Source organism: Manihot esculenta, chromosome 16 (assembly GCF_001659605.2).
Source record: "Manihot esculenta cultivar AM560-2 chromosome 16, M.esculenta_v8, whole genome shotgun sequence".
Taxonomy (NCBI): Eukaryota; Viridiplantae; Streptophyta; class Magnoliopsida; order Malpighiales; family Euphorbiaceae; genus Manihot; species Manihot esculenta.
Window position 1 is genome coordinate 3,294,260 of NC_035176.2, and position 72,089 is coordinate 3,366,348.

The 72,089-nt window shown below is 35.9% G+C and overlaps 4 protein-coding genes across 11 annotated transcripts; 3 read left to right on the top strand and 1 right to left on the bottom strand.

Moving 5' to 3' along the window:
• The first annotated feature begins 12,594 nt into the window (after positions 1–12,594).
• On the top strand, positions 12,595–13,749 carry LOC110602889 (VQ motif-containing protein 4). Its single transcript, XM_021740471.2, has one exon. The coding sequence runs from the start codon at positions 12,718–12,720 to the stop codon at positions 13,555–13,557; it is 840 nt and encodes a 279-aa protein (XP_021596163.1). The 5' UTR covers positions 12,595–12,717; the 3' UTR covers positions 13,558–13,749.
• Positions 13,750–24,717: 10,968 nt separating this feature from the next.
• LOC110603423 (protein SMG7L) lies at positions 24,718–31,011 on the top strand. Of its 5 annotated transcripts, XM_021741151.2 has the most exons (8): positions 24,718–24,920; positions 25,153–25,176; positions 25,294–25,326; positions 25,915–26,003; positions 26,108–26,713; positions 26,873–26,995; positions 27,082–27,287; positions 28,107–31,011. In XM_021741151.2, exons 4-8 carry the CDS (start codon positions 25,941–25,943, stop codon positions 30,166–30,168), a joined length of 3,060 nt encoding a protein of 1,019 aa, XP_021596843.1. In that variant the 5' UTR covers positions 24,718–24,920; positions 25,153–25,176; positions 25,294–25,326; positions 25,915–25,940; the 3' UTR covers positions 30,169–31,011. The 5 variants fall into 5 exon arrangements, with proteins under 5 accessions (XP_021596843.1, XP_021596839.1, XP_043807760.1 ...); XM_021741147.2 differs by having other exon boundaries at positions 25,153–25,326; XM_043951825.1 differs by having other exon boundaries at positions 25,153–25,326; positions 25,920–26,003.
• A 4,255-nt stretch (positions 31,012–35,266) lies between these two features.
• LOC110603571 (transcriptional corepressor LEUNIG) lies at positions 35,267–44,679 on the top strand. Of its 4 annotated transcripts, none has more exons than XM_021741328.2 (17): positions 35,267–35,418; positions 35,588–35,654; positions 35,748–35,845; positions 36,282–36,391; positions 36,482–36,768; positions 37,053–37,101; positions 37,180–37,285; positions 37,857–38,095; positions 39,516–39,590; positions 39,722–39,775; positions 39,953–40,100; positions 40,960–41,069; positions 41,161–41,310; positions 42,221–42,376; positions 43,145–43,264; positions 43,375–43,575; positions 44,253–44,679. In XM_021741328.2, the coding sequence occupies exons 2-17, from the start codon at positions 35,620–35,622 to the stop codon at positions 44,397–44,399; spliced, it is 2,085 nt and encodes a 694-aa protein (XP_021597020.1). In that variant the 5' UTR covers positions 35,267–35,418; positions 35,588–35,619; the 3' UTR covers positions 44,400–44,679. The 4 variants fall into 4 exon arrangements, with proteins under 4 accessions (XP_021597020.1, XP_021597022.1, XP_021597021.1 ...); XM_021741330.2 differs by having other exon boundaries at positions 37,053–37,095; XM_021741329.2 differs by having other exon boundaries at positions 36,285–36,391.
• Positions 44,680–45,282: 603 nt separating this feature from the next.
• LOC110604059 (30S ribosomal protein S5, chloroplastic) lies at positions 45,283–47,479 on the bottom strand. The gene is made up of 2 exons (XM_021742121.2): positions 46,735–47,479; positions 45,283–45,752 (listed from the first exon to the last, which is right to left on the bottom strand). Exons 1-2 carry the CDS (start codon positions 47,403–47,405, stop codon positions 45,503–45,505), a joined length of 921 nt encoding a protein of 306 aa, XP_021597813.1. The 5' UTR covers positions 47,406–47,479; the 3' UTR covers positions 45,283–45,502.
• Between the last annotated feature and the right edge of the window lie 24,610 nt (positions 47,480–72,089).

Below are 72,089 nucleotides of genomic sequence, written 5' to 3' on the forward strand. Positions count from 1 at the left end.
ACGAAAACGTCAGACTGCCTCACGCCAGGTGGCCATTTAATTCCTCCCGGCGGGCGCGTGGACAAGGCTGCGAAGGGACGGGGCGTTTCTCCCTAGATCCTATCATCGGTCTGGCTTCCTTCTTACCGGGCTCGGGCTTGCAAACGACCCGACCTATTATTCAAGCTAGACTTCGGGCCGAAGCCGCTGGGTAGGCCCACCTAGGAGTGTTCCAATCTCAAGACCTGATATGCTTTTATGGGTCCCGACTCAGTCCAAATGGGTGTGAGGCCTAGTGGTTATCAGTCTGTAATCGCGGGATTACCAACCTTTTAACCGGCGATATCACTTATTAAAAAACCGGCCACATTATCGTCGGATTATAAGAAAATACTATATTTATCTTCATTTTCTTATAATATAAAAAGAGAAGGATCACTGAGATAAAGGTACGCTATTCTCTTACATTAAAATTTTAAATAAATCATTTCATTCACACTCTGTTTTTTATAATATACTGATTTGAGCATCGAAATTATCTTACGTTCTTTTTCTTACTGATCTAACTAATTACACTACAATTCAATTTTCTAACCGCATCATATTTATACATTAATTATATAAATAGCAATAATTCAATCTCTAACCTAATGGGCATAGCCATAATCAACTATTAAATTGTTAGAATTTTTTTTAATTTGTGGTTAAGGGTATTTTCATGTGAACTTATATGTTGACCATATGCGTTGATAATTTGAGATTACCTTTCTGAAAAAATATATATATATAATGTGAAATTATTAAAATTTTATAACTAAAATAATAATTAATTATATTTTTAAAATAAATTTGTATGTTGTAATTAACATATTTCAAAATGCATCTTTAATTTGTTGATAATACTTCAAATCGCTAGTGCTTGAAAGATAAATAGAATTTATATTTTATAATTAACTTTTCAAGGTCTCTCTAGAAAACTCCAACCATAAAAAGTGAAAATTACACATTATAAATATACAGAAAAAATGAAGGATAAATTTGTAATTTAATTCTGACTGTGGACCACGCTTTATTATAAATATATATACAAAGTAAATAGAAAAATAATTTAAATAGCTGAGGGAAAGTAACTGCCAGTCGAAAAAATATTTTTAATTTTTTGAAAAATTAAATAAAAATATTAACTAAATAAATATAATTTAAATATTTGTTAAAAATTGAAAGTTTTATAGTTGAATTATTCTGGCCAAACAAGATTTAAGTGGTAAAAGAAAAAGTAATTGATGAAGGAAAGGGTAAAATCCAATCTCTGGAAATTAGGATAATAACGAAACTGATTTGGGATTAGCCAATCGCTTAGCAGCTGTTTGTTTTGTTAAATTAGAGATTTATTTTTGTGGCGAATCGGTCACAGTGGAAAAAAAAAAAATAAGGAAAGAAAGAAATCTAATCCAAATGGAAAAACACTAATTAGTAATTATAACGTTGAAAATAATATTCATCTGTTTATTTTTATTTGTTATTTAAATGTTTTAATAATAATGAAAAGAAAATAATAATTACATTACTTAAATTATAATAAAAATATCCCTTAATTAACTAAATTATTTTTTTATTTTATTCCAAAACTAAAATCCTACTGAAAAGATTAATAATGTTAATGGATTTTTTATATTACTTTTAATTTTTTTAAAAATAGATAATTTAAAAAATAATAATAAGGTGATGTTTGGACAAAAGCGAAGGGATGGAGTAATAATAACCGTGGATAAATGCCGGTGGACCCAAGTATAAAAGAAATGGTTTTGGATTTGCCGTTGCTAATACTCAATCTCGATCGTCAATCGATCATGGGTTTTAGATAAAAAGGGCCCACATAATTGAGAATATTCGCCAACATATTCTCTGGAAGCCCATCCTGCTAGAATTTTCTCTTTAATTCTCATCAACTTTTCCAACTATTCAAACAAAATTATATTCAACTCTTTAATATATGTTCTTTTTAAATTCAGTGCAATTTTTCTTAAAATACATTTTATTTTCTACATACACAAGCCCTCAATTGCAAAAAAACATATCACAAAAATTAAATAAATTATAAAAAATAAATATAATCTCGCTTATTTTTATTTTAAAATTTCTAATTTAATTTATATGTAAAATATTTTATGATATCATATTATTAGCACACATCCATAAAATTATACTGATATAAATTTAACTATTATGTAATTTTTACTATTTTAATTAGTAATATTTGATTTAAATCGAAAAAATTGATCAAATTAAATTAATTTAAAATTTTAGTTCGATTTTTAATATCAAAATTTTTAATTTTTTAATTTGATTTTAATAAAAAAATTAAAAAATTTAAATCCAACTAATTAATAATAATAATATATTACTTTTTTATAATGGAGAGATTAGAATATAATAAAAATTAAAATATTTTAATTAAATTTTAAAATATTAAAAATAAAGTGTAAAAAAAAAATTATTAAAAAATTTAATCAATCAAATTAAAATTTTAATTCGATTTAATTTCTACTCAAAATCAATTTAATTTAATTTTTATAAATATTAAAATTTTAATTTTTAATTTATTTCATTCCACTAAATTGACTAAATATTCCCCTTAATTTTAACCTATTTAACCCAAAAGAAAATTTAGACCATACAAAATTTTCTTATTTTTTACCTTAGATGTTTTTTACTTGTGGGATAGTGGACCAAATTCAAACAAGGAGGCAATGATGATAGGAGACCACCTTTTTTTTAATCCACAGTAATGAATTTAACCGTAGTACATATCGAAGAGCCACAACAAAAGGTGAAAACATTACATTAATCTTCGTAATTTTGCCTTGTCTTGGTAAATAGACCTCTCGAGATGATGTCTGCTTTTGTGGTTGCGTGGAGATTGGACCGTTGCAGAATATTTGGACAAAAAAGTCACTCTGAAAGCTACTTGAGCTGAGAAAAGAAGCTTTTTAAATTAGCATTGGAATCCATGTTTTCTTTTCCTATTCAAATCATTGGAGTGTATTGAATTAAATATTTATTAAAAATATTTTATTTATGATTTAGTAAATACTGTTCATATTAAAATATAAAAAATATATTTCTAAAAATTAATTTGGAAAACTTTTAGACAAGTGTGAAATTCAAAAATTCCATTCAAGCCCAACAAGGAACAATTATTTTAGGCCTGATTCTAGGCCAGCTTTGGTTGCAAGTCTGACTGAATTACTAAGGATGGAGGACCAGGCTTGCAACTTGCTTGGCCAAAAAGCCCAAACCCATGAAATTTGGTTGGCTTAGCCCAAACCCAAATGAATTGACAAGCTTTTATTTTTTGTGAGAGAGAGGGACATGGCAAATTAAATATTTAATATATTTTATAATTTTTGGTATAGGATGAGAGAGAGGGTGACATGGCAAATTAAATAACCAAATACCATTAGCTATTAAATATAGCTGATTAGGATTTTTAATTACATTTAAATAATAGTAATTAAGATATTAAACATATCTATGATTTATTTATGAATAAAAATTTGTCGTATATGGAATTGAAATTCCACAGCCAAATGATTCTGTTTAATGATAATGTATTGAAATTGGACTGTCGGATAGAGGCAGTCCAGATGCAGTCCAAAGGGAATGACAAGTTTGAGGAAGAGGAGCCCTCAGATGATGCTCCAAATGACGTTGACTAGAAGCTGGTTCGAGCTACTCAAAGGTGCTAGAAAGGATAGGAAGAGGATAAAAGGACGAGCCAAAAATAAGACCAAAAGCCGGAGAGATAAGAACATGAGGGAGGACACAAAAGTCACCCAGTCTCTTGAGGAAGGAATGACCGAGGTAAGTATAAGAATTATACTCCATTGAATGACTCACGGGCACATATTTTGGTGTGGAACAGAAAAAATAACAAGGAAGTCAGATGGCCTGCTAAACTCAACCTTAAGAAAGTTGGAAGACGAGATAACACCAAGTACTGTCGTTTTCATTAAGCCACACACATACAACGAAGGAATGCCAATAGCTGAAAAATTAGATGAAAGGTTGATAAAAAACATCACACTTCAAAAGTTCATCAAAAAGAGTAGAAACAATAGGAGGCCCAAGCCCAAGATAACAACTCTTGAAACTACCCCTGATAATGAACCTGTGGGAGTTATTCATGTAATCGCAAGAGGACCGAGTGTTAATAGGGATGGCAATAAGGAGGTCACAGATGTTCAGCTCTTGAGTCAAATTTCGAGTTTTGAAATTAGTCAAGTCGGATGACCGAGTCTTTTATTTTATCCTTAGAAAAATATTTGTGATTTATATTATAAAACTAGGATGCATTCATCAAGCTTTTTTTTTATACGAAAATTAAAAACGTTGGATGGATGAAAGTATGGAGAGAAGAACGAAGGCCACAAGGCGAGTTTTGCCAGGCCATCTGGATGTTAGTCCCACTAAAAGACCACAAGGTCATCCGGACATTGGTTCCGCATAACAAGGCTTCTCATGCCAGGCCATAATTCTGGCGTTGGATTGTGGAAACAAACAAACAAAGGCTATAAGGCAATTACTAGGCCATAATCTGGGCGTTGGACCATGAAAACAAATAAATAAAGGCCATAAGGCAATTGTGAAGCCATAATCTAAGCGTTGGAGCGTGGAAACAAACAAATAAAGGTTATAAGGCAATTGCCAGGCTATAATTCGGGCGTTGGACTATGAAAACAAACAAACAAGGCCACAAGGCAATTTGCCATACTAGAAGACCAGGCATTGGACACACTAAACAAGGCCACAAGGCGAGTATTTGTCAAGTCACATATCCGAGTGTTGCTCCCTTATTACAAAAGGAGCAAGTTATTTTATGGCCAGCTATTAAACCAATGACAGGGTGCTATGATCGGATGTTGACCCCTTAATAATTTTTATAAATTAATTAAGCCTGGGCAGGCAATGAAGACAATAAAGATATGAGAAAATTAATAATAATCTCATTAAAAGCTCAGAATTACAAAGGAGGAGGGGTGGCTTTTGGAGTCTCTATTACATCAGCATTCCTTTACATCTATTACATTTTCTGGGAAAGCTTGATCAACATCATCAATCCTCTCCTCCTCATGTGTCGCCCCTGCCCTCGCCCTCTTCCTCATCTGGAAGGATGTCATTTATCCAAGCAAAGTCTTCAAAGGAAAATCGTTTCACCAGCTCCTTTTTAACCAAGTCTTGGTCCTCGATGAACATCTTTTCTCCTGGGCCACCATCTCTTGAAGCTCAACCTCTAATTCAACAATCATGTCTGAAGTGGCCTGGTTTACCTCCACCTAAGATTACAGCTCCTGGACGTGGCGCTAAGAATGGCCACTTGATACTCAGCATTTTTAGCCTGATTCTCAAGGGCAAGACAAGAAGCGTTGGCCTCACCTAGGTCTACCTGGAGTTTGTCCACTGACTCCAGAGTCTCCTTCATAGTGCCTTCCACTTCATCAACCCGAGTCTTCAGCCTCGAGCATTCCTCCAACAGGAGCCTCCCATTTGTTTCCTGAGCACCAAACTCTCGCCTCAGGACTTTGTTACGCTCTTTGGCCACATAAGCACAAAGGCCACACTTTAGGGCACAGTGCATGGTATTGTAAAAGAGATCATCCATCTCACGCTCATTCAGGCGGCGACGGTCCTTAGGCCTTAGGGCATTCTTGGTTAACAGGACGGCCAAGGTAGGATCATGAAAGAGAGAAGGCATACGAGTTAGTGCTAAGGCCAGGCGCTGAATACTAGAAGTCCATGAGGAGTCAACCCCCACGCACACAGGAATGGGCTAAGTAGGAGTAGGGACAATAGTACAAGGCTAAAAAATTGGGACATATGAAGAAGCGCCCATGGCAGAAGACTTAGGCTGCAAGGGAGCCGACTCTTCTACTACAAGTTGGGGAGAAGGAGGAGGAAGCAGGACCACTTTGTTTTTGTGGCGAACGCACTTAGTAAGGGGACTGGTTGCCCTTGGCAACAGCTTTACCTTTGCGGGCAGCACACGCCGCCTTAGCAAATCTACTTCCTGACCCGACCATATCTATGTAAATTAAAAAGTAAGTAAGGTAGTTTGAAATCTAAAGAAGACAGAAAGAAGAGTACCTTGATCTCCAGCCAAGGAAGCACTCTCCCCAAGGCAAGGAAGGTGAGGACCGCAGGATTGACTCGCCTGCAAATGAATATGCTAAGACAAAATGATATTCCTCACTGCCTTGGTCATATCTATCTTCTGAAGGGTTTTAGCCTTCGTCAAGAGGAAGGCTAAAGCCTCATCCTCATCCCTTTTCAGCCGGACCCCATCCTTCCTCAGTTCCATCAACAAGCTCCAGCTCATATGGAAGCATCCAAAGCCTCTAAACGTCCAGTGTCGGAGGATAAAAATACTTATTTTTCTACCGTTTTAATGAGGAAGGTATCTGGTCAAACATCATTTGATGTCTATGACCGCTAAAAGACCAGAACTCCTTATTTTTGCGGGTATCCAATTGGTACAGTTGAGAGAATAGTGCTACACTCAGTTTTATGTGGTTATTAAGATAAACGAATTGGAAAGCCACTAAGATTCTCCAGCTATTAGGATGGAGCTGGACAACTGAAAGTTTATGAAACCGGAGGACATCAACAAAAAATGGGCCTATGGGGAACTGAAGACCCGCCTTCAGCTGCTCCTCGAAAACCATAATAGTATCCTCTGCAAGAATCAAGTCATTCACACGAACGCGTGAGGAAGGGGCAAAGACACGAAAAGTCTCTCGAGGAATTTGGTAGGTATCATAAAGGCGGTCTATATTTTACTCCGATAGAACAGACGAGATATCACTAATCGAGCTACCTTCGCTTTCTGGAGCCTCCCTCAATGGAACGATAAGGGTCAGGGCATGGATGGGGCCGTCGGAGGAGGAGCTAGAGGCGGAACCTCCACTGGGGGTAAGAGAAGAAAAAGTATTTCTATTCATTTTAAGAAAAAAGAGAAATATAAATTATCATGGAAAGCAAGGAGAGAATGATTGGAAAAGAAGTAGTGACCAAGTCTTTTTGAAAGCAAAAAAATTACAGTTGAGAGCAATAGTAATATTTGAGAAAGAAGAAGGGTTCTTATAAGATGGTTTTGACGACAGCTTTTGAATGAGGATCAAGAAACGGGGCAGCCATTATTGAAGAGTTAGGTAGGCAAAACAATATGATCAAGAAGGAACTAATTTTAGTGGGTCACATGCCCCAGATCATGAGAATAACTATCACCTTCGAATATGAAGAATCAAAGATCAACGAGCAGACCTCTGATGCTACACAATAGTTGCCTAAAGTAAGTCATGAGCTGTCACCACAGAACATGTCCATGTGGCAAGGATCTATTAAAGTGGGTAATGCGGTCCCACCAAGGAAAGAAAGACCTGGACATCTTAAATACCCAGTTCATCACCAAGCCTCACCCTCCTCTGGATAGATCGAGTCTCAGCATAAAACTACCGTTATCAGGCACAGTTTAACGTATTCCTATTACGCCTGTAATCGCGAGATCACCGGCCTATTAACTGGTGATATCTCTTATTAAACAGTCGGTCATATCATCGTCGAATTATCGGAAAATGTTATATTTATCTCTATTTTTTTATAGTATAAAAGAAAAAGAATTACAGAAATAAAAGTATGTTATTCTCTTATAATTCATTTTATTCACTCTCTTATCCAGTATATTGAATTGAGCGTCGGAATTACCTCACGTTCTCTTTTGTACTAATCACAGTACAATCCATTTTCTGGCCACATCAGATTTATGCATTAACTATATATGAATAGTAATCAATTCAATCTCTAATCTAATGGGCATGGCCATAATCAACTATTAAATTGTTAAAAATTTTTTAAATTTGTGGTTAAGGGTATTTTCATGTGAACTTATATGTTGACCATATACGTTGATAATTGAGGTTACCTTTCTAAAAAAAATATAATGAGAAATTACTTAATCAATTTAAAATTTTATAACTAAAATAATAATTAATTATATTTTAAAATAAATTTGTATGTTGTAATTAACATATTTCAAAATGCATCTTTAATTTGTTGATAATACTTCAAATCGCTAGTGCTTGAAAGATAAATAGAATTTATATTTTATAATTAACTTTTCAAGGTCTCTCTAGAAAACTCCAACCATAAAAAGTGAAAATTACACATTATAAATATACAGAAAAAATGAAGGATAAATTTGTAATTTAATTCTGACTGTGGACCACGCTTTATTATAAATATATATACAAAGTAAATAGAAAAATAATTTAAATAGCTGAGCGAAAGTAACTGCCAGTTAAAAAAATATTTTTAATTTTTTGAAAAATTAAATAAAAATATCAATTAAATAAATATAATTTAAATATTTTTTAAAAATTGAAAGTTTTATAGTTGAATTATTCTGGCCAAACAAGATTTAAGTTTTTAACAGAGAAAGTAATTGCTGAAGGAAAGGGTAAAATCCAATCTCTGGAAATTAGGATAATAACGAAACTGATTTGGGATTAGCCAATCGCTTAGCAGCTGTTTGTTTTGTTAAATTAGAGATTTATTTTTGTGGCGAATCGGTCACAGTGGAAAAGAAAAACGAAAGAAAGAAATCTAATAAAACACTAATTAGTAATTATAACGTTGAAAATAATATTCATATGTTTACTTTTATTTGTTATTTAAATATTTTAATAATAATGAAAAGAAAATAATAATTACATTACTTAAATTATAATAAAAATATCCCTTAATCAACTAAATTATTTTTTTATTTTATTCCAAAACTAAAATCCTACTGAAAATATTAATAATGTTAATGGATTTTTTATATTACTTTTAATTTTTTAAAAAATAATAATAAGGTGATGTTTGGACAAAAGCGAAGGGATGGAGTAATAATAACCGTGCATAAATGCCGGTGGACCCAAGTATAAAAGAAATGGTTTTGGATTTGCCGTTGCTAATACTCAATCTCGATCGTCAATCGATCATGGGTTTTAGATAAAAAGGGCCCACATAATTGAGAATATTCGCCAACATATTGTCTGGAAGCCCATCCTGCTAGAATTTTCTCTTTAATTCTCATCAACTTTGCCAACTATTCAAATAATATTATTTTTGATAATATTGAGAAATTAGAACATAATAAAAATTAAAATATTTTAATTATATTTTAAAATATTAAAAATAATATATAAAAAATAAAAAATTATTAAAAAATTTAATCAATCTAACTAAATCGAATTGAACTAAATTAAATCGATTTAATTCAATTTAATTTATATTCAAAATTAATTTAATTTAATTTTTATAAATACTAAAATTTTAATTTTTAATTTACTTCATTCCATTAGATTGAGTAAATACTCACCCTTAGTCCATTTAACCCAAGAGAAAAATTAAACCATACAAAATTTCCTTATTTTTTTATCTTTGATTTTTTAACTTGTGGACCAAATTCAAACAAGGAGGCAATGATGATAGGAGACCACCTTTTTTTTAATCCACAGTAATGAATTTAACCTTAGTACATATCGAAGAGCCACAACAAAAGGTGAAAACATTACATTAATCTTCGTAATTTTGCCTTGTCTTGGTAAATAGACCTCTCGAGATGATGTCTGCTTTTGTGGTTGCGTGGAGATTGGACCGTTGCAGAATATTTGGCCAAAAACAGTCACTCTGAAAGCTACTTGAGCTGAGAAAAGAAGCTTTTTAAATTAGCATTGGAATCCATGTTTTCTTTTCCTATTCAAATCATTGGAGTGTATTGAATTAAATATTTATTAAAAATATTTTATTTATGATTTAGTAAATACTGTTCATATTAAAATATAAAAAAATATATTTCTAAAAAGTAATTTGGAAAGCTTAAATACATTAACTTTTAGACAAGTGTGAAATTCAAAAATTCCATTCAAGCCCAACAAGGAACAATTATTTTAGGCCTGATTCTGGGCCAGCTTTGGTTGCAAGTCTGACTGAATTACTAAGGATGGAGGACCAGGCTTGCAACTTGCTTGGCCAAAAAGCCCAAACCCATGAAATTTGGTTGGCTTAGCCCAAACCCAAATGATTTGACAAGCTTTTTTTTTTGTGAGAGAGAGGGACATGGGAGGGCTAAGGGTGAGCATTCGGTCGGTTCGGTTTAAAATCGAACCGAACCGAATAAACCGAAAATCAAAATTTTAGTGTTTATGAAAATCAAACCGAACTGATTTTGGTCAGAAATCGAATCGAACCGAACCAGTCTCATTCGATTCGATTCGGTTTGATCGATTTCGATTTTTAATAATTTTTTTATTTTTTACACTTTATTTTTAATATTTTAAAATTTAATTAAAATATTTTAATCTTAATATGATTTAATTTCTCTATATTATTAAAAAAATATATTATTATCACTAATCGGTTCGGTTTGGTTTTTTCATTTTTTTTTTATCAAAATCGAACTGAATTGAAATAATCGAAATTTTTGAAATTAAAAACTGAACCGAACCGAAATGTATAAAAAACTGAACCAAAATTTTAAATTAATTTGGTTCGGTCGATTTTTTCGATTTAAACCAAATACTACGACTTTAGTTAAATATTTAATATATTTTATAATTTTTGGTATAGGATGAGAGAGAGGGTGACATGGCAAATTAAATAACCAAATACCATTAGCTATTAAATATAGCTGATTAGGATTTTTAATTACATTTAAATAATAGTAATTAAGATATTAAACATATCTATGATTTATTTATGAATAAAAATTTGTCGTATATGGAATTGAAATTCCACAGCCAAATGATTCTGTTTAATGATAATGTATTGAAACATTTTTTAGTGGGATGCGTGGCATCTCCACAACAATGAGTCAACCATCTCATCACTTAACTATGGTATCAAAATCCTACGTGTCATTGCCAGCTTTTCCACCAACTACAAACGAGTGCCCTCACTCGCCTCTACTTTATCATTCTTCACAGCGCAAAATATACACCTATTATTCATTTTTTTAATTCAATTTATAAATATTTAATTATAATTTTTTTAAAAAATTAATTAACTCAAAATATTTTTTTAAAATTAAGTGATTTTATATATTTATAAATTTTAATACAAATATATATAATTTAATAATTAAAAATATTTATTTTAATGTAAGATTAAATTTATATTATATTCAATTACGAGAGAGACAGGAATAGACCTAAAAAGCTTGTCAATGAAATTTATTTAAATACGCCAAAAACATAATTTGTCTTTTACTCCATTAATTTTACTTTTATTTTATTTAGTTAAAATAAAATTTAAATTATGAATAAGTTAATTCTTTTAATAATAAATAAAAAAATAATTTTTCACACTTAAATTAGTTTCCAAAATATTAGAATCCTAAATAGTATTAAATCTCACAAATTTAGAAATAATCTACCATGATAAGGAATACATAGTTAATGAATTTTATATTATTTTTAGAAAAATAATTTTTATATTATTTATTAATGGTTAGCAAATTTTTTAACCACCCATTAAAATATGCAAATTCTATTTTTATAGTTACACCTAAATATTTTGTTGTCAATTTCATTAATATTATCTTTGCAAAAGCCTAATATTATTATTGTATATAAAATCTAAATTATTTTTCTAGCTAATATTCAATTCAAATAAAAAAATCAATCAAATCGAATTAATTTAAAAATTCAATTTGATTTTTTATTGATTTTGATTCGGTTTTTAATTTTAAAAAATTTAATTATTTTGATTTGATTCGATTTTAATTAAAAAAATAAAAAAAATCGAATCAAATCGATTAGTTAGTGATAATAGTATATTATTTTTAATAATATAAAAAAATTAGATTATATTAATATTAAAATATTTTAATTAAATTTTAAAATACTAAAAATAAAATATAAAAAATAAAAAATTTATTAAAAATTTAAACCTATCAAATTAAATTGAATCAAACTGAATCACACTAGTTTAATTTGAATTAATTTTTACTCAAAATTAAATTAATTTTATTTTTATGAATACAAAAATTTTAATTTTAATTTATTAAATCGATAAAATATCCACTTAAAATAGTCTGCCGCGATTCAACAATATAAATAATAGATGAAATTAAATTATTTTTTTAATGGCAAATTAAATTAATTTAAAATTTTAATTTAATTTTATATTTTTTAATTTTATTTGCTTTTAATTTTTTTCAAAATTTTTGCTATTATAATTTGATATTTTAAAAATAATTTTTATAAAATTAAATTAATTAATAATTAATTATACTATATCATTTTAATAAAATATAAAAATTAAATTTTAATTAAATTTAAAAAATTAAAAGTAAGAGATAAAAAATAAAAATTCTATTAAAATATCTAACTACACCAAATCAATCTGAGTAGGATTGGTTAAATTCAGATTGATTTATCTAATAATTGGATTTATTTCGATTTTTTATGACTGAACGGTGAGAGATTGGTTAGTAAAGCGTGGTTCGCAAACGCTAATGGAGCGTGGAGATTGAGGTCAGAGAGGAAAATTCAAAGCCCCCAGTCCGCACCAAAAAATTTCTTACCAAACGCAAGAAAAGCAACATAGTCCCTCTCATCCTCCTCTCTCTCTCTCTCTCTCTCTTTGTACAGAACTCGAGCATTACAGTAGCAGAGCATCAGAGAATCAGACCCATCAATGGAAATCTTACCAAATCACCAAGAAAATCACAACCCTCAGTCTCTCCTTCCCTCCCCTGACAGCCACAGCAGCGGCAGCAGCACCAGTGGCAGCAGCAACGGCAACGGCAACGGCAACGGCAACGGGAGCTCCACCACCACTACCAATAATGGATTCCACACCAATCAGCTTCCACATCCCTCACCCAAACCCATCACCAGATCCGAGTCCGCTAACCCTTACCCAACCACTTTCGTCCAAGCAGATACCTCCTCCTTCAAACAAGTCGTCCAAATGTTGACCGGATCCCCTAAACCTACCAACACTGCCGCCGTCGCCGCAGTCTCCCAACCAGACCTATTACCTAAATCCCACTCCCATAATATCCCTCCCATCAAATCCATACCAAAGAAGAATCAATCCCCTGGGTTCAAACTCTATGAACGGAGAAATTCCCTCAAACACCTTAAGATCAATCCTCTTAACCCAATTTTCGCTCCTCCCAGTTCCGTGTTCTCGCCTCGAAAACCTGAGATCCTTTCTCCTAGCATCCTCGATTTTCCGGCCCTCGTTCTCAGCCCAGTGACGCCCTTAATCCCTGACCCATTTGACCGATCTGGAGCAGCAAATTACAGTAACTGTTATAATCCCATGAATAACCCTAACAGAAACCATAACAATGACAGTGTGAATGGTAATTTATTAGATGCTGATGCAGAGGAGAAAGCAATCAAAGAGAAGGGTTTTTACTTCCATCCGTCTCCGGCAACTACACCACGAGAAGCGGAGCCACGGTTGTTGCATCTTTTCCCGGTCACTTCTCCTAGCGTGTCAGGTTCTTCAAATCCTTCATCTTGAATAAATGCCTTTTTTAAAATTTTATTTTGGTAAGAATTTTATATAACATATTGATGGCATTGATGATGGAAATGGCGATGGAAGTGAGAAAGGGGAAAGATATAATTGTAATGTTGGATATTTGTAGAGAATGAGAGGATCTTTGCTTCAATTGTATAATTTAGCTGCTCTTAATTAATTTCCTTTTTGTCAGTTCGTATAATTTCCATAGAAGTGTTTGGTTGCTTGGAAAATTAAGCAGAGGGGTTAGAAAATTAGAAGGGGGAGGGGGGACCAAGAAGAAAGAAACAGACAATTTTGACTCTATCATTGCTGCAGTTATGTATGTAAGAAATTGACCAAATAAATTTAAAACCAGAACAGAGAAATCAATCCAGTAGGAATTAGTCAAACTTGGAAATCTTAATTTAATTTGCTATAAATCTCAAGAAAATGGCTTTTTTCAATAAATGCAAAATGCTAATTGCTATTTAAATTTTAGATATTATTGTTAGTTACATTTTTTTTTTTTTTACCAAAGGTAGATTTTCATTAATAGAAAATCCCTATCATTTGCATTTGAAATTTCTGCAATTTATGTTTTGAATTGTTCTGTGTATTTTATGAGATTGGACAATTAAAATTTTATTTGGTAGTTTGATATCAATTGAATTTAATTTTATGCCATTGTTATTATGAAAAGTATTCAAATTATTATTTAAGTATTAAAAAATTTATTAGTTAGTCACCTAATTTTATAAAAATATTTATTAATTAATTTTTCTGTATTGAGCCTATTTAAAATTTTTCTAAAATATTTAACGTTTAAAATTAATAAAAAATTTAATTAATAAAGTTTTTAAAATTTTTTAAAATATTTAACGGTTAAAATTAATAAAAAAATTAATTAATAAAGTTTTTAAAATTTTAAAAATATTTTAATGTATTTTTTAAAATTAAGAGATTTAATTGATAAATTTTTATATATAATAAAGTCATTAATTGGAAGGGAGAAGTTTATATGAAGGGATGGGCAGAAATGAGAGGGGAGTGGCTAATGGGGGAAAGCTTGTACAAAATGGCAAAAGCAACTTTGGGCTTAGCTGTCATGGAAAGAGTAGATAAATGGGCAAGGAATCTTAGACCCTGCAACCACAGGGAAAATATGCCATTTCTATGTGCTTATATTGGAAGCATCCTGTTCTCTCTCTCTTTTTTTAATTTTTTTTTTTTAAAAGTCTCACGTTCCCACTTTGTACAAGTGTGGTATTAAAGAAAAATTTCTAGTCTACCCACATGGATGTTAGACTTTATATCTACTGATATTAGATCATTGTGGAAAAAGAACTCCCCTATTCACCATTGGATTCTTTATGGGTCCCTCTGAAAATTGCCATCTTGAAAATTTCTTATGATAAGCTTGGCTTAGCAAATATAGTTGGTGCTTGCTCATTTATTTGCATTAGAGTGACGGGGGTGTTAAGGAAGTCCATAAACATATGGGTTTAATGAAAAGATTGGATCAATTTCAGCCACAGGAGATTTTTTTTTTTTTTTTTTTTTAATTTTTTTATTGGGACCCAGTTGGGGAAGAACAGTTGGGAAAGATAGAGAAAGGAATGAGCAACATTAAGTTTCCTGGGTTGGGAGGATACTTTGAATTGGTAGTGTATCAACCACTTGATTTTAAGTCTGCTTTTTGACTTGGAGAGGAGACCACAACTGTGCTGCAAATGGTGGGGAAAGTGAGAGTTGTGATGATGAAAGGCAAGAATTCAAAGAATGAAAAAGTGGAGAAGCCAGAAAACATGGTGTAGGACTGTGGGTGTTCATGTTTTGTTTTTGTCTTAGCTTGTTTGTTTCTGTGCGATTGACTGCATTTATGTTCGTGGGCCACTTTAATCGAGCCGGAAAAAAAAATTATTTAGTTTTATAGTATAAAAAAATTTATTAATCTAATCCTTCGTTAATTTTAGATATTAAGTATTTTATTATATATAGTGACTAGTATAAAAAATTTCATTTTAATTTTATAAAAATATAAATTAATTAGTCTTTCTGATTGAGGGTATTTTAGATTTTTTATGATATTTAATGGTCAAATTTAATGTATAAGAGAACCAAATCAAACAAAGCTGACTAAATTAATATGAAGATAAAGGATATAGGCGGAGAATGGTTGTCAATAAATAAATGCAATGTGTAAAGAAAATTCACAAGAAGAAAATTCCTTGGCTAAGAGACACCCACCCTATACACATACCATAGAGTTTCACTTGGAAATATTTCAAGCATGCATTTATTCCCACTACTTAAAAGCTAGAACAAGAAAAAAAAATATACCCTCTTCTGTTTTTTTAATTGGAAATTGAAATTTTATTTATATTATCGACAAGGTTATGATATGAGATGAATTTTTTAAAAAAAAAGATCGATAATTTTTCATTGAAAGAGTAGTATAAGCCTAAAGGAAATAAACTAAAATCAAAACATCTTCTTCCTCCCAACAAACCCTAGATGCCAACTGAGACAAAAGCAAAAATATAAAAGAGAAACAAGCACAATCTTCACCGGCAACTCTGATCTAGGGCGATCAAAAGACTTCCACAGAGAAGAACACTTGTCTAAGACAAAACCTCCTGCAACCTATCAAAAAAACTAGAGCAACCTCAGGCTTTAGCCCATAAAAACCAGTCCCCAGAAGCGAGGAGGAGCACCGGCAGCGCTCAATCGGCTTCCATATGCCTTGAAATCATAATCTACCACTTATCAATTAAAGTTTTCAACACCATTTATTATTTAAAATAATTTATTTATTTTTTTTATTATCTCTTATAATTCATTTGATTTTGTAAAATCATAGTAAAATTTTTATTTATTTTAAAATAAAATTGTTTAGGTAGATGATCGTCGGACTTCTGGGAAAAAATAGACTCAAAATCCAATAAAATTTAGCCACTTGGCACAAAAAAATTAATAATTATTGATATTTTATTAATTCAATTAATATATGGTAAGGTAGTCCCACTGAAATTTTCTAGCATATGCCCAGCCCATGGCGTTGATCCATTATATTGGTCAAGACTGGGCTCACTTGAAAATTTTCCCCCACGTACAAATTATTCTCTAACGGTATGTTAAAAACCACAAAAGTCCTTATTTCTTTAAAATTGTTATAATTTAGCCCCTGAACATTTGATCAATGAACTAATACTTGTAGTTAACTTTTTCTTTTCTTCTTAACTTGAAATAATTTACTTTCTAAAATATTATCATATTAATTAAATAATACATCTAAATTTTATATTATGCTTTCAAAAAAAAATTATATTAATTAAGTATTTATTTTTATATTTAAATAATTATATATCTTATGAAAATATTAAATATTTTTCAGATTATAATTAACTATATCCATAATTTATATGTAATTTTATCTACCTATAATATATAAAATTTTAATAATGCTTATTATATAATAAAGTTATTATATATATATATATCTATATATATATATATATATATATATATATATATATATATATATATATATATATATTAAAAAAATTATTATAAAATAATTATAAAATGAAATATAGATAAAATAAATAATCTATTAATTATTTACTTTATTTTAGTAAACTTAATAATTTTTTATTTTTATTTTACATCAAATATTTAATTTTAAATTTAATTATTTATAATTTGAAAGATATAACAATTTTTTATTACCATTTATTTTATTTATAATTTTTTATTATAATAAAATAATATTATTTATAAAGTTTTATTCACAATTAAAAATTTAGTACTTATTTATTTTAATATTTATTTTTAATAGTATTAAACTTTTAATTATTATAAATAAAATTAAGACGTTAAAATTTTTAAAATAATAAAAAAATAATATTAAAAAATAAATGTTTTATAAATTTAACTTGTCAGATAAAATAATATATTGTAAGGATGAATTAATTTTATTTAGTAGTAAAAATTTTATCATTAAATATTTTAAAATATAATGTACGCTATTTTTCTTAATAAAAAGTATTTTTAATATTTTCATTAGGAAAAATCAAGCAACGTTTACATCATGAGCGAGTAAAGATTCTAAAGCAACAAGAATCTCTTCCATCCAAACATTATATTAGTCTATTTCTGTGCAACTTCCAGCTCATATTGATCATGAGTTGTGCTAAAGCATGTGCAACCACAAACATGCTAGAAAGTGAGAAGACAATTGTAAACAATCTTGTATGCTCAACCCAAGCCCATTACCAAAACAATCAGTAGTTAACAATAAATCAATACAAATCTTATGATTAGATTCTGCAATCAACCGATTAAAGCTCAGAACAGAGGTTAATTTCAATTCAAAAGTCATGACCTTATTTTCAGAAATAGTCGTATTCCAAGTACCCGCAACACATGTTGAAGCACAAGCCATAACTTGTTCATGTGCAACTCCAAAAATAACTCCAAAACCCACTGATCCTTCTCCTACCAGACCAGCTTCAACATTCATTTTGAGAACTCCAAGAGGAGGAGGAAGCCATCGGTAAAGAGATTGGAGAACTAGATCAGTAACATCCATAGTTTCATGAATGAACCATTCGAAATGCGGTAAGCATCCCTTTAGATTTTGTCCAAATATCCTGCCCATTCCACACCTTCCCTTCAAAGAATATTTTATAACGGCTCCATATTTGATAACAACACAAGTTATGGTTTTCAAATCTTCTAATGATCATTTGTCACAAAGTCCCATCCACCATTGTTTAAAAGCAATTCTTGTGACATAACACCCGAGTTCAAAGATGAGTTAGACCATATCTCCTATTTAAAAGGAAAATCACTGTATAGATATACCGCTAACTCTAGTGAAGGATACAACAAACGGTGTAAAGGAATAGATGAAAGTCGCTGATGCAAAGTAGCTCGTATTGGGAGGATATTAAGCACCATCCACCAAAGAAATTGAAGGACTTTTGATGGAACAACCAATTTCCATAACTTTTGCTGTGTACCTGCACAGGCAGAGCTAGAATAAGTTGTGTTAGTGTGAGTAGCATCTAGCTTACGAGAGAATGTCAAGCGATATCCACTCTTAACAGCATAGTTTTCATGTCGCTCATAATGTCACATCCAACAATCTGGACTCTTAAAAAGGCCTAAAGGGATAAGTTGAAATCTTTATACATCAACAGATAGTAAATACATGCGCCACCAAATCCCAATTCTACATCTGTTAGGACCATCAATTAAGGTAGATACTGTAGCATCCAACGAGACTGTAACTTTTGCCACGTACATGAACAGGCAGAGCTAGAATAAGTTGTGTTAGTGTGAGTAGCATCTAGCTTACGAGAGAATGCCAAGCGATATCCACTCTTAACAGCATAGTTTTCATGTCGCTCATAATGCCACACCCAACAGTCTGGACTCTAAAAAAGGAACCGATAGTAAATACATGCACCACCAAATCTCAATTCTACATTTGTTAGGACCATCAATTAAGGTAGATATTGTAGCATCCAACGGGACTGTATTGGGACGAGTGATGACTCAAATAGTGATTGGTTGAAGTATCCAAGGATCAGTCCATAATTTTATAGTAGTGCCATCCTCGTTTTGCCAACATGAGTCCTGCAATAATATATATCGACCAAACAAAATGCTCCGCCAAGTATAGCTCGGAAGGGAATCAGAATAAGCATTAAAAAAGAATTTTGGAAGTAATATCTAGATTTCAACATACTAGTCCGTAAAGATTCTGAATATTATAAAATGGGCCGGTCTTGCTTTGCTAACAAGGTCTGATTAAAGAATTTAAAATCTCGAAACCTAAGACTCCTTCCTCTTTTAGTCGACATAAAATGTACATCGATACTTCAACAATTAAATTCTCTCTAATGGCCCTAAGCATCTTCCCATCCATGCGTGTTGCAGCACTATGGGTGGAGAAATCATCGAGTTGGTGGATTCAAATTGATAGTTATTTTTAGGGTTTTTTTTTGTTTAGCGAGCCTTTTGTGTTCGGTTGATTTAAGTAATGATCTTGGGCTACATCTCTTTTTTGAGTTGTATTTATGATTTTATTTATGTATTAGGCTTCGGTTCCATTTCTAAAGACCATTTCTCATGAATGAACTTTATCCTCTAGGAAAAGAAAAAGAGAGAAAGAAAAAAAAAATCAAGCTAGCATCTTGGGCTTTTTGCCTTTTCAAGACAAAATAAAAAATTATTTCTTAAATCCTGATCCGGAAAATACTAATTCACTCTCTACCGCACTTTTGAAGTGCGATAAAGCTTAATGCACTTCAAAAGCGTGGTAGCTTTTTGTTTTTTTTAATATGTATAAAACGCAGTAAACTAATTATTTTGTTTAAAAAAATTAATTTTTATGGCACTTCTAAAGTGGGGTAATATGCAAAAGTAACAAAAATTCTATAGTGCTTTAAAAGTGTAGTGGAATTTCTGTAGGCCTGTCCCATCAATAGGAGGCGTGCCTGTCTCCTATTAATGAGACATAACAACTTCCGTGCTTTTAAAGTTCAGTAGTGTTAAGAACTTAGCATAGAGTGAAAAACTAAGAGAATTGATATAGAAAACTGATTATATTATTGAATGAGAAATAGCCTTTAAATAGGCAAACAAAACAACTAAATCAGAGAAATAAAAGGAGCACTACTAAGTACTACTGCATAATCAGATGTGCAGAAAATAAATGAATAAATCCCTACAAACTAGGACATATTCTAACTGAATTTTGACTCATTATTCAACAAACCCTCCCTTAAACTAATGTTTGCAAACATCCAGTTTAAGTGAAAGTTTGATCAACTGAACACACTCCTAGAAGTCCTCTCAACTTCACAAATGCTGCTTGCTTAAGTGGCTTTGTCATAATGTCAACTACTTGATCTTCACTCTTGCAAAATAATAAATCAACTGTACCATCATTGCAGAGATCACGCAAAAAATGGTAACGAACATCTATATGTTTGCTCCTGCCGTGCAGAACATGGTTTTTTGAAATCTTGATAGCTGAAACATTATCACAGAACACTTTTGTTGGACCTTGCTGCTGGCATTGAAGCATCTCTAGCAACCTTCTCAACCAAATGACTTGACAAGAACATGTTGCTGCTGAAATGAATTCAGCTTCTGTGGTGGACAAAGTAACAATTTGTTGTTTCTTTGAAGACCACAAAATAGCTCCTGAACTCATTATAAAAACAAAACCCGATGTACTTTTTCGATCATCAACATCTCCTGCATAATTGCTATCACAAAAGCCAAACAAATTTTCTTTTACTCCCCTTTTATAAAAAATTCCAAAATCAACCGTTCCTCTCAAATAACGGAGAATTCTTTTTGCCGCTAACAAATGTGATTCAGTCGGGTTCTCCATATAGCGACTTATCAGACTAACACCATGCATGATGTCAGGTCTTGTTGAGGTTAAATACATTAGACTCCCTACCATTTGCTTGTAAAGAGTTGCATTTATTTTTTTTTCCCTTCATCATTTCTCCTCAACTTCAAGCCACATTCAACGGGGTAAAAACTGCGTTGCAATCCTTCATTTTGAACCTGTCCAAAATCTCAAGAACATATTTTTTTTGTGAAATAAAAATACCAACAGATGACTGCTTAACTTCAATATCAAGGAAAAAATGCATTAACCCCAAATCAGACATTTCAAATTCATTCATCATTTTCCGTTTAAAATCTTCAACCATTCCTTCATCATTCCCGGTATAAATAAGGTCATCAACATAAAGACACAAAATGAGCATTTTTCCATTTTCTAGCTTTAAAAACAGAGTGTGTTCATGAGGACATTTATGAAAACCTTCTTTCGCCAAATAAGAGTCTATACGGCTATACCAGGCTCTAGGTGCCTGCTTTAGACCGTATAAAGCCTTTTTGAGTTTATATACCTTGTCCTCCTCGCCTTTCCGCACATACCTAAGAGGTTGATCGACATATACCTCTTCTTTCAATTCGCCGTGTAAGAAAGCGGACTTCACATCTAATTGATAAATGAACCAAAAGTTTTGAGCAGCCATGGCTAAGACTAGCCGAATTGTGTCAAGCCTTGCAACAGGAGCAAACACCTCCTTGTAATCAACTCCAAATTCTTGATTGTATCCCTTCACGACAAGGCGAGCTTTATATTTGTCAACTCCACCATCTTTGTTCAACTTTGTTTTATAAATCCATTTCACCCCAATGGACTTTTGCCCTTTCGGAAGCTCTACCAAATCCCAAGTGTTGTTTTTCTCTATTGATTTTATCTCCTCATCCATAGCATGTTGCCATTTTGAATCTTTAATAGCATCATGAAATGTGAGGGGATCACAATCTGCAAAAAAAACAAATTTTAAAATATTAAAAATAAAATGTAAAAGATAAAAAGATTATTAAAAATCGAAACTGATCAAATTGAATTGAATCAGACCGATTCGGTTTCTGATCAAAATCGATTTGGTTCGATTTTTATAAATACTAAAATTTTGATTTTTAATTTATTCAATTCGGTTTGATTTTGAATCGAACCGACCGAATGCTCACTTTAAGTGAAAATAAAATATAAGAAAAATTATTTTAATCCCTAATTCCATAAAATTGAGAATTTTCTTTCTTTTTTTCGTTATTTTTTTTATTATTGCATATGTATTGCTTTGTTAATTAATTCTTAATTTTCAAAGAAAAAACATTATTTTGAGTACTCAAATGATTATTTTACAGTTAACATATAAAAAATTATAGTGATAAAGAAAACTTTCAAAGCAATTTGAATTTAAATTTATTTTTAAATTATTATTAAAATATCAAATTTTTAAGATATAAAAATATTAAATTTTATTTTTTCATATAAATTTATTTCCCAACTGCCATTAAAATATTAAAGAAAGTCTTAGAATGTGAAGCACATTTTATTCGATCTATTTAGTATTTTTAGATTTATTTAATATTTTAATAATAATTTAAAAATAAATTTTAAAAAATTATTATATATTTTTTAATAAATTTAACTTTTTCTTTTGACTAAAAATTAAATCTGAAGAAAAAAGATTCATCCATCCGTCCTTGTCTACGAACAGTTAAATTAGGCACATGCAACGACTTCTGTTAGCATTTGATGGTAACATCACTGCTCAACGACCCACCACCGTTTTGATTTGAATATTTAAATATTTATAAAAATTAAATTAAATTAATAATAAAATTGATTTTAATTAAATTAATTTAATTCAATTTGATTTGATTAATTGAGTTTTAATGGATATTTTATTTTTTTATACTTTAATTTTAAATATTTTATAATTTAATTAAAATATTTTAATTTTATTTAGTACTTAATTTTTTTTATATTATTAAAATAATATAATATTAGTAATTAATTAATTCAGTTCGCTTTTTATTATTATTTTTAAATCGAATTGAATTCAATTAATTAAAAATTTTAAAAATTAAAATTAAATTGAATTAAAAAAATATAAAATTAAATTAAAATTTTAAATTAATTTTAATTCCATCAATTTAAATAACTAATTCAAAAATAAAAATCAATAATTTACATTTCAATGACTTTCACTTTTTAAAAGAATTTTAAAAATATAAAAAAATATTAATATAACTTTTAGAATTTTAATTAAAACATATTGATTTTATTTGAAACGGTTCATTTTATATAAAAAAATTTGAAATAAATTATTAAAAAAATGATTTATAATTCTAATCTCTTTTAAAATGAATTTTTAAAGTTAAAAAATTTCAGTAAAAAAATTAACAAAAAAAATTAATTAAATTAGAATTTTATAAAATTACTGATTCTAAATGGGAAATATAATATATAACTTTATCTTGCATATTTTATGAATAAAAAATAATTACGACAAAAATGGAATAAAAAATATTTAATTAAACTTTTTAACTATTTTTTTGAGCGATGCAAATATGAATTTGCATTTTCTAATGGCAAAGTACAAAGGATAAAAATTTAGCTGACGACCCAAAAATTAGACAACCAATCTAAATTAAATAAAATAAACTAAATAAATTATAAATTAATAAAAAAACCTTAATTAATCTTATCTGATTCAGGTATCCAAACCGGCAGTCGAAAACTCTTGCAGATGAGTCGGATAAAAACCTATCATAGCCATTATACATATTGGTCCATTAGCACACATCTCCTTCCATGGTTGAAGTAGGTTGGGCTGATCTGGAGCCCTTGATAACAGTTAAATCTCAAATACTTTGATTTTTTTTAAGTCCATAAGAGAGGGGTAGAAAAGAATCTCATGACAACCCATCACACCGGAGCACGGTCATGGTTCGAGGTGTCGTGGTTCGAGGCGTCAAAATTTGAAATAAGGCTTACTCGATTGGATGGGTCAGTAGGGTTATTGGATCCTATGCACCTAGAATTGGACCCATACCAGAAAGGCGGGATAGCTCAATTGGTTAATTAGAGAACTCTAGTGTCACCGGTTCAAATCTGATTTTTTATATTGTGTACGAATATTTATTTTATTGTGTATGAGTATCTGTTCTACAACTTAATTCAATTCATAGATATAGATCGTCATACATATTTATTAATAATATAGATTATGATATATACTTAACTTATTGATTTAGATGTCTGTAAATAGAATCTTTTTAAATGGATAAAGAGTTTATGTTGTAAATAAAGAGTTTCTATTATAAAATATATTTAAAAAATTAAATTAAATTTTATTTTTTGCCATCTTACAAGAAATAAGAAAAAATCTAAGTACTTACAATCTCAAATGATGGGATACGGCATTGAAAATAAAAAAAAAAGAGAGATGTTGGAGAAAAAACAGAAAGTAGAGGCTAAATTTAGTTATACACAGTTAAATTCTATCTAAATTTTATCTCTATCTGAATTTCAAATTATCTCTATCTATAATAACAAAATTAATTTCATATTCAATAAAGTGAGAGCCCCGCATTGTTCACCGATCAGTTTCACATTCAAAAAAACCTTGCCATACTACATAAATAGAATTGAATCAAAATTCACCTTTTTTGAGAGAGTTTTTGTCTTTCTTTCTTTTTTTTTTTCGGCGAATTTCAGTAATTAGTAGAAAAAAGAATTATAATTATTTTAATAAAAAATCTCATAATCATCCACCGTTTCCTTTGTCTGTTTCCCGACAGAGCAGTACAGGTGGCTAAACGCTTCTTGCTTCTCCCAATCCCCGCGTTCCTCTCGCTTTCTATCGTTCCCGTGCTTTTGCTTGATGGTTTTGGTCTCAATTTCAGCTTCAAACTTTGTCTGCAACTTACTAACTTTGATGGAGCTTTACTCTTGATACTTCTTGACTCTGTATGATCTTCAGGTACCTCCCTTTTCTCTCTTTCTTTCTTCTTTTTTTCTTTTTCTTTTTATATTTTCCTGGATTTTCTTTATTTCTTTTGATTATCGTTATGATCCTCAAATGTTAACTAATCTTTGCTTGGAGCTTTCCATGTTGCTTAATTTGATGTGGGTTTCTTTCACTGTTGCTCTCGTGGTTTTCACTGTTAGTTTGTCTTATTTTGTTGGGATTTTTCTATATAATTCTCTAGCAGTTTGCTTCTCAGAAACGTTTTCAGGTGATAAAGATATTTTTTTTATTTGATTTAATTGATTGATTACCTGAAGCCTTTGGCTTGTGGGCATATTGAGTTGAACAATTCTCACTTTTGGATTTCGTATAAGACTTCTTTCAGCTTTCTAAAGTGTAGATGATGATCATCTTATGGGTGAGTTGATTCTGTTGTGTGCTAAAAAAATTACAAATTTGATTTTTTATGCCAATCTTCCTGTTAATAAATTTGAAATTTATTATTTCCTTGATATTCTAATGCTTGTGGATAATATGCCCTGCCAGTTCTTTAAAAAAAAAAAATTGAGTGTCGGTTATGGGATGCTTGATGTTCTTCATGTTTTAAAGGAATTCAAATGCTTTTAAGGAAAAAACTATTCTCTTTTAGTAAAGATATATGCTTAGGATTCTGTATGAGTCCCTGTTGGTGGTTGGTGGTTGGTGGTTGCTGGTGAGAATTCTTGTTACTTTTCTGGCAGTGAATCTCTCTCTCTGTGTCTCTTTCTCTATTCTTCTTCTTTTTTCCTACTGTAGCAAATCTCTGTAAGGGATGCATTGATGATATATGATGCTATTGAATGCTATCAAAATCACTCCTATTTCGTTCCCGTGATTAATTAACTTTGATGTGTACTAGAACTACTCACTCTTTGATGTCTTGTTGTATACACGGGTTAGATTGCCTCTCGTTTTTATTAAACATGTTGAATCGCCATTTAGTGGTTGATTTACATTTTTCTGGCAGGTCAGATAGGTTTTCCAACTTGAATCATGGATACTAATTCACCTATTCCACCTAAGGATCAAAAAGAAAAACCAAGTCTTCTTGTTGAGGTGAAATTTCTGCCTTTTCTTTTTCATGGGATACTTCATCCTTCACAAAGCAATTCTTGTTCTTTCAAGTTAAATTATTGATTCTTAAATTGTGGTGGTTTTAGGTTTCTAAGGAAGAGAAACAGTTGTTGGCATTGATCCATGCAAAGGGTATATTGCACCCTGATGTTCAAGTTGTGTACAAAAAGATTTGCTCTAGTTATGAGAAAACCATCCTTAATGACCTTGAAGTGGCTGAACTTCAAGATGTCGAATATTCTTTGTGGAAGCTTCACTATAGGCATATTGATGAATTTCGTAAAAGAATCAAGAAAAGCTCTGGTAATGAAGAGGCTATCAAATCTGTGGCAATGCAATGTGTAGCTGCTGCAAAGAGAAGTGATGACAATCATGTAGAGGGGTTTAAGTTATTTCTATCAGAAGCAACTAGATTTTATCAGAACTTGATCATAAAAATCAAAAGATACTATGGGCTCCCGGAAGACTTTTTGTTCCATAGAAGTGGTGGAAAACTTTCTTCTGTTGAACCGAAGAAAATGCAGAAACTGCAATTCTTGTGCCATAGATTTCTAGTTTGTCTTGGGGATCTTGCTAGATATAGAGAGCAATGTGAAAAGTCGGACATACAGAATCAGAACTGGTCAGTTGCAGTCACACATTACTTGGAAGCTACAAAGATTTGGCCACATAGTGGAAATCCCCAAAATCAGGTACTTTTAGGCTACTTGCTTATCACGATTTCTCTTGTATATTTACTTCAGATCTGTGCATGATCTTGAGAAATTCATAGCGGTTCGAATTTTTTGTATGCCTGCCAAAGTTATGCTCGTGGTTTCATTTGTATCTTTACTCAAGTATTTTCATTATAGTTGGCAGTGTTGGCAACATATGTTGGTGACGAGTTCCTAGCGCTGTACCACTGCATAAGAAGTTTGGCTGTTAGGGAGCCTTTCCCGGATGCATGGAATAACCTTATTTTGTTGTTTGAAAGAGTAAGATGCAATTTCTTCTTCCTCTTATAAATTATATCATCTATGAGTTGATGTTTAATACTCGATTGCTCTTTATGATCTTGCAGAACAGGTCATCTCATTTAACTTTCCTTTCTTCTGATGCCCACTTTGACTTCTTAAATCCCTTTGAAAGTACTATCCAGACCAAATATCAATCAACTAATGGTCCATCAAATTGCAAGATGGTACAAGCACAGGATGAAGACTCGAGGGGGACGCATTTATGGCTTCTTTTCATTAGAACAATAAGTTTCTTCTTCATAAAATCCAGGTACCACTTGAAGCACATTTTTCTTTGGAAAAACCAGTTTTTTTTTTCTAGATTCAAATATGTAATTGTAAGTTGTGATTTCTTAAGTTCTTTTATTTGTAGAATTGGCAACAATGCCTTTTTGTTTCTGCAATATTTTTTTTCCCACCCTGTTAGCACAAAGCCCGATATAGTAGTAGTCTTTCCTGCATTAGCATGTAGTTACCTTTGATAGTGTTATACCTTAGGTGAAACTAAATGTTCAAACTGGCATGGAGCTTCAGAGATCTAATCTGTAATGGTGGATTCATTAGAAATTTGTAAAGTTTCTTATGGTGTTTTGCATTTATCTGAAAACAAAGCATTAATTTTTAGTTAGCAAAAAAAAAAAAAAAAAAAAAAAAAAAAACTTGTCAGGCTGTTAGCCAGCAAACTGTAGGTAATATTACCTTTCTGGATGGTTCATGAGCTGTAGCAAGATTTGACAAACTTTCTTCTGAAGAAGTTGCCATATTTCTGGTTAAGATTTTCTTTTTAGTACAGATGGCAACTTTATCCAACCTTGAGTGTGAGTCCATGGAGAATCTCTGCCTCATGAATGGTAGCTGCCTGGCATGGATTTTGTTTAAAAATAAAGTATGAAAATTAACCATTGACTTAAGCAGATTCCTTTCAACTTTGTGTAGTTAGATTGTCAGCTCTTTTTTTCCTTGCCAAAGATCAAAGCCTGTAATGTTGTCAATACTTGTGCTTTTCTATGCAATAATTTTACATCTTAAAATTTTCAACTAATTTTATACTCAAACTTTGGTCTTTCTGCTGCTTTTTAATGTGAGGCAGTTTGGAGGACTTCCCTTTTACTTTTGCATCTACTATAAAGGAGCTGGATGTGTTGATGGCACTAGATGATGTACAATTAAAAGCTGCAATGGAATCCTATCAGCGTATGGATTCAGCTAGGAGTGGTCCCTTTCGAAATCTTCAAGTTGTCTCTGTGTTTATTTTTGTCATTGAAAATCTAAGGAGGAGCCAAGAAACAAGAGATTCAAAGAACAAGAATGATATACAACAGTTTGAGTTGGCTCGAGAGGCATTCACTGCTACATTCATTTTCATGGGACGCCTTGCTGAAAGATGCTTGAAGGCAAATGACTTGGACTCTTGTCCCCTTTTACCAGCTTTACTTGTGTTTTCAGAGTGGCTGGCGAGCATTGTTGATGAAGCAGAAACATATGGATCTGATGAAAAAAGTACATGTGCTATATCTTATTTTTTTTGCGTTTACCTTGAACTTCTGAAGCAATTTGATATTAACAAGGGTGAAGTCGAGCCTCCAGGCAGCATCGCTCTTTGGGAAGACTATGAGCTGAGGGGCTTTGCACCATTGGCTTGTTCGCATGCGCTGTTAGATTTTTCAAGTCACTGGGGACATGCAGACAGTTATGTGTTTGGAACTGAATGTCGTGCTCAGCGCATTATTAATGCTGCAATTAAGATTGCAGGAAGATCAAGTAGCAATCAGAAGTGGATCTGCTATGATAAATCTGGAAGAAAATTTTATTTACCTGAGTCGAATAAATTTGCAAACAAGAAAGAAACAGAAAAGGTGGAGTCCTGTGGTACTGTGGAAGTGAAAGTGTCTGATCAGCATATTCACAAAATGACACAGGAAACTGAGAAGATTGAGGAGAAACCAACTAACTCTCATGCAATTAGCAAGTCTGTTGCCATAGAGGAGGAAGAAGTCATTCTCTTCAAGCCTCTCACAAGATACAATTCTGCACCACTTTATAGTGCTATTGCAGGTAATGGTCAAACGAGTCTGGAAGATACAGTGGACCAGATGGTGCCTGGTGATGATTGCTTGCGACGTGCAACATCATTGCTAATAGCACAGAACCAGGTCCAGGGTGAATCGTTGGCATTCCATTCAGATCTTACTAATTTCAGGCACAACCCCCCATCGCAACATCCGGACCCTCATGTAAGGGATGCAGCACCATTCCCATTTTCAGAATCCTCTATATCTTCTTCTGGGCCTCTTTCTTTCAGCAACTCCATCTCTGCCGGGCCACCCTCACTCAATGCTTGGGTCTTCAATAGAAGTAGTTTGAGCAATGATGGAGTGAAAGGGAAGAGAGAGATGAAAAAAATGATGCCTATTGAGGAAGTAGCATCTGCATCCCTTGATGATCTCTCCATTGATGATGCTGAGAATTCTGTCATTAGTTTAGGGCATGAAGCTGTGACAATGCATAGCTCTTCTCCTGCTTATTCAGCTCCATTGCCTTCTGCTCCATTCTTGCCTGATGACTCTATTTGGTTTAATGGCATTCAGTCTACCTTCTCTGACTACAACGGCTTAGGAAACATCAACAGAACAAACAATTTCTTTGATGCATCACAAGTGAGCGACTATTCAAATTGGACAGGTTCTCATCAGCCAATTGATTATGGTCTTGGTATCCCTGGTTTAGTGGACGGATATCCACCAACGCATCGAATGACTTCATCCGAATGGCTTCGCCAGTACAGAGAAAATCAAATTCTTCAGCGGACCACAAGTCAAACATGGCCAGTGCATTCTTATGCTGCTATGAACACTGAAAACTTCTATGGTCATGATAGGTCCAGTTCTGGTCTTTTTGCTCAATTTGGAGCTCCTTTGGCTGCTAATCCATTGAGTTATGAAGAGATCCCACCATCACATTCAGGTTTTTCTCCTGTTTATGGCAATGTTGACCACAGAAGGGACAAGCTCTATCCTGGTTATCAAAGACCAAGCCCTTATGGGTGTGGTGCTGTGAATGAACCTGAGCCACTTTTGCACTATCTCAAGGAGAAAGAATGGCTTCTCCAGAAAGATCCAACCTTGAGAGGTCCTACATATATGGGAAGTTGAAAATTTTCATATAACCATAGAATACGAGCATTTCGCGTATGGCTGCATATCTTTCATTGGACCCTCATGCATAAAAGCTTGGTAGGCTTTATTTTTTTAGCATACAATAGGCCTTCAATGTTCATTTATGTAGGTTTATAACTTTACATGTCTGTTGATGGGTATGTGTACATATATTGTGTAATAGAGTATTTAGTTGGAAAGAAGAGCTTAAGGAAGTCCATAGCAAAAAATTCCTGCTGTGTATGGATTGTGTAATTAAACATTGTGGAAATTTTTATTGTGCCTTGCTGATCTGATTGGATAGAGATGAAAGTTGATGTCAAGAACTATCGAGTCATTAGATGTAGGGAGCTTTGAAGAGATTTTTCAAGAGATGATGAACGTTGCAATGTAAGAAGGAAGAAAATTAAGAGGATTACTTGTGATCCTAGGTATCAGGTTCCTGCATTTCTTGTGCGAATGAGGTTTGAAAACTATCCTCGGTTTAAAAGGGTCCATTGCTTACATGGATTCTATAAGATATACGTGAAAAAGAAGGAACGCATCTGAATACAAAAGGCTTCAAGTGGTATGGCTAGAGCCTAGAAGAAGCAGTGGACGGACGATGCTGCTCGCGGATGTGCATGCAAGTAACAGGCAGCACAGGCATCAGCTGCCAAAGAAATAGAACCCACCCAGAAATGGCTAGACGTGTGAAGGAACAAGCAGCCTACAAATGGGAGAAATTTTATAATACAGCTATTTTACATATAATGGTTGTATTATAATTATTGATTATGTCGAATTTCATATAAATTTACTATAAATTTATGCAAAGGGAGAGATATATTTAGCCTTTCATTTCCGGATTTACTGAATATAATCATATGTTGCTGATAGAAACATTTTCATGTGTAGACATCCTAAAGCTGAATGGTTGAAATATCACCCACAGGTTTCTTTCTCAAATTGGTTTGGTTTCAGTTGAAAATTCAAATGCAAGAGATGAATTGTGTCCTAGATGATCATGGAAAGCAAGCAAAAGTGAAATTGACAGCAGAATTGAAGGCATCATCAAACAAAGGAAAAAGCTGTAAGACTTTACTTTATAGCAATTAACATGAAGAGTTGGTTACAATATATACATGAAACATTAAAAGAGCAGCAAGCAAACCACTGTAGTTCCTCAATCATGGCTTCAGGCAGAATTGCTTCTGTTAGTCACTTTTGCCTTCCTTGTCTTTGTTTTTGTCCTTTTTGGACTTGATGAAACAGAAACAAGAGCAGCATGGAAACTGTAATAAGAATTTCATCTTCTTTCCCTTGATTTCAAATCTTTGTAAAACAAGTCATCTATATAGAGCTCTATATCTTTGGATGCCATTCCTATCTTTGCAAATGAAAAGATACCAAACTTCTCCATTTTTATATTCATGGCTATCAGGATCTTGATTTGGGTCATGTTGCTACTTGCATCAGAGGGCTGAAGAAGAAAAAAAAAGGAAGAAAGAGAGGGTTGATCTTGTAATGCTTTTCTTCAAGGAAATGCTTTCTAGGGTGGTGAACAGGCAAAGTACGAGGATTATGTTCCTTTAAAGGCAAGATTTAGTGTGATTGGATGAACTGTTGTGTTAAACAATTCAGAATCACCTCAAAGACGTAGAATAGATGCAAACCAAGTCCTTTCCTGCTACTTGTTCCTAAAGGGCTCCCTTTTGAAGTAGGGATAATTTTGATTCAGTTTTACCTTTTTTTTTTCTTTAATTTTAAAAAAATTTAATTATTTCAATTTGGTTTAAAAAAAGCAATTGAATAGTTATTTTTGAATGGTTTATCTGAATGGTAAATGTACTTTGAATTTTTCTTTTATTTTTATTGTTTTAATTTAAATTTTATTATTTTTTCCTATTTATATTATTTAATAGTTATTATTATATATAAAAAAAAAATTAAATTTGAGCCGATTTAATTTAATTTTAAAACATTAAAAGTAACACTTAAAATTAAAATTGATTAAAAAATTCAACGATTAAACCTAATTGAATTAGAACAGATTAATAATTTGATTTGATTTTTTTCCAACACAATTTAATTTAATTTTTATAAAATCTTAAAATTAATATTTAATTTATTTAATTCGGTTCAATTTTAACCAAACACATTTTAACTCATTTTATAAAAATAATTGGATAATAATTAGGGTGAGCATTCAATCGGTTCGGTGCAAAATTGAATCAAATCGAATAAATCAAAAATCAAAATTTTAATATTTATAAAAATCAAATCGAATTGATTTTAATCAGAAATCGAATTGAACTGAACTAATCTGATTTAATTCGGTTTGATTTAAATTTTTAATAAATTTTTTATTTTTTACACTTTATTTTTAATATTTTAAAATTTAATTAAAATATTTTAATTTTAATATGATCTAATCTCTTTATATATTATTGAAAATAATATAGTATTATCACTAATCAGTTTTGTTTAATTTTTTTTAATTTTTTTATTAAAATCAAACCGAATCAAAATAATTAAAATTTTTAAAATTAAAAACTGAACCGAATGATTAAAAAACTGAATCAAAATTTTAAATTAATTTAATTTAATTAATTTTTTCGATTTGCATATCCTAAAAATAGTATCCAAACCTAGATGAAGAAACTAAGTGTTATCTCTTCCTCCACCGGTAAAGGAACTTGCCTGCAGATACCTACATCAAGAAATATTCCTTTGCTCCAACGGTCTCTTTTATTCTAAATTTGATGCCTAGCCTCTTTGAAGCACCATCAGCTAAATTATTAATTGCCAAATTAATTCCTAAATCTGTGTAACTTTCATATATATACATGGATTAATAAAATTTAGGCAGTTATTTTCTAAAAAATAATTTAATTAAATTAAAGTAAATAAATTACTTTCTCTTGACTAAGAAAAAAAATTCTAAATTTCTCGAGAAATTAAAAAGAGAGAGATTTATAATTTAGTTCCTGGGTATTACCATTATTAACAAGTCAGTCTCTACAATTTCAAAAACCTATTAAAACTTCATTATCTCCCATTTTTACCGTTAAAAATATAGTGAAAGACTAAATTATCCCATTTTTTTCCTCTTCCTCCTTTTTCATTGATTCTTTCTTCTTCTTCTGCTTCTTCTTCTTCTCCTTCTTTTGCTTCTTCTTCTTCATCATCTTCTTCTTTTTTCTTTTTTTTTTTTGAGGAGGAGGGGCTATTTCGTTAATGAAAAGAAACGATAAGAACGTTTTAATAGATGTGAGAAAAGATAGAGACTATTTCGTTGACGAAAAGAAACGATAAACACGTTTTAATAGATATGAGAAAAGATAAGAATGTTTTAATATATTTTTGAAAATATATGGAGAGACTATTTTGTTAACGGAAAGAAACGATGAGAATGAACTATTTCGTTGACGAAAATAAATGATAATGACATTTTAATAGATATGAGAAAATATAGGAACTATTTCATTAACGGAAAAAAACGATATGGACATTTTAATATATATGAAAAAATATAAGAATGTTTTAATAGATTTTTGAAAATGCAAAGACTGACTTGTTAATAATAGTAATATTCAAGAACTAAATAAGAGATTTTATTTAAGGGCAAAATTAAATTTTAAAAATTTATTCTCTCATCTTTTATCTATTTTTAACGGAAAAGAGAATAGAAAAACTATTTTATTGATTAAAAAAAAGATAAGAATGTTTTAATAAATTTCTGAAAATATAGAGATTGACTTATTAATAAAAGTAATATCTAAGAACTAAATTATAAATCTCTCAATTAAATAAAACCAGTTTTCATATGAGAATTTTAAATTTACTAATTGATTTATTCCAACCAAACAAGGTGTTAGTTAAAATTTTTTAAAAATTATTCTTACATACTCTTTACACCTTAAAATGTGCTGGAAGACCAATCAGTGGGTACTATTATAATTAAGTTAAAAGTTAATTAGTTCATTTAATTTTTATTTAAATAATTTTATTTTATTTTTTAATTCTAAATGAATTTTTTTACCAGTTGTATTTTCATGTCTCTTTTAACTCTATTTATTTATTAAAGGTAATTTATATATGAAAAATATAAAAAATATTTTAAAAAAAAAATCATTTTCAATATTTACTTGCAACATCAAAAGTAAAATAAAAATTATGTAAAAATTTCAGTGGTGTAAATAAATATTCAAATAGTAAAAATTGACTTCTTATTTTTCAAAACATGAAATCATTTTTTAAAAATAACTTAAATTTATTTTTAATTAAAAAAGTACATTAATTAATTTCCTTAAATATTTTAAACATATAAAATTATAAAAAAATAATTTTTTAGAAAAAAAATATTTTTCTTAATTCAAATAGAATATTAAATCATTATTAATATATACAAGAAAAAAAAAGTTTCCTTAAAATAATATTGAAACGGGCCTGTTTTACCTACTCATTGCCAAAAATGGGAAGACACCATTTTCAATAACTGTGCCAGAATAGATTCTTTAGTTGCCATATTCGTGGCTTTTACCATATAAAGACAATTTTATTTAATTATTTTTTTCAAAAAAGTCTTATTTAAATTATTTATTTAACTTAAAATTCATATATTTGTTGTATTAAATATAACTTTATTTTTTTAATAAATTTTAATTATTATATAAAAAATAAAATATAAATAAAAAAATAAAAATTTATACACTCACATACTTAATCTGATAACAAGTATATTTTATTAAATTTAAGAGATTTCACATTTTAATTTTTAATCTCTATTTTAAAAAAAATAAATAAAAAATTTATACAGTTAAATTTGGATGAAAATATATGATGTTGGAATAAAGCATTAAAGATGTATTTATTTTAATTTGAAAATAAAATTAATGTTATTTTAGTTATTTAATATTAAAAATAAAATGAAAACATTATTTTATTAATTGAAATAATTATTATGTTTAATAAAATAAAATTAAAATTGGAAAAAGAAAACATAATTTCTCGTAGTCCACAGCGTCCGTACGCCTCCAAAATCTGTAGCAACCATCTGTAGAGGAATGGTGCACGACCTGCACGTGCGGTTGAAACCATTATCAAAGGCAGAAATGTATATAAGCCCATTAAGGTCCATCCCTCTCTCTCTGACTCTGTGTATTTCTCCTCCACAAAAAGCCAAATTTGTTTGTTTGTCCTTTTTTCTTTCGCCCACCCTTTGCATGGCACTGTCACTTGCTGCATTGCCGAGTCTCTAGTCAGGTATCATCCGCTTTCTCTGTCTCCATGTGTTTCTTTTGAAATCCCATGTGGGTTTTTCACTTCAATTCATTTTGCACCATAATCCTCACCTCGCTTCTTTTGTGTTTTATCTCATTTATACGTGACATTCATTTAACATCACTGTATTTCTCTTTTCTTTGATTTTTAGCTTATTGGGTGTGATTGTAGTAGAAGGTCATCATGGACTCGGGTAATTCTTGGGATGCTAAAAAGATGTTAGTTTATTTGCTTAGTTTTCTTTTATCCCTCTTTTTTCTTCTAGTGTGTTTAAGTTTTAACTTGTGTTTTATTTGATTTTGGGGTTGTAGGCTTGATTTGTATTTGCACGATTATTTGGTGAAAAGGAAGTTGCACGACACAGCTGCAATTTTCAGAAAAGAAGCAAATGTTGGTGAACATCCTGTTGGTATGCGATCTTGCAACTGAATCTGTTTTTATGGATGAATTTATTGGCTTTAGATTTTTTCCTTTGTTAGTTGGGGTGGCAGAGGGGATATACAAGTTTTTTAGTAGCAATATATTTGAACTCTTAATATTGATTATATCATAATTTTTTCCCCAATTTGCTTACCATTCATTCTCAGTTTTGTTAAGTTTTTGTGATATATCATCTTCTTTTATTTTATCATTTTTCTTATTCTGAGGGGGAGAGGTCCTTATTTCATCTTTTCTTTAAGAATATGTGTTCTTATTTATGGAATGCGAATCATTGTAAGTAAATTGAATTTAGACTTCTTTTTATTTCTAGTTTTTTCATCTGGCACTATTACATGAGCCTCATAATTTTCTTTTGCCAATAACAAGAAGTTTAATAGTAGAATGAACATGCTTGTGTTTTTCAGCAGTTGATTCAGTTGATGGGTTTCTACATGAATGGTGGACATTATTTTATGATATGCATGCCTCTAGACAACTTAAACATGAAGAGGCCAAGGGGAAGTTCCCTGCTAAGGTGATAATTTGTTGAATTGAAACTTTTTTTATGGTTGTTTTTGTTTAAAGATGGCATATACAAGGTGTATTATTTTTGTTTGGTTTTCAGGATGGACAAATAATTCAGGATGGACAAATACTACAGCATGCACTACAAAATATGCGTCCAATTCTGCCAAAATTAGATGTATACCACCAGAAACATGGAGAGTTTCCATTTGGCTCTCACTACAAGATGTCGGGGGCCTCGGGGCAGCCTCCTGCTTGCCTTTTGCCTGCAAGAATGTTAGAGGAACAACAAAGTCTTTGTTACCCTGTTAGCAACTCTAATCCAAATTTATTGCAACTTCATGGTAATAAGCTGAATTTATCAAAGTCAGCCGCAACCAGTCCAAGGTATTTCAAGTACATGTTTGTATTTAGTTTTTATATCATAGTTGGTTTTCTGCTTTTATTTTTCATTTCTTTGCACCTCCTGTGTCATTGCAGAGCCCATTTTTAGGTGAAAAAGAATGGTTTATCATTAAATTCCTGTACATTTTCAAGAAAAAGTATACAACAATTGTTTGCAACAGCCTATTAAATAGAATGTTGCGAAAAGTGCCTGCACATTAAGAGGGTTGCATGCATAGATCGGTATTCTCTTGTACTTTTCTTTGATATCTATTTGGTTGTTTCAGCTTCTTGCAGCAGCAACTTCAGAATCAGGCTCAACAACTGACTGTGAGAGTACAGCCTCATCTAAAAACTCCTGGTTAGATTTCTAAATTGCTAGAGTTCATATGACGTTTATGTGCCTTTTTACAGTCAACTAGAAATATTAACAGCATCGCTGAAGCTAATCCTATGGACATTGGTCTCCTTGAAGGAGTACCAAAGGGGATACTTGCAAGACCTAAATCCTGTGGTGCAGGTTTGTAGGATCCTAATTTAGCTATTGCTCTCTTTCTCTTGAAACTCTGCAACTTTACATGACGATTAATTTGGAAGAATTACAGGGCAATGTGTTATTGTAGTTTAACTTTTTTCTTGTATGATTTGTAAATATGATTTGTAAGATTGTGAAGGTTTGACTTGTACTGGCATTATATGCCATTAAAGGTAGGGCTATAAAGGGCTAAGTCAAGCTGAATTTTGGTTAAGGATTAAAGCAGAGCTTTGAGATGCATGTTTTGGCTCATTTGCAGTCCTAAATTAAAGGATATGTGGTGGGTATGCCCTCAAGTAATTTTCAGTCTAGTCAAATTTTCACGTTCTAATTATTATCTAGTAATATCAAATGATATCAAGGTCTTTTTTTTCCTCCAGTTATTAGATGATACAGGACAAAATTGAATGCACAGATCACTGAAAGTTGCATCTTTGCATTTTGTAATACAGGAATACAAAGATTGAATAGATAAAAATTAAGTTGTTTTTGCTATGATAAGTTACTATTTATCATTTCTAATCCCTAACTTCTTTCTCTACATGTGTGAATGAAGAAGTAAAGCCAGGCTATTCAGAATCCTTAAATGGACGGCTTTCAAACTCACTGATGCAGACACCAAGCCAACCACAACAGTTTCCTATGTTGGCAGAGAAACAACAACACAATCTATTGGGTCATTCCCCATCACTTACATTTGGAAACTTGGCATCTGCTTTTCCTGGAAGCTTTGCTAATTTTGATGGTCAATACGTGATTCTTCCTGAGAGTAAAATGAATGGAAAAGATGCAAAGGTCAGTGAAAATAATCTACTGTTATCTGTGTTAAATTTGGGCCAGGTCTAACTCACTCCAAAAGTGTTAAATTTGGGCTAGGTCTAACTCACTCCAAAAGCTAGTTCAAGGGGAGGAGTGCCTAAGACCCATATAAGGGCACATTAGCCCTTTCCACAACCGATGTGGGATTCAACACACCTCCTCACCCCCATAATTTTACTGGTGCGTGACATATTTATAGGAGACCTAACATCGGATTGGGGAGGCTTTGTTACTATGTTAAATTTGAGCCAAGCTTAACTCACCCCAAAAACTAGCTCAAGGGGAGGAGTGTCTAAAACCCATATAAGGGGCACATTACTCCTTTCCAAAACCGATGTGGGATTCAACAATCTGGTTAGCTTCTTTGAAAAAAATAAAATTTTGGGCGGTAACATAGAAGCAATTCTTCCCATCAAATGGGAGTCAACAATAGAAGCTTCCATTTTATGATAATTTTGGAGTAAAAGGTCACAGCCAGGTAAACATTTGGATGCATGCCAACAGTTAGACAATAATACTCTGGCTTTTATATATAAATGTAGCAACTAGGGGTAGCCCACTTTTTATATATTTTTTTTGCCAAAGGGATAACCCACTTATGTATACAAAGAAATATTCATTATAAAAGTGATGGGAAAGATGTGGATGTGAAAGCATCTTAAAAATGACATAGTAAGGCATCCTGAAAGGCAAGTAAGTATTCCTTCTTTAACCAGGGGTAGCCAAGTACTAAGAAATGGTGTGACACTTGGTTTGATTGTTTTGAATCAAAGATTATCAAAGGGGGAAAAGATCTTCTGCAACTTTTCCATGGGTTTCATACAAAGAACTGCTTTCCTTGAAGAAATTTTTGTTATTCTTTAGACCAACTATTCATTCCCTGTGCTTAATGTGAAAGCAAGTTGACATGAATTAATTTTCCAGACCAATTATGGCTTAGCAAAATCTCTATAGAATATGTTGTATGAATTGATTGTTGATGTTATGGCTATGTTGAACTCAGAGACAAGATAAATGCCTTCAAGCCCATTGGTTTTGGTTGTGAGGAGAATGCCCTGAAGGTTGATAAAGAAAAGGGTTAGGACCTTTCAAGTAGGTCTCAGACATTGGGGTTAGGACCTTTTAATCGGCTGTGACTGCATACTTACAGAAATAGTATTTTGGTTATTAAGAGGTTACCAAATAATAGCATTCATAGAGATTAAAGATTGAATGTAATGCTTTTGTTCTACCATAATTTCCCATTTCGACCAATATATTATTGTTATCAACACTAGTAAGAAAGAGATGAAAGTTAATATCAAGCATAATAAATGTATTTGGATGATCATTTTGAAGTTCTTATTGTGCTTTTCATAAAGTTTCTCCTGATTTGCAATTTCTTGTGATAAAATAGTTGATGGTCCAAATGAAACAAACTGAAGAGCACCGACACAAACATGATCACCATATGCAGCAGCAGTTACCAGAGGTACTACCATTCATCAGTACATTTTTATTATGAGGAACAAGATAGTCATGGTTTCCTAATTTTGACGCAAAGTACTATGGTTCTCAATTCTTTCTGATATATGTCCTCCTAAGTTACCTGCTTTCAATCAGAACGGCAGAAAGAGAAGGAAATTGTCTTATTCAAGAGCTGGAGACCACATTTTGGTAGGTTAAATGCCTGCAAAAGAAATATGAAAGAAGACTGCAGAGTTTGATTGAGAAGTCATACTATCATTATTTCATTTAATTATTTTGCTCCTAATCCTGATAATATGAACTCTTTGCAAAGCGTATATGAAGTTTGGTATTTGTAGCATTTTAATTGGAATGTGCATTTCATAGGGTTGTGCAAATGCTGAAGTTGATAAACCTGCAAATGAAAATGTTGAATCCTTTTTATGCACCGGTGATGACAAAAATAATGACAAAGGCACTCCTCTTGGCAATTTAAAACGCCGTTCTACAGCTTGTGCTAAAAATGATCATAAAGGTAAATTTCTTTGGCTTATACAATAAGAGTACCTTAAAAATTAGACAATTTGATACTTAATACATAAATCTAGATCCCTAAATTTGTTTGCTAAATTCGTCGTTACCAGTGTCATTTTCATTACAGAAAGTTGAAAATTAGTATAGTGATTTATTTTATATGATCTGATAGCTAGACTCTTATATAACAACATATTCTTAATGAAGGGTGATAGATTATGAGCACATGTAGTCTTACACTAAAAAAGAAAGGTAAAGTATTTTCAAAAGAAAAAAAAGTATAATGAAAACATATGTTTTCATCATATTTCCGTAACTTATTACTTCATTCTGCAATCTTATGGTTAGATGCAGTCTTGCTGACCTCTAATCCTCTAAACTTTTGTGCAGGGGGATAAGTTTGGCTTTGTTTTAGAACTAAGGTTGATGTCAAATCCCCAGAATAAAAGGAGTTTTTTCTTTTTTTGGCTTAGATGAAATCATATTATAGACAAACAAATGCCTATTTTGTTGCAAGGTGCAATTGTTTCATCCATCATAATTTAATTTGTCTAGGACTTAGAAGCCTCTTAAGTTAGGAATATGCCCCTCATTTTGGAAATTCATAGTCAAAGCCCATGGCAGCTACACATTGTCTAGATGGGAAATGCATAACAGAACATAGATTAGCATTGGTCAATAGTAAATATAATTTATAATCGATAAAACTGTTTGATAGATATATTCCATTCGGTATAGTGAAGTTGACATGGTGTATGTAGAATATACTGCTGCAGGCTTAGTAACTTTTTCTGCTTTGTTTTTTGTTCGGGTATTTCATTTAGGCTATTCCTATCTAAGGATCTGTTACTGTCTTGTAGGCTTTGCTTTTGAAGAGATTGGTTGCCTTCGCTCAAGCAAAAGCAAGGTGTTAAGCTGTCATTTTTCATCTGATGGGAGACTATTAGCCAGTGCTGGACATGACAAGAAGGTACTTTGAGATCATCAAGTTTTCAGGTTCAGTTTAGCTTTCTCTTTTTAATCATAATTATTGCAGCAAACTTGGAGTTTTTCTCTGGCAGGTTTTTATTTGGAACATGGAAACGTTTGATTTCGTTAATTCTTCAGAAGGACATTCACTTCTAATTACAGATGTTCGATTTAGACCAAATTCGACTATATATGCCACATCTTCCTTTGATAGAACATTGCAAATATGGGATGCAACCAAAGTAATTATACTCCTCATGTCTTCCCTCTAGTCTTGATTGTGTTGCTCAATTCATTTTATTTATAATTTGGTCTTCTCGTTAAAAGAATCAATACTTTGTTAGATTTCTCTGTATAGCAATATTGCTTGCTGCTTTCCTCTAATTTTTTTACTTGTGTATTGTTTTTCTAACAGATGTTTATATCATCTTTTGGTTTATTGATATCTACTGCTTTATGTTATCTGTTTCACTGCATGAAATTCCAAAGTGGAAAATCATGCCATGCTATTACCTGGATTGTACTTATATCATTTTGAAATTTTTGGAAAGGGGGTTTAGAAGCTCTCTGATTATACAGGATATTGGTCACTTTGTTGTTTGTTAAAATGTATTTAAAATTGAACATTTTGCCTTTTATAGTGTTGTAATTCTTTAACCAAGTACCAACTTCAGAAAAATAAGATATTCAATGTGATTTTACGTTTAAGAAGCTGCTTGTGTGTTGAATATTAAGTGATTAAATTTCATGAAACTATCTTTTGTCTCATAATAATCCATGAAATAATTGTATTGGACCTTCTGGAGGATAAGGTAGCTTGTGAAACTTGACTTGCCTAACTAGAATTAACATATTCTTGTTAAAAACCGATTAACATTAGGGAAATGGATATTGAAGCGTTAAAGAATCTCTTCTGCAATATTTTTTTTCAACAAATATTATTTTCTCTTCCACCTCTTATCTGTTAGTTTAACTTTTGCAAGTCAATGAATATCAAAGTTTGGGCTTTGGATTAAGCAATGACAATTCATTTTATTTCTGTTGTACACTCAAATATATCTCATGTATTTGTAGATTTTCTAATTTATTATTTTAGGTTGTGACTAATCAAACTCCAGTGAAGCACGTAACATGTTTTCATTTAAACTGCAGCCAAGCAAATCACTTTTCAAGCTTTTAGGTCATGCTGATCAAGTGATGGCATTGGATTTCCATCCGAGAAAGGCAGATCTACTCTGCTCATGTGATAGCAATGATGAGATCCGATTATGGAATGTCAACCGTTGTGCTTGCACACATGTTTCTAAGGTTCAATCTTGGCCCTTGTGCTCGTGACAATTAAATAGTAGCATTATGTTATGCTAATATCTGAAACGGGATGTTATTTGGTTTGATTATTTTTTGTGCAAGTTTTCAGCATCAAAGTGCATTTTGAATTTGAAACACAACTCAAAGTCCCTGTGAGTATTTTTGTATGGTATTGTCATGCAAGGGTTTCTCTAAGTTATTAATCCTACTAATAGTTATTTTCTTGGGATATATGCTTAAACAAAAGCACTGCTAGAGTTGTATAATTTTTTGGGCGCTTTGGAATGTGCTGATGGGCCAAAACCGTTTTTTAATGCGAACCTAAACCACTGGTCTGGTTCCAGTTCAATTTCCTGTCCCAGCCCTGAACAGCCAGTTCCACCCCTGGACCAGACAAGTTGCTAGGCCTAACTGATTTCATTGTCACAGCTCATTAGCTTTGATACCTCTCAAATTGTGTGAAAACGTGCGATAATGCACCATGGAAGAGCAAATTTGTACACCTGTTCAGTGTTGGCATGCTTTCAATGCTTTGAATCATTTAGCCATCAAGCAACTTGATTAAATGGTAACATATCCTATGCCACATCACCGGTAGGATAAGCGGAGAAAATCCTATCACAATTCTATATTCTAGGTCTTATTTGCAATTTCTAGTTACCGTGTCCTTTGTAATCTCTTGCTTAAAAGATAATGGTAGTAGTCAATGTTCTATTGAGATTTATCAAGCCTAACCTTTTCTCAATCTCTTGTGGAGCAACCAAAAAGGGAGCATCTAAACAAGTCAGATTCCAGCCTCAATATGGCAAGTTATTGGCTACTTGCTCGAGAAATAATATTAATGTAATTGATGTTGAGAATGACACTGGTGTCCAATTCAATTTGAAGGTAATCCTTAAAGATTAAAGTGTTTTACAAAGATGTGATCATATTTTTGCCACATCTTTCCACCTGTTCTTTCCAAGCTAGGTTACTGGCTAAGTTCTTTGTCCTCTCAGGGGCATGCAAAAGAAATCCATTCTCTTTCCTGGGATATGAGTGGGAAGTATATTGCATCTGTTAGTGCAGACAGTGCACGAGTATGGTCACTTGTGTCAGGTGGAAGTTGCATGTATGAATTGCATTCAAATGGCAACCAGTTCCAGTCATGCACCTTTCATCCTGGATACTCACAGCTCCTGGTAATTGGCAGCTATCAGGTTAGTTCCTTCTTTAATATTATTACTAATACTAATATCGTAATGATGATAATCCCTTGTAAATTGTGCTAATTTTGTATTTTGAACTTTGCACTTCTAGTGAAGTGATGCTGTATATTTGTTGCTAGTCTTCTTCCATGTATATAATTAGTGCGAAAAACTTGCTTGGACCCGATCCACCGTATCCAAGACACAGACAAATGGGTCCCTTCATGAAAAAAATAAAATAAAAATAAAATGGAACTCGCTTTCATGTATATTAGGTCCATATTTCCCATAATTGGTAATGAGAAGTGGTTATCTTCAACGACATGAATGCTATAAAAGAACATTATATTGCCAGAATCTTGAGCATGCAGGAATGAGATTGTCTTTTTTCATATATTTTTTAATGCAAAATTTGCCTTCAGAATACTGCAGGGTTTAGGTTTTTGCCTATTTTTATTTTCAAGAGCCGATGAACAATTTGTTGGCGGAATTTAGTTGAACTAAAGATTTAATTTCTTTAGCTCATTTCTCTATCATGCTAAGATCCCAGCAAGCCAATATGTCATATGTGTCGCATATTATATACAGCAAGATATATATTGGCAGGCTCATCCACTTTGCCATTTCATTACAGTCTTCTAAGTATTGTTCCTACCTAATGAAATCTGATTGCTCAAATTTTCTTGCAGTCCCTTGAGTTATGGAATCCGATTGAGGGAAACAAAACATTGTCGGTTCCGGCACACAGTGGTTTAATTGCTGCACTGGCTGACTCACTAGAGACTGAAACGATTGCATCAGCAAGCCATGACCAATGTGTCAAGTTATGGAAATGAGATCCTTTCAGATGCCTCCATATAAACTATGTACTTGTATGTATGCCTATGAAGTTTTTTGAATTACACACATCTCATGGGACAGATGTGTAGATGGTGATATTGGCGAACTCCATTTGTGGAGAATAAATGCCGACACTGCTGAAGATACAAATGTTATCGTAGCATGATAGGCAAAAGATAGAATCTTGAAATTGTATCTTACACAGTTTTATAAATCTCATATAATCAAATGTATGGATCATGAAAAGTTTTTAGTGAATTTCTATCACATTAGCTTCCTGACTATTTCAGTTTGATATCTTTTTCTTCGGATGATAGTTCAAACAAGCATATTTTGTTGCTCAATGCTCAATTGCAACTCTATTCAATTCCATGTTTTCTGCTTCAAGGATGAAGCCATTGGATGTTAGAAGACAGACCACTGTTCCCAGAAGCTAGTACTTGCTGAGTTTTTTTTTTTTGGTCGAGAGTATTTAGGCAAGGAAGGGAAACCGAATCAGTGATTTTCAAACATGTTTTGTGAATCCATTTAGTGGATGGTGGTAGGCAATCCTTGCTTTAGATACATATAAAAATTCGAACACAGCAAAAGCATATGTTTTCTCTCCAGTATGTGAACTGGAGGAGCCATTTTGCGCAGAAAGTTGGCAGATGCTTTCTCTCCCCCAGCATCCAGTATGCGAATTGGGGAGCCATTTTGCGCAGAAGTTAATGATGAGTCGTAATTGCTTTTGATGTAATCAATAGAAAATCTAATTGCACCCCAGAAACAAATGTTAATTTATTTGTTGGACAACAACGTTCTTGGATTCAACACTAAAGTGAAGGTGACCTGCCATGACTAGATTGTAGACATATCCATTCAACATTGCGCCAGGAATGATGAAAGAAAGATAAGGAATGCTTCTAAGATTAAAGCAGCAATAATTTGTTAAAAAAAATTGCTTAGCTAAAATAACATACACTGGTCGTGAGCAAGAAAGACAAATGACTGAATCTTGTTCTTGTTTCCATTGGCTTTTACTACAAAACCCTCTTGTACATAATGCACACCTAAGAATAAAAATATTTTCTTTAACAAATAGCTTCTGCTATATCCATCATTTCCACAGTTCTTCCATTGGGATCCCACGCTCACGAGCAACGTCTTGGAATTGCTTCATTTTTTGCACGGCCACAACTGTAGCTCTGGCATTGTTGAGGGCATTCTTACTCCTAAGTTGCTTTCCCAAAGCATTCTCAACACCTGCCATTTCAAGAACAATTCTTACAGCTCCTCCAGCAATCACTCCAGTACCAGGAGAGGCAGGTCTAAGCATCACCTTTGCTGCTCCGTAATCTCCTTCAGATCTGCCATTCATTTACACAAAGTAATTAATTTCAGCCTAGCATTTGCAGGAACCTAAGCTTATTGTTATTATGGCTATGTTATGTGAAATGTCATATACAGAACAGAATTCATGCTCTTGTGACCAAGCAATACAAATATGGATATAATACAAATATACAATTCCTTTTAGCCAGAAGAAGCAAAAAATTTTAGAATTTTTTCTTCAATTTTTCCATCATGCTAAAATTTCTATAGGAAAGGCTTTGCACAATTGAATTTTCAGTCCATGAAGGTATATACTACTGTCAATTTTGTGATTCTGTCCTATCTTACTTAAGAACTCGAACTAAAGTAGGCAAAAGATTCTTATGCCTAAGCATTTAACAGCCAATGTCCTTGAGATGGCATAAGCAGGTAACAACTTACACGTCCTGAGCAACTCGGTTCTATAACATGATGGAAGTTAAATCACCCTATACCTGCATTTTCGACAAAAACGACTTGAACGTTATGAAATCCCTCATATTCCATTTTAGATTTCAAAGCTAAGGGATACCAGTGGCATTAACTGATCTAGTGGTTCCAACAAAGTCCTGACTAATCTGATCATCATCTTGATGGAACTCAAACAGCCATAATGCAGAGAGGTAGCTCCATTAGTCCAATTGGATAGAAATAAAGAAGCATTTAAGAGTAGGCAAACGTTCAAAAATTCTCACTTGATCTGAAGTAGAGGTTAATGGCTTGAATAAAATGAAATGGGATTTCATACAATTAGCTCTACAAACACTCTTGTGATACAGGTAATCACATTCATAGAATTGCCATCACAAAATTAATCTCAATTAAGTTTAACCCATAAATTTAAACACTTCAAGCGCACAAAAATCCAGAACCCACTAATAACAAACAGAGAATCAACAAAATACTAAGCAGACATAAAATTAGGCTTCCAAATACAGAAAATTCATTAGCATTCAAGCATAGTTTTGATATACATACCTGTGAGGAAAAGTCAAGTACTTGGTCATGGGCACAGTCACAATGTTCCTCCTCGCATTAACAGCCGATTTCTGCACAGCAGCAATTACTTCCTTGGCTTTGCCAACTCCAACACCAACTTGGCCCTGCTTGTCGCCTACCACCACAATTGCTCTAAAATGTAGCTGTTTCCCTCCCTTAACCACTTTAGTCACTCTTCTCACCTGCACTACTCTCTCCTCAAACCCATCTCGTATTTTTTCCTTCTTCCCTTTCGAACCAAACCCAGTTGTCTTTTTCACCTTCGAGTCCATTACATACACATCACTGCCCAAATAACTCTCTCCACTATAAGCGGGTCCATAGAGCTCTTCATAAGCAGCGGCGATTTCTTCCTCGGTTTCCATGGGACCCTCGTCAAAGTAGGGCGGAGGAACGAAGTCTTCTGGAGGGCTTGGAGGGTCAAAGACGATGTCGTCTTCGGGATTGACGGTGTCGAAGAAGGTGGTGTCAATGTCGCTGGATTGGGCTCTGGTAATTGCGGTGGAGCGGGAAGAGAGGGAGATAAATTGGGTGGATTTGGAGTAGAGAGAGAAGGACCTAATAGGTTTTGATAGAGAGAGGCGATGCTTGGTGTGGATTGAGAGAGAGGAGACAGAGGAGAGAGTTGATGCTGTTACTGTTGCCGCCATTGTTGTGGAGATTAGTGGAGAGGTGAAGCTGGGCTGTGGCGTTGGGGCTTATCCCCTAAACTGAAGAAGAGAAGGATAAGGGTCAAGTTGGTATTTTTATGGTTCCAACGACTTGCCGTTCGATAGCAGGCTGAAGAGTAGCATCCGTTCGATTAATGGGTCACTTGTGCATCAATTTTTTTTTTCTCAAACTTGTGCATCATTTGGATGATGGGAATTAGAGAGAAAAAAATGTTTTTTTTATTAAATTTTTTGTTTGGGAGAAAATATAGTAAAATAAAGTTTTTTTAAAATATTATTTTATAAAATATGAATTTTTATTATTTTTATATATTAATAATTTTTTTTATTATTTAGGAGGAATATAATACCATTTAAAGATTTTCAAGAGAAGTGATGAATTAAAATGGAAAGTTTTTAGTGATATCTTATTTTAAAAAATTTCTTTCTCTCATAGACATAAAATTAGGGTTTTTAAATTTTGAAAAACTTTCTATTATCTCAAACAAAATGTTAGACTAAATTTAAGACATTTCTCTATGAAAAATTAAGAGAAATGGGAGAAGTTAATATTATTTGCATTGCTTTCAAAAAAAAAATATTATTTGCATGAAGGTTCTTTAATTCCCTTTATCTTATTTTTTATGGTAAAAATACTCCTACAATATGTAAAAAGTATATTTATATTATGTACAGATTGAGGTGTGTATCGGTCGGTTCGATTTGGTATCGAACTGAACCATCTAAAATCGATTTAACCGAATTGTTTCAGACTGTAGATCGAACTGAACCAAATAAGATAGAAAATCGAATCGAACCGTTTAATTCGGTTTGGTTCAAAATCGATTTTTTGACCTTTTCTCTAATTTCATTGAATTATATTATAATTTGGGCCTAATAAAAATTGATTTGAACTTAATATGTTTAATTAATCATAAAATCCAATCAATTAATCATAAAATCCAAATTAATCAACAACTTCTAACCTAATACACTTAATCAAATATAATAGTTAAATTATAAAATAATTCAAACAACATCAAAATATAATAATTAGTCCACACTCCATATTACATATTACATATGTCCATATACTTCATATAATCCACTAACAACCAACCATATATCCATATTCAGATATCCTCCATTTAATAAACATAAAACCTAATAAAATAGTTAATTCTAAAATATCCATCAACAATTATGTCACCAACAATCAACCATCTATTCTTCGATTCCTCCATTCTTCAAATGCCAATTAATTTCTATAAAAACATGAAAAAAAATATTAGAATTGTTAAACTAAATGAACAAATTCACTGATAATATATATATATATATATATATATATATATATACCTAATTTACCTTCAACTATCCAAATTTATCGTATTTTCATTTGTACTACTGCTTATGTCCATATTTGTGAATGTTGAAAAATTAAAAAAAAAAAGTAAAATTGATACTTTCAAATAAAAATAAATAAAACATAAAAAAGTAAATTAAATAAGATTAATACATACATTCTTCAAGTCTTTCAAGGTCTGCACTTTGTTCTTCAATCGGTTTGTGATGTTGGGATTTTCGCAACCAATCTTGTGTGCATATTAAGGCATTTACCATTTTAGGAGTTAAAGAACTCCTAAAACAATCAAGCACTCTACCTCCAGTGCTAAATGCTGATTCTGAAGCAACTGTGGATATAGGAACTACTAATATATCTTTCACTATGTATGATAAGATAGGAAACCTATTAGCATTCATTTTCCACCATTTTAATATGTCAAAATCTTCTTTCTCATCCAACACTAAAATGTCCTCATTCAGATAAGAATCTAAGTCAGACTTGCTCTTCGCTTCACCAATCTCTATTTTATGTTGCATGAATTGATGTCCCAATCTCATTCTAGATTTCTTTTTTGTTCCTTCCTCGATGCTCTCACTTACATTTCTAATGTGTTCATTTGCATTTTCATATTGAAATATTCTCTTGTAGTCATCAAATAATTCATACACAAACAATTTAACTTTTTTTGCCAATTCTGTACCTTTTTCTTTTCTATACACAGTTGAAAGAACAAAATGTATAAATTCTAACTTATATCGAGGGTCAACCATCACTGCAATGTAAATAATTTTATTCATCTTATCAGGATCCCCCCAATATTTATCAAATTTAAGCTTCATCTTCTCTCCCATTTATGACAATTCCAAGTCATTACTTGATTTCCACTCTTACATCAAACAGTCAACAGAACTAATCTCATCAAAAAATATATTAGAAGTAACATATCTAAATCTAGAAATTCTCAAAGTAAGTTCATAAAAATGTCCCAAAAATTCAACAATTTTTTCAATATATTCCCATTCTAGACTATCTGGCACACTATTACCCTCACATGATTGAAGATCAATTTTAAAGTATGGATCTACAGTTGCATATCTCTCAAATGCATTTTCAAACTTCAGTGCAGAACTTAACATCAGATAAGTAGAATTCCACCTAGTGGACACATCTAAGCATAAAGAACTCTTGCTTTGAATCCCTTCCATCTCACAACATGCCTTAGACCTTTGCAACCTCGCAGGAGATTGCCTAATATATCTAACTGCATCTCTAACCTTTTTAATTGGAGTAAGACCATCCTTCATTCCATCAACAACAACTAAGTTGATTATGTGGGCAATGCATCTCATATGAAGATATTTGCAATTTAAAATGCTAAACCCCCAAGCATTGATTTTCTTTTTTAAATAGGAAATTGCAACATCATTTGAACTGGTATTATCACAGTTACAGTAAATACTCTCTTAATTCCCCAATTAAGCAAGCAACTTTCAATTGCCATCCCTATGTCATCACCTTTATGACTTGTAATAGGACAAAAATTAATAATTTTCTTCTGCAGTGTCCAATTATCATCAATAAAATATACAGTGACACACATATAGTTGATTCTTTGCAATGAGGTCCATGTATCTGTAGTAATATAAACCCTTTGACTAGTCTTCTGAAAATTTTTTTTTAATTTCTTCCTTTCTTCTAAATACAAGTCATAACAATCCCTAGACACTGTCCAATGAGATGGTATTCAAAACTAGGTTGTGTATATTCAACCCATTCTCTAAACTCTTCCCCTTCTACAAACATAAATGGAAGCTCGTCAACAATAATCATCTTAGCTAGTTTCTGCCTCGAAATATTCTGATCAAAATGCCATGAACTTAATGTACCTATCTGTGTTCCCCCTCCCTCTTGTGTACTACAAGTAGGTTGCAAAGACAGTTGGGATTGTCTTGTAGTCATACTATGAGGGTTCTTTATGCATGCAAACATATGATTTCTAAGTCAAGTAGTACCATTCTTTTTTGGATCAGAAAAAAATTCCTTATCACAATAAATGCACTTGCCTTTTTGCGTACCAGTATTATCGACAAACTTGGTGAAGTGATCCCAAACAGTTGATCTTGGCTTCATACTCTTTCTCTTTATTTTGGAAGTAATTTCTCCTACTTCAGTTTGGCTTGAAGTAATTGGAGGTTGATTAGACATTATCAAAAGAGAATTGCTTGATACTCCTTGTTGTACCTCTGTCATCTTCAAATAAAAATTGTTCTGTATAAATTGAAAATATAAATAGTTACACACAAATTTAAAGTATTATAAAGCACAAAAAATAAAAAAATAATGCACCTAAAACTAGATTAAACTTGATATCTCTAATATATTAAACATCAATAGAAGAAACTGTTAGGAGCAGGTGAGTGAAGGAGTCCTTACTGATCTGAATAATTTCGAATCCTATAAAACCACTATCTTTCCCCAATAATCAATTCAATTTTTTGAGCATTTATTCTCAATTATACCAATTGCGGCAGTCTCATTCACCTGCACTTTCCTTATATATCTTGAAGGAAAAATAGGTGTTTTGTAGTGTGGTTAAATACTATACCTTGGACTACAACATATTGCTTATCAGGTATCCATAAAAATTTAAATTTCATCTAATAGGTTTCCAGAAAGATAATCGAATATATATGGCTTCTGTCATGGGATGGAATGAAAATATGTTTAAGCCAATATAAAGGTTACACTTGTGCAATTCTATTCTTCATTCCTCGCTCTTTTACAGCAAAACATGACCTTATACAATACAACCAAATATTCAGATTAACAGTTACTAATTTCCCCAATATCCCTTAGCCTATAATGACAAAACTAATACATATCTTAGTATTCATCATAAATTGGCAAGGAGCACCTTTCACTGTCAATTTTATTTTCTAATTCCCAAGATGCTTAGCTAAGAATTGCATTTTAATTCTCCGATTAAACCAACTCTCAACAGAAATATAGAAATGATAAGCCATAGTAAATTTAGCCAAGGTAGTTCATGAAACTTACAAGCTAAATTTGGCAAAGAAAAAGTCTTTATGGAGTCCAGAATCAGCGTGCTACACCGCTGTTATAACTAGAGATCAAACAAGGGCAATTATGTAATTTCCTTTGGATTTTGCTTCCTTCTCCAGTTTTCTCATTGACAATGAGCCCATTATAACTAGAAATGACAGGAAAATTAAATTATTTATTCTAGCAGAATTTACAAGATGAAATCATAAATGAAATACACCTGAAAGAGGTGCTCTACACGAATTATTTGGTCAAGTAAATGATGCTATTGAGTATTCAGAGTGTTGTGAATCACCTTCTATGAATCTGTGCTTCTTCTCGGATGCATGATAGGTTTGTCTGTATCTCCTTACACTGTCCAACGAGATGATGATTTAGGTTTTATTCTACAGCCTGTGAGAGAGACGGCTGTGAAACACTGAAACTTACAAGCTAAACTTACAAGCTATGTAATACCCGGCTAGAGTCCGGCATCGGAATTCTACTCTCCGGTGGAATCCAAGATGTCGAAATCCTCTAGAAGGGTAAGAGTTATGTTTTTCTAACGTATTGAAGTATGTTTTAATGTTTTAAGTAAAAAGGAAATTAGTTTTTGTTTTAGAAAAGCACCAAGGAAGAAATGCCAGGTTCGGCCGCCGAAGGTAAAGTTCAGCCGCCGAACATGCATGAGTTTGGAATCACGTTAGGCCGCCGAAGGTGGTCTGGCCAGCCACCTATAAAAGGCCCTAGGTCGGTGAATGGATAAGATTTTCTTTCCATCCACAGGCAGAGGTGAGACCATGATCTTCCTTGAGTGATCTTCATGTTTTCTTCAAATCTTTCAAAGTTTTGATGGGTTTTATGTTGTTTTGAAGGTTTTGAGTTAAAAACCCAAAGTTTTGAAGTGTGGAGACTTTGAGGGTGAGTTGCTCCATATCTCCACGTTGGGATCGTTTATCTTCTTATTTGTAAGAGGTAAGGGAAGATCCTGAACTTCTTTGCATGTTTTATGAAGGTTTTATGGAGTGGATGGGTAGAGATGCATGATTAGGTTAAGTTGAGCTTTTGGTTGATTTGTGGTCAAAGTATGCTTATGTGTTGAGTTGTGATGTTTGTTGGGGTTTGAAGTTAGTTTTGGACCCATTTGTGCCTATACTTGAGTATATGCAGGTTGTGGACTTGTGGTTTGCATGTTTGAGGGAAGTTGGGTAAGTTTTGCATGAAGCAGAATAGGGTTCTGCCTTACTGGCGAATCCAATTTCGGCCGCCGAAGGAAGGTTCGGCCGCTGAACATGCTAAGGAAGTGGTTTCGGCTGCCTAAGCTTGCCTAAGCTTGCCCCCGAAAGTTTGGACTTTCGGCTCTGGAGGGGGGTTTCGGCCGCCGAAGGTGCCGTCGAAGGTTAGGGACTTTCGTCTCTGGAGAGGACTTTCGGCAGCCGAAGTGCCGCCGGAAGTGCTTGAGGTTCGGCTCTGGAAGGGACTTTCGGCCGCCGAACCTGCCGCCGAAAGTGCCCTGTCCAGCATTCTTTTGCATGTTTTATGTGATTGTTTTAGGATGTTTTAGGAGGTTTTTGGGGAGTTTTATAGAGTTATTTTTTAGATAGTTTGGTCCCTCATTTGAGTCCACCTGTGTAGGAACGGACCAGAGGAACCGAAAAGAGCAGCAGTGAGCACTGCTTCAGAGTATTCAGAGTCAGTTCAGAGTCAGCCAGAGGTGAATGGAACTAAACTTAATGTTTTAAATTGAGAAATGAAATGCTTTTAACATGTTTCCATGCATCATGATATGTAATAGGTTGAGTGCATTAGACTACACTAATGTGATGCATTATTCTATGCTTGTACGGATCGGATATAGTGGATTCATTAGCCCTCGTAGTAAAGTCCTGAGGAGCCCTGAGAGGGCCGGACACAGGGCACCCTAGGGTGCGTAATAAAGTCCTGAGGAGCTCCTTCGCGGGCCGGGCACAGTTGAGGGATTTTTGAATCAGTCATTCTGAGATGGGTGATTTACTTGTGATGTGATGCATTCCATGTGAGCATGTTTTATTGACATGTTTGATATGTTCTACTCACTGGGCTAGTATAGCTCATCCCTCTCTTTAATCCCAGTCTTGCAGGATCAGAGGTCAGGGGAAGTTCAGCAGGGTACAGGAAGAGCAAAGAGTTTTGTAATAGCATAGTGTGGACATGTAATCTTGTAAAGAGATGTATTAGCTTTGTATAGAGTTTAGTGTGCTTGACCCATAGGTATAGTAAATCCCTTTTGTGTACATGGTTTGTTTATGTAAATGTTTTTTATGAGTATGTGAAAACCAGGCTTAACATGTATGAGTGTAACCCGTCTAGAGCAAGCTCTAGTAAGGGGTTCTGTAGTACAGAGATAGTGCATGCACAGGTTGAGCCTTGGTTCAGAGAATAATTTTATGTTTTGACAGAAAATGTATGATTATGTATGGGATTTTACAGGTACACAGAGAGTATAGCAGGCTTGCTACGGGTCTCAGCGACCTTAAGTCGACCTGGATCCTAGCGCCGATAGCGGTCCGATTTCCGGATCGTTACAGATTGGTATCAGAGCCCTAGGTTCATGTGGTCGGACCTATAGAGAGAGTGTCGGGCTCATAGAAGTTAGAGTAAGTCAAGCACAATAGGAAATCATGTCCACTAGGATAGGATGTTGAGTCCTGTCTATTTGTTGATGCAAAATGCCATGATATATGCATGTGCATTGTTGTTATGTGATGTTTATATGTTGATGTATGTTGTTATGTGTTGTTTTCTAGACAGTTAAGATGAGAGGAACTCATCGATCTGCGCGATTGACTGGAGTCCCACCAGTGAGTGAGGGTTCAGATGCTCGTCCTCCTGCGTTGCCAAGGGCGATTGTAACGACCCGGAAATCGGACCGCTACCGGCGCTAGGATCCAGGTCGGCTTAAGGCCGCCGGAACCCGTAGCAAGCCTGACATAAAACCTGTAAACCTGTTTAACCCCATACATGATCAAGAATATACATAAAAATTAAAACTTTTCTTTCATATATTCTCTCATACACCAAACTCAACCTGTGCATGCACTGAACATAAACATAACTATAAACATTGACCCCTCTTTGGGATCTCATCAAAGCCCCAATGGGTGACATAACATGCGTTGAGTTGGTTTACATATACATCATAAAACATCTGAGATCATGTATTAAAAGGGATAACAATACTCTATGGTCAAGCACACCTCTAACATCTTAGAACATTTTTACATTTCATTACATTTCTATACTGTACTTATACATAATATCTCTACATTTTTCATGTCCACACTATCTATTACATAACCAAGACTTCATTACTCTTGCTGACCTCCTGGTCTACCCTGTACCTGCAAACCTGAGGGTTAAGGGAGAGGGGTGAGCTATAAAGCCCAGTGAGCAGAATAATCAAACATTTAAAACATATGGTAACATGGAATGCATCACATCACAATCATATCACATCAAGGATGAAGTTGTCACCAATAGTCCTCTACATGGTCCAACTGTGCCAGGGGCGTAGAATGGGCCTCACTGGTCTTTCTCTTACATAACATAGCATAACATAACATTCCAACTGTGCTAGGGGCGTAGAATGGGCCTCACTGGTCTTTCTCTTACATGGTGCCAGGGGCGTAGAATGGGCCTCACTGGTCTTCCGTACCGTATCATCATCATATCGTGACATATGAGGACTAAAGGATCATTCAACATTCATCCGCATCATCAACATATTATGCAATGCAACATATTCGTGAATTCTAATGCAAGCACCCTATTATATCTCATGGCATTCATGATGCGTGAATCATGCTAAAACTGGTTTATTTATTTTAAAGCATAAGAGTTATTCCACTCACCTCTGGCTAGCTCTGACAGACATGGAAACAGCTGAACTCACTGCTGAGGTCCTCGGTTCCTCGGGTCCGCACCTACACAGGTGGACTCAAATGAGGGACCAAATATACATGAACATGACTCTGGGATACTCTCCAAAAACTCCCTAAAAACACCTCAAAACATTCATGGAATACATGCAAAGGAAGGCGGAACAGGGCACTTTCGGCGGCCGAAAGTCCCTCCAGAGCCGAAAGTCAGGCAGGTTCGGCGGCACCTTCGGCGGCCGAAACTCCCAGACATGGACGAAACTCATGCATGTTCGGCGGCACTTTCGGCGGCCGAAACTGCCCTCCAGAGACGAAAGTCCTCTTTCAGGGGCAGGCTTCGGCAGCCGAAGGCTGCTTCCACAAGCGGGTTCGGCGGCCGAAAGTTCCTTCGGCGGCCGAATCTGAGTTTCTCCAAAGTGGCAGAAACTCAGCTCCAACATGCACAAACGCCTCCCAAACCTTTCAAACATGCATAAACCTATTCTACAACACTCCCAAACATACACAAACAAGCATACAAGCTCATAGGGGTCTCAAACTAGCCTAAACCCCAACTACAACACATCAAACATGCCCACATTGCTAAAAAACACTCATTAAACCCATAAACTCAAAACAACCTAAACATGCATTTCTACTTCATGAAACAACTTATAACTTGTTTAAAACATAAAGTGAGCTCAAGATCGGCCCTTACCTCTTGAAGATCGAGAGGAAAACGACCCAAGCTCGGAGATGGGAGAGATTTGAGTTTCTTGAACCTCAAAGCTCCAAAACTCGCTTTATGCTTGAAAATCTTCAAAACAAAGTGAAAACTAGTGAAAATCGTGAAAGATTTGAAGGAAGAAACTCAAGATCGGTGAGGGACAGCGGAGAGCTCACCTTGGCCGAAAGTGGGGAGAAAACTCGCCCGTTTTCGGCTAAGGGACCCCTTTATAGGTGGCTGGCCAGGCTACATTCGGGAGCCGAACGTGCCTCCGCATGCATGCCATGTTCGGCGGCCGAACCTGGGCTTCCCTCACTTATGCTTTCGGGGGCCTAAAGCACTCCCGAAGTGCATGCATGTTCGGCGGCCAAACTTGAGGTTCGGCGGCCGAACCTGGGTCTTCCTCCAAGATTATTTTCATGCAAAAACTCATTTCCTTTTTACTTAAAACCATGAAATACATTGAAACATTTTATGAAAACATGTTTCTACCCTACTAGAGGCTTCCGACATCCGAGATTCCATCGGACGGTAGGAATTCCGATACCGGAGTCTAGCCGGGTATTACATTCTCCCCCCCTTAAGAACATTCGTCCCCGAATGTTCACCAAACAACACATGCATAGCAATCAGCATAATATACATACAAAGCACATAAAACTTACCTTAGAAAAGATGGGGATATTGCTGGAGCATGGCTCCCGTGTCTCCCACGTACACTCCTCAATATTGTGGTGATTCCAAAGGACTTTCACCATCGGGATTTTCTTATTCCTTAGCTTTCTGATCTGGGTGTCTAGGATCCGCACTGGCTGCTCAACATAGGTGAGATCCTCTTGGATCTCCACATCAGGCTCACTAAGAACCTTGCCCGGATCTGACACAAATTTTCTAAACATAGAAACATGGAAAACCGGATGGATTCTCTCCATTGAAGCAGGCAAGTCCAGCTTGTACGATACATTCCCCATCTTTTGCAAGACTTCAAAGGGTCCGATGTACCGTGGGGCCAGCTTACCTTTCTTCCCGAATCGAATCACCCCTTTCATTGGAGATACCTTGAGCAATACCAAATCCCCCTCCTGAAACTCTACTTGCCTTCTGCGGATATCTGCATAACTCTTCTGTCTGCTTACAGCAGTCTTGATCCTTTCTCTGATTATGGGTACTACTCTGCTGGTGATCTCTACTAGCTCAGGCCCTGCTAAGGCCTTTTCTCCAACCTCTTCCCAGCAAACAGGTGATCTGCACTTCCTCCCATACAAAGCTTCATATGGAGCCATCCCGATGCTAGCATGATGGCTGTTATTGTAGGCAAACTCCACTAAGGGTAGATGCTGCCTCCAAGAACCGCCAAAATCCAGCACACACATCCTAAGCATATCTTCTATCGTCTGGATGGTCCTCTCTGATTGTGCGTCCGTTTGTGGATGGAAAGCAGTGCTAAAATCCAACCTGGTACCCATGGCATTCTGCAGACTCCGCCAAAACTTGGAGGTGAACTGGGGCCCTCTATCGGACACTATTGAAACAGGAATCCCATGCAGTCTGACGATCTCATCAACATACACCTGCGCCAACTTGTCCACAGAATAGCCACTCTTGACAGGGATGAAGTGAGTAGATTTGGTGAGTCTATCCATAATCACCCATATGGAGTCCAATCTGTTGGACGCTGCCGGTAACCCCACCACGAAGTCCATAGCTATATTCTCCCATTTCCACTCTGGAATAGGTAGTGGGTTAAGCATTCCAGCCGGTTTCTGATGTTCCAGCTTCACCCTCTGACATACTTCGCAGGCTGACACAAACTGTGCCACTTCTCTCTTCATAGCTGGCCACCAATAAACCTTCTTCAGATCTTGATACATCTTGGTGGCTCCGGGGTGAACGCTGTATCTTGCATTATGAGCCTCTCTCATAATGTCTCCTTTTAGCCCTATGTCATCTGGTACACACAATCGGCTCCCATAGCGGAGGATCCCCTTGTTGTCGAATCTGAACTCACTATCCTTGTAATACCCGGCTAGACTCCGGTATCAGAATTCCTACCGTCCAGTGGAATTTCAGATGTCGGAGACCTCTAGAAGGGTAAAACCATGTTTTCATGAAATGTTTTAATGTTTTTGATGATTTTTAAGTAAAGAGGAAATGAGTTTTTGAATAAAAACACCCTTGGAGGAAACTCAGGTTCGGCCGCCGAAACTCAAGTTCGGCCGCCGAACATGCATGCACTTCGGGAGTGCTTTAGGCCCCCGAAGGCATAAGTGAGGAAAGTCCAGGTTCGGCCGCCGAACCTCAAGTTCGGCCGCCGAACATGGCATGCATGCGGAGGCACTTTCGGCCCCCGAACGTGGCCTGGCCAGCCACTATAAAAGGGTCCCTTAGCCGAAAACGGGCGAGCTTTTCCCCATTTTCGGCCAAGGTGAGTCCTTCCGCCATTCCTCACCATCCTTGAGTTCTTCCCTTCAAATCTTTCAAGTTTTTCACAAGCTTTTGCTTTGTTTTGAAGATTTTCGAGTTTAAAGCAAGTTTTGGAGCTTTGAGGTTCAAGAACTCAAAATCTCCCACCTTTGAGTTTAGGACGTCTCTCTCTCGATCTTCAAGAGGTAAGAGCCGATCTTAAGCTCATTTCATGTTTAAAGTAAGTTTTATGCAAGATCTATGGGGTAGAATGCATGTTTAGCTCATAGTTAGGTTTTTGAGTTAATGTTATGTTTTGAGCAATGTATGTTGGATTTGTGTTGTTATTGTGTGTTGTAGTTGGGGTTTAAGTTAGTTTGAAGCCCCTAGGAGCCAATGTATGTATATTTGCATGATTTGGATGAGTTATATGCATGTTGAGGGATTTGGGAGGCAAATGTGCATAAAGGAGCCAAGTTTCTGCCCTTTGGCAGAAACCAGGTTTGGCAGCCGAAGGAACTTTCGGCCGCCGAACATGGCTGGGGAGGCAGGCCTTTCGGCTGCCGAAGTTGCCCCCGAAAAGAGACTTTCGTCTCTGTCTGGGACTTTCGGCCGCCGAAGGTGCCGCCGAACCTGCCTGGGTTTCGGCTCTGGAGGGACTTTCGGCCGCCGAAGGTGCCGCCGAACCTGCCCTGTTCTGCCTTCCTTTGCATGTTTTTGCATGATTGTTTTGAGGTGTTTTAGGGGGTTTTTGGGGGATGTTTTCAGAGTAATGTTCTAGTTGTTTGGTCCCTCATTTGAGTCCGCCTGTGTAGGTTCGGACCCGAGGAACCGAGGACCCCAGCAGTGAGTTCAGCTGCTTCTGAGTCAGTAGAGCTTCAGCCAGAGGTGAGTGGAATGTCTTTTATGCTTTAAATAAATAAATCGGTTTTAGCATGATTCACGCATCATGAATGCCATGAGATATAATAGGATGCTTGCATTAGAATCACGAATATGTTGCATTGCATATTATATTTGATGATGTGGATGAATGTTGAATGATCCTTTAGTCCCCATATGTTATGATGATGATGATACGGAACGAAAGACCAGTGAGGCCCATTCTACGCCCCTGGCACCATGTAAGAGAAAGACCAGTGAGACCCATTCTACGCCCCTGGCACAGTTGGTCCATGTTATGTTATGTTATGTAAGAGAAAGACCAGTGAGGCCCATTCTACGCCCCTGGCACAGTTGGTCCATGTTATGTTATGTTATGTAAGAGAAAGACCAGTGAGGCCCATTCTACGCCCCTGGCACAGTTGGACCATGTAGGGGGCTATTGGTGACAAATTCATCCTTGATGTGATTAGCTGTGATGTGATGCATTTCATGTTATCATATGTTTTAAATGCTTTATTATTCTGCTCACTGGGCTCTTGTAGCTCACCCCTCTCCCTTAACCCCCAGGTTTGCAGGTACAGGGTAGACCAGGAGGTCAGCAAGAGTAAAGAAGTCTTGTGTATGTAATAGTTAGAATGTGGACATGACAAATTGTGTAATGATGTATAGATATGTAATGTAACGATGATGAGGTTAGAAGTGTGCTTGACCATAGTATATTGTAATCCCTTTTTGATACATGATCTTAATGTTTATGGATGTCCATGTTTTGCCAACTCAACACATGTTATGCCACCCATTGGGGGCATTGATGAGATCCCACAGAGGGGTCAAGTTTATGTTTATGTATATGTTCAGTGCATGCACAGGTTGAGTTTGGCGTATGATAGAATGCATGAAAGAGAAGTTTTAATTTTTATGTATGTTCTTGATCATGTATGGGATTAAACAGGTTTCTAGGATGTATGTTTGGCTTGCTACGGGTCCCGGCAGCCTTAAGTCGACCCGGATCCTAGCGCCGGTAGCGGTCCGATTTTCGGGTCGTTACAATCCTTGCCTGACTGAACAGTCCTGGCAATCTTCACTAACTCTGGGTCCTCATGCTATTTCTGAGCCACCTGCTCCAGAAACACGGGTGCCACTCTCATCTGGGCTACCAAAGCACCTGTACCAGACAACTCCAACTGTAGACCTTCATTCATGAGCTCGAAGAACTCCCTCACTACTGGCCTCCTCTCTATTGCGATGTGGGATAGACTGCCTAGTGACTTCCGGCTTAAGGCGTCTACCACAACATTCGCCTTACCCGGATGGTACTGAATCTTGCAATCATAATCACTCAGCAGCTCTACCCACCTTCTCTGTCTCAAGTTCAGATCTCTTTGACTCAGGATGTACTGCAGGCTCTTATGATCTGTAAAGATCTCACATTTAACCCCATAAAGGTAGTGCCTCCACATCTTGAGTGCAAAGATTACTGCTGCCATCTCAAGGTCATGTGTAGGGTAATTCAACTCGTGCTTCTTCAGCTGCCTAGAAGCATAAGCAATCACCCTTTCATTCTGCATTAGCACACAACCCAGTCCCACCCGGGACGCATCACAATAGACTGAGAAGTCTTCATTACTAGATGGCAGAGCCAACACTGGTGCAGAAGTCAACCTCTTCTTAAGCTCATCAAAACTCTCTTCGCATTGGTCGGTCCACACAAACCTCTGATTCTTCCTGGTCAATCTGGTCAGAGGAGCTGCAATCTTTGAGAAGTCCTGAACGAACCTCCTATAGTAACCTGCCAAACCCAAGAAACTCCTGATTTCTGTCACTGAAATGAGTCTAGGCCAGTTAGCCACAGCTTCTACCTTCTTGGGGTCCACCTCTATTCCATTTTCTGACACCACATGCCCCAAGAAAGAGATGCTCCTCAGCCAGAACTCACACTTGGAGAACTTGGCATACAAGCCATGTTCCCTCAAGGTCTGCAAAACTAACCTCAGATGATGGGCATGCTCCTCTGCATTCCTGGAATACACTAAGATATCATCTATGAAGACAATAACAAAGTGATCCAGGTATTGGCTAAACACTCTGTTCATGAGATCCATGAATGCTGCAGGGGCGTTGGTTAACCCGAACGGCATAACAAGGAACTCATAATGCCCATATCTGGTCCTGAAGGCTATCTTCGGCACATCCTCTTCCCTTATCCTTAGCTGATGGTACCCCGATCTCAGATCTATTTTGGAGAAACAACCTGCTCCGGCTAGCTGGTCAAATAGATCGTCGATCCTTGGCAACGGGTACTTATTCTTGGTAGTGACCTTGTTCAACTGCCTGTAGTCGATACAAAGTCTGAGAGATCCATCCTTCTTTTTCACAAATAGCACTGGAGCACCCCAAGGTGAGGTACTCAGTCGGATGAAACCCTTATCTACCAGCTCTTGCAACTGATCTTTTAACTCTTTCAATTCTGCTGGTGCCATCCTATAGGGAGGGATAGAGATCGGTCTAGTTCCAGGCATCAATTCAATTTCGAACTCTATCTCCCTAGCAGGTGGTAAACCTGGCAGCTCGTCTGGGAACACATCTAAAAACTCGCTGACCACGGGCACTGAGGCGGGCTCTCTGACATGACTATCCAGCTCTCTCACATGAGCTAGAAAACCCTGACAACCCCTCCTGAGTAGCCTACGAGCCTGTAGGGCTGATATCAAACCTCTAGGTGTACTCCCCCGGTCTCCTCTGAAGACCACTTCTGACCCATCCTGACATCTGAACCTGACTACCTTGTCTCTGCAGTCCAAGGTAGCACCATGGGCAGATAGCCAATCCATCCCTAGAATGACGTCAAAATCTGTCAAGTCTATAACCACAAGGTCGGCGGACAGGCATCTTCCCTCCACAAAAACTGGACTATACTGGCAGACTGACTCTGCCACTGACGGGTCACACTTAGGTCCACTGACCTATAGGGGACACTCTAACCCAGAGACCATCAATCCCAACCTCTCGACGGCCCTCGGAGCAATGAAAGAATGAGATGCACCAGGGTCCATTAATGCATACACATCAGAATAACCAATGATGAGATTACCTGACACCACGGTGTTGGATGTGTTTGCCTCCTGTTGAGTCATGGTGAAGATCCGCGCTGGAGCTGACGAACCCTCACCCCTGAAACCCGCTGAAGAAGAGGTTGCCCCTCTTCCTCTGCCTCTGCCACTAGCCTGAGTCGCGGCTGGAGCTGTTGGCTGTGCCACACTACCAGAAGCTGTCTACTGAGACTGTGCTCCAAAAGCTGCCCTAGGACACTCCCGAGCCATGTGTCCCTCCTGCCCACATCTGAAGCAGGCTGTCGTCCCAACCAGACATACTCCCTTGTGCGGCCTCCCACACTTCTTGCATACTGCATTATCTGCACCAGAGCTTGAGCCACTCCCTAATCCCAGACCTGACTTGATCTTATTCCAGAACTTGTTCTTCTTTGGCTTCTTGGTAGTACTGCTCCACCTCTTGCTGCCTGAAGCTGCTGCACTTAAAGAAGAAGGGCCTGGGGTCTTAGAACCAGAAGGCTGTGCCACTGACTGCTTAACCGTCCCCTGAATGATGGCACTGGCCTCCATCTTCCGGGCCATATCCACTATGGCATGGAAGCTCTCTCTATCTGCTGACTGGATCAAGGAGGAATACCTGGAGTGGAGTTTCATGATATACCTCCTTGACTTCTTCTGGTCTGAGTCAAGATTTTGCCCTGCAAATGGCAACAGCTCCAAGAATCTGTCTGTGAACTCATCCACACTCATATCATCAGTCTGCCTCAACTGTTCAAACTCTATCATCTTCAATTCCCTTGAGCTGTCAGGGAAAGCCCATCCTGCAAACTCGTTTGCAAACTCTTCCCAAGACATGTTGTCCACCCTCGGGTTCACATAATTCTTAAACCACTCTCGTGCCTTCTTGCACTTGAGCGTGAACCCAGCCATCTGAATGGCTCCACTGTCATCAGCCCCAATCTCATCTATGATCACCTTGACCCTTTCAAGATACACAAACGGGTCATCCCCTTTTTCATACTGAGGAGCACCCAACTTCATGTAGTCGGTCATCTTGACCTTGCTCCCACCAGATGAGCTAGGCTTAGGTACTGGGTTTTCTGGAACTGTGGGCTCTGCTGGTGGAGGAGGAGCAGCATCCCCTGGGATAGGGTTTGCTGGATTTGGATAGTAGGGTGGAGGTGGGTACATAGGGTACTGTGGGTATGGTGGGTAGTAAGATGGGTATGGCATCTGTGTGGGATAAGGGTTAAAGCTATGGTAGTCCGATGTGCCTCCCATCGAATACCCGGGGTTTTGTGAGAAGGGTGGGTAGTAAGGTGGCTGAACAAATCCCGAGGCCTGGGTGCCTCCTTGGGACTCTCCCATACCTTCTTCTGACATGCTAACTCCCAGACTGCCATCCCTCCTCTGCTCTACATCCATATCATCCCCCATGTCCTCTGACATTCCTCCCTGAACCGTTCCCCTCACTGATCTACTTCTACCCAGATCCAAAGATCTTTTAGGGTCTCTTATTGCTCTTTCTCTACTAGACCTGCTTGACATTGCCCTAGGCAATGCAAGAGGACGGGCGCTCGTGCCCTCATCCTCAGGTGGTACTCCAGTCAATCTTGCTGATCGACGAGTTCCTCTCATCCTGTTTTCTGAAAAATAGTGCACATCACATAAACATTAGCATCATATAGTTCATGTGGGCACACATGAACCCGCATCACATACATCACATATCATAGCATTAATGCACATGTATATAATCATGGCATTTCACATCATCATACAAGACAGGACTCTTTTTCCTATCCTAGTGGACATAATCTTTCCTATTGTGCTTGACCTTCTATAACCTCTATGAGCCCGACACTCTAGGTCTGACCATATGAACCTAGGGCTCTAATACCATTCTGTAACGATCCGAAAATCGGACCGCTACCGGCGCTAGGATCTAGGTCGGCTTAAGGACGCCGGAACCCGTAGCAAGCCTGACATAAAACCTGTAAACCTGTTTAACCCCATACATGATCAAGAATATACATAAAAATTAAAACTTTTCTTTCATACATTCTCTCATACACCAAACTCAACCTGTGCATGCACTGAACATAAACATAACTATAAACATTGACCCCTCTTTGGGATCTCATCAAAGCCCCAATGGGTGACATAACATGCGTTGAGTTGGTTTACATATACATCATAAAACATCTGAGATCATGTATTAAAAGAGATAACAATACTCTATGGTCAAGCACACCTCTAACATCTAAGAACATTTTTACATTTCATTACATTTCTATACTGTACTTATACATAATATCTCTACATTTTTCATGTCCACACTATCTATTACATAACCAAGACTTCATTACTCTTGCTGACCTCCTGGTCTACCCTGTACCTGCAAACCTGGGGGTTAAGGGAGAGGGGTGAGCTATAAAGCCCAGTGAGCAGAATAATCAAACATTTAAAACATATGCTAACATAGAATGCATCACATCACAATCATATCACATCAAGGATGAAGTTGTCACCAATAGTCCTCTACATGGTCCAACTGTGCCAGGGGCGTAGAATGGGCCTCACTGGTCTTCCGTACCGTATCATCATCATATCGTGACATATGAGGACTAAAGGATCACTCAACATTCATCCGCATCATCAACATATTATGCAATGCAACATATTCGTGAATTCTAATGCAAGCACCCTATTATATCTCATGGCATTCATGATGCGTGAATCATGCTAAAACTGGTTTATTTATTTTAAAGCATAAGAGTTATTCCACTCACCTCTGGCTAGCTCTGACAGACACGGAAACAGTTGAACTCACTGCTGAGGTCCTCGGTTCCTCGGGTCCGCACCTACACAGGTGGACTCAAATGAGGGACCAAATATACATGAACATGACTCTGGGATACTCCCCAAAAACCCCCTAAAAACACCTCAAAATATTCATGGAATACATGCAAAGGAAGGCGGAACAGGGCACTTTCGGCGGCAGGTTCGGCGGCCGAAAGTCCCTCCAGAGCCGAAAGTCAGGCAGGTTCGGCGGCCGAAACTCCCAGACAGAGACGAAACTCATGCATGTTCGGCGGCACTTTCGGCGGCCGAAACTGCCCTCCAGAGATGAAAGTCCTCTTTCGGGGGCAGGCTTCGGCAGCCGAAGGCTGCTTCCATAAGCGGGTTCGGCGGCCGAAAGTTCCTTCGGCGGCCGAACCTGAGTTTCTCCAAAGTGGCAGAAACTCAGCTCCAACATGCACAAACGCCTCCCAAACCTTTCAAACATGCATAAACCTATTCTACAACACTCCCAAACATACACAAACAAGCATACAAGCTCATAGGGGTCTCAAACTAGCCTAAACCCCAACTACAACACATCAAACACACCCACATTGCTAAAAAACACTCATTAAACCCATAAACTCAAAACAACCTAAACATGCATTTCTACTTCATGAAACAACTTATAACTTGTTTAAAACATAAAGTGAGCTCAAGATCGGCCCTTACCTCTTGAAGATCGAGAGGAAAACGACCCAAGTTCGGAGATGGGAGAGATTTGAGTTTCTTGAACCTCAAAGCTCCAAAACTCGCTTTATGCTTGAAAATCTTCAAAACAAAGTGAAAACTAGTGAAAATCGTGAAAGATTTGAAGGAAGAAACTCAAGATCGGTGAGGGACGGTGGAGAGCTCACCTTGGCCGAAAGTGGGGAGAAAAACTCGCCCGTTTTCGGCTAAGGGACCCCTTTATAGGTGGCTGGCCAGGCCACATTCGGGAGCCGAACGTGCCTCCACATGCATGCCATGTTCGGCGGCCGAACATAAGGTTCGGCGGCCGAACCTGGGCTTCTCTCACTTATGCTTTCGGGGGCCTAAAGCACTCCCGAAGTGCATGCATGTTCGGCGGCCGAACTTGAGGTTCGGCGGCCGAACCTGGGTCTTCCTCCAAGATTATTTTCATGCAAAAACTCATTTCCTTTTTACTTAAAACCATGAAATACATTGAAACATTTTATGAAAACATGTTTCTACCCTACTAGAGGCTTCCGACATCCGAGATTCCACCGGACGGTAGGAATTCCAATACCGGAGTCTAGCCGGGCATTACAGCGATGTCGCAGAGATCAAGCAGGGAGGGTACGTCAAGGGACCCTAGAAGGTCTTTTGACGAGAGCAGAAGAGGAACAGATAGAGGAGGAAGGTCAGAGGAAGTGAGGGAGGCTATGGATGTGGATCAGCCAAGAGAGGAAAGCATGGGTATGGGCAGGTCGGAAGAGGGTATGGGAGAGTCTCAGGGAGGCGCTCAGGCCTCAGGGTTTGTTATCCACCCCATTATCCACCCTTTCCACAGGGCCCGGGGTATCCGATGGGGAGTACGTCAGATTACTCTAGCTTTGCCCCATATCCTACCTACATGCCTTATATGCCTTACCCTCCTTTTTACCCACCATATCCCATGTATCCACCCACACCTTTTCATCCCAGTTCAGCATACCCAGATCCAAGTTCAGCACCGCCACCACCAAAACCAGAACCAGTAGCCCCTGTTGTCCAAGCACCTCAACCTAGCTCAGCTGAGGGAAGCAAAGTGAAAATGACAGAGTATCTGAAGTTGGATGCTCCCAAGTTCAATACGGGAGATGATCCATTTGAGTACCTCAGAACGGTTAAGATGATAACCGATGAGTTAGGAGCTGATGATAGCAGAGCCATAGAGATGGCGGGGTTCACACTCAAATGCAAAAAAGCGCGAGAGTGGTTCAAGAATTATGTGGACCCCAGGTTGGACAGCATGTCATGGGGAGAGTTCGCCAATGAGTTTGTGGGTGGGCTTTTCTTGATAGTTCCAGAGAGATGAAAGTGATAGAATTTGAACAGCTAAGACAGACTGAAGAGATGAGTGTAGATGAATACACTGATAAGTTCCTGGATTTGCTTCAGTATGTGGGTCGAGCTTATGACACTGACCAAAAGAAGGCAAGGAGATATACTATGAGACTGCATCCCAGGTATTCCTCCTTGATTCTTCCAGCAGAGAAAGAGAGTTTCCACTCTATAGTGGATGCCGCTTGTAACGACTCGAAAATCGGACCGCTACCGGCGCTAGGATCCGGGTCGACTTAAGGCCGCCGGGACCCGTAGCAAGCCTAACATGCATCCTGTGAACCTGCTTAATCCCATACATGATCAACAACATACATAAAAATTAAAACTTTTCTTTCCATATACATCAACCAAACTCAACCTGCGCATATACATCATACATAACATAATCATAACATCGATCCCTCAGTGGGATCTCATCAATGCCCCCAATGGGTAACATAACATATGCTGAGTTGGTTTACATAAACATCATAAACTAGCCAAGATCATGTATTAAAAGGGATTACAACATCTATGGTCAAGCACACCTCTAATCATCCATAAACATCATCATATAGCTATATTGTACTTAAGACATTACATTACATTTTGATCATGTCCATAACTAGCCATTACATAGACATGACTTCTTTACTCTATTCGGACTCCCGCACTATACCGTACTTGCAAGCCTGAGGGTAAGGGAGAGGGGTGAGCTAAAAGCCCAGTGAGCAGAATAATAAAACATTATATCTTAAAATTTTCATGCTTTCATGAAATGCGTCGCATCACAAACAATTCACATCATGGATGAACTTGTCACCAAATAGCCCTCCATAAGTCTAATTTTTGCCAGGGGCGTAGAGCAGGCTCGCCTGGACTTCCATGTCATATCATACATACCAATTATGCCGGGGGCGTAGAGCAGGCACACCCGGACTTCCATAGAATAATGCCAGGGGCGTAGAGCAGGCCCACCTGGACTTCCATGCCTAGTACATAAGGGCTAATGGATCATTCAATGTTCATCCGCATCTAACAGCATAAAATGCAATGCAACATCTTCGTGAGATCTAATGCAAGCAACCTATAATATCACATGGTAGTCATGATGCATGAACATGCTAGAAAATTTATATTTCATTAATTTAAAACTTAAGGGTTTATTCTACTCACCTCTGGCTAGTTCTGACCAGACACTGAAGCAGCTATCACTGCTGGGGTCCTCGGTTCCTCGGGTCCGAACCTACACAGGTGGACTAAAATGAGGGACCAAACATACTTGAACATAACTCTAAAATACTCCCCAAAAACCCCCTAAAACATCATGAAAACATCACATAAAAACATGCAAGAAATGGCTGAACAGGGCACTTTCGGCGGCCTTAAGTCCCTTCAGAGCCGAAAGTCAGGCAGGTTCGGCGGCACCTTCGGCGGCCGAACCTCCCAGACAGATCCGAAAGTCTTCTTTCGGGGGCAAGCTTCGGCAGCCGAATGCTGCTTCCACAAGGGGGTTCGGCGGCCGAAACTCCCTTCGGCGGCCGAACCTGGTTTCTGCCAGAAGGGCAGAAACTAGGTTCACATGAACCCCTTGCCTCCCAAAACCTCAAATCATGCATAAACTTATTCTAAAACATGCATACTAGTCATACATCACACCTAGGGGTCTCAAACTATCATATACTCCAACTACAACACTTCAAACACACACAATCAACACACATTGTTCAAGACATCAATATTAACCCATAACTCAACATATAACCTAACATGCCTTTCTACCCATAGATCTTGCATAAAACTTATTTAAAACACATAAGGAGCTTAAGATCGACTCTTACCTCTTGAAGATCGAGAGGGAGACGACCAAAACTTGGAGATCCACGAAAATGAGCTCCTGAGTTCCCAAAGCTCCAAAACTTGGTTTAAATGCTCAAAACTTGCAATGTGAGTTTAAAACTCAAGAAAAATGGAAGAGATTTGGAGGAAGAACACAAGAGTTGCAAAAGGGAAGGTCGGAAGCTTGTTGTGGCCGAAAATGGGAGAAAACTCGCCCATTTAAGCTAAGTGCCCCTTTTATAGGTGGCTGGCCAGGCCACGTTCGGGGGCCGAATGCGCTTCCGCATCCATGCAATGTTCGGCGGCCGAACTTGACTTTCGGCCGCCGAAACTGGACTTCCCTAACTCATGCTTTCGGGGGCCTAACGTGCCTCCAAAATGCATGCATGTTCGGCGGCCGAACTTGACTTTCGGCGGCCGAACCTGGGTTTTCCTCCAAGGACTTTTCATGCAAAAACTCATTTAATTTCATACTTAAAATCATAAAACACATTAAAACATTTTTATAAAAACATGGTTTTACCCTACTAGAGGCTTCCGACATCCAAGATTCCACCGGACGGTAGGAATTCCGATACCGGAGTCTAGCCGGGTATTACACCGCTAGGAAAATGGAGGCGAGTGCCATTATTCAGGGAACAGTTAAACAGCAAGTGGCACAGTCTTCGGGTTCTAAGACCCCCAGTGCAGCAGCTTCTGGTAGCAGGAAAGGGGAAAAGTTTAAGACCAAGAAAGGTAAGTTCTGGAACAAGATCAAGTCTAGTCTGGGAATGGGTAGTGGCTCAAGCTCTGGCACAGGCAGTACAGTGTGCATGAGATGTGGAAGGCTGCACAAAGGAGTTTGTCGTATGGGATCTACAGCCTGCTTTAAGTGTGGGCAAGAGGGACATTTTGCTCGGGAATGTCCTCAGCTGACCTTTATGGTACCATCCCAGCAGATGACTCAGGCAGTGTGGCACAGCCAGCAGCTCCAACCATGCCTCAGAGTAGTGGCAGAGGTAGAGGGAGAGGGTCAGCCTCTTCTTCAGCAGCAGGTTCCCGAGGTGACGGTCCGGTAGCCCCAGCACGGATCTTCACTGTGACTCAGGAGGAGGCAAACACGTCGAACACAGTGGTGTCAGGTAATCTCATCATTGGGTGTTCTGATGTGTATGCTTTGATGGACCCCGGTGCTTCTAACTCTTTTATTGCTTCGAGAGCCGTGGAGAGATTGAGTCTGATCATGTCTGAGTTAGAGTGTCCTCTCTGGGTCAGTGGACCCAACTGTGACCCATCAGTGGCAGAGTCAGTCTGTCGTTTCAGTCCAGTTTTCATAGAGGGTAGATGCCTTCTAGTTGACCTGGTGGTTCTAGAGTTGACAGATTTTGATGTCATTCTAGGGATGGATTGGCTATCTACATATGGTGCTACCTTGGACTGTAAAGACAAAGTAGTTAGTCTCAGAGATCAGGATGGGTCCGAGTGTGTCTTCAGAGGAGACAGGAGGGGGACACCTAGAGGTTTGATCTCAGCCCTTCAGGCTCGTCGTTTGCTTAGGAGGGGTTGTCAGGGGTTTCTAGCTCATGTGAGAGAGCTAGAGAGACAGGTTAGGGAACCAGTCTCAGTACCAGTAGTTCGAGAATTTCCAGACGTTTTCCCAGACGAGCTTCCAGGACTACCACCTGCTAGGGAGATAGAGTTTGAAATAGAATTGCTGCCTGGTACCAGACTTATCTCTATTCCTCCCTACAGGATGGCGCCAGCAGAGTTAAAAGAGCTGAAAGAGCAGTTGCAGGAGTTGGTAGATAAGGGTTTCATCCGCCCTAGTACCTCACCTTGGGGTGCTCCAGTGCTGTTTGTCAGAAAGAAGGATGGATCCCTCAGACTTTGTATCGACTATAGGCAGTTGAACAAGGTCACTACCAAGAATAAGTATCCCCTACCTAGGATTGACGATCTATTTGACCAGCTAGCTGGAGCAGGTTGTTTCTCGAAAATAGATTTGAGGTCCGGGTATCATCAGTTGAGAGTCAGAGAAGCAGATGTGTCAAAGACAGCTTTCAGGACTAGATATGGGTATTATGAGTTCTTAGTAATGTCGTTCGGGTTGACTAACGCCCCTGCAGCATTCATGGATCTCATGAACAGAGTTTTCAGCGAGTATCTGGATCACTTTGTTATTGTCTTCATCGATGATATCTTAGTGTATTCCAGAGATGCAGAGGAGCATGCCCAGCATCTGAGGACAGTGCTGCAGACTCTGAGAGAGCATGGCTTGTATGCCAAGTTCTCTAAGAGTGAGTTTTGATTGAGGAGCATTTTATTCTTGGGGTATGTGGTATCAGCAGAAGGTATTGAGGTAGAACCCAAGAAGATAGAGGCTATAGCTAACTGGCCCAGACCCACTACAGTGACCGAGATTAAAAGCTTTTTGGGTTTGGTAGGTTACTACAGGAGGTTCGTTCAGAACTTCTCAAAGATAGCTGCTCCTATAACCAAATTGACACAGAAAAACCAGAGGTTCGTGTGGTCGGACCATTGTGAAGAGAGCTTTGAAGAGTTAAAGAGAAGATTAACATCAGCACCGGTATTATCTCTGCCCGTTAGTAATGAGGACTTCACAGTGTTCTGTGATGCGTCTCG

Excerpts from the sequence above, each read along its gene's own strand:
- LOC110602889 (XM_021740471.2), top strand. The coding sequence starts at position 12,718 with ATGGAAATCTTACCAAATCACCAAGAAAATCACAACCCTCAGTCTCTC.
- LOC110603423 (XM_021741147.2), top strand. The coding sequence starts at position 25,941 with ATGGATACTAATTCACCTATTCCACCTAAGGATCAAAAAGAAAAACCA. Across the intron at positions 26,004-26,107 it reads AACCAAGTCTTCTTGTTGAG|GTTTCTAAGGAAGAGAAACA; the intron begins GTGAAATTTCTG and ends TGGTGGTTTTAG. Across the intron at positions 26,714-26,872 it reads GTGGAAATCCCCAAAATCAG|TTGGCAGTGTTGGCAACATA; the intron begins GTACTTTTAGGC and ends TTTTCATTATAG.
- LOC110603571 (XM_021741328.2), top strand. The coding sequence starts at position 35,620 with ATGGACTCGGGTAATTCTTGGGATGCTAAAAAGAT. Across the intron at positions 39,591-39,721 it reads TGCAGCAGCAGTTACCAGAG|AACGGCAGAAAGAGAAGGAA; the intron begins GTACTACCATTC and ends GCTTTCAATCAG. Across the intron at positions 41,311-42,220 it reads AAATATGGGATGCAACCAAA|CCAAGCAAATCACTTTTCAA; the intron begins GTAATTATACTC and ends TTTAAACTGCAG.
- LOC110604059 (XM_021742121.2), bottom strand. The coding sequence starts at position 47,405 with ATGGCGGCAACAGTAACAGCATCAACTCTCTCCTCTGTCTCCTCTCTC. Across the intron at positions 45,753-46,734 it reads TACTTGACTTTTCCTCACAG|ATCTGAAGGAGATTACGGAG; the intron begins GTATGTATATCA and ends AATGAATGGCAG.